A 57,275-nucleotide genomic window follows, 5' to 3' on the forward strand; every position below is an offset into this window, starting at 1 on the left:
ATGTAATAAGAGGATGTGATGGATAGTGATTATCTATCTCTCCTGGAAAAGAGCATCGTAATATAGCCCAATTATCCAAGTTAGCACATAAGACCAGAATTTGTTGACATGTATAAGGAACAATCACAGACGTTGGAGAGAAACCAAAAAATTGTACACTTTGTTGTATCCCTAACATAGCTAAGGAAGCAACTGCATCAGGATAATACTCAAGGGATTTTCCAGGGGACATACGTGGATGTATCCACAGTAAAGGACCATCTTGCCATAAAACTCCAGTAGGTTGTCGCACAGTGGCGAGCACACATAGTTGGAGAGGTTTATCCTCTTGAAACCTACAAAGGCTAGCATGTTGTATAGCCTCTTCCACTTTAACCAACACTGACCTGGCTTCCTCAGTAAGATGTCGAGGGGAAGTAAGATCTGAATCGCCTTTAAGAATTTCATACAAAGGTTTTAATTCAACATTGGGAATATGTAGGTAGCTTCTAATCCAATTTATATCACCCAATAATTTTTGAAAATCATTTAGCGTCTGTAATTTATCAGTCCTCAGAGTTATCTTTTGGGGTGTGATAGTTTTACAAGAGATAGTAGCACCAAGATAATTAATGGAGTCCCCTATCTGTACCTTATCAGGTGAAATAAGCAAGCCTTTTAACTGTAGCAAATGTACTAAGTCAGTATAAGCAGCCTCCAACATACATTGGGTCTTTGCTGCTAACAAAATATCATCCATATAATGTACACACCTTAATGATGGATATTTTTGTCTGAGTGGAGCAATAGTCGCACCGACAAACATTTGACACATAGTAGGACTATTTGCCATGCCCTGCGGCAGAACCACCCACTCAAACCTCTGATCAGGCTCCTCGTGATTACACGAAGGCAAGGTGAAAGCAAAACGTTCTGAATCTAGAGGATGCAATGGGATGGAAAAGAAACAATCCTTAATATCTATACATATCACTGGCCAATTTTTAGGGATAGTAGAAAGCAAAGGCAACCCTCTCTGAATAGATTCCATGAGTTGCATTTGAGCATTAATAGCCCGTAAATCGTGCAGCAACCGCCATTTTCCAGTCTTTTTTTTAATAACAAATATGGGTGTATTCCAAGGAGAAGTGGATGGCCTTATATGTCCTAACTTTAACTGTTCTTGAATTAAAACATGTGCTGCAGTCAGTTTCTCAGAGGAGAGTGGCCACTGAGGCACCCATACTGGCTCCCCCGATTTACAGGTAATGGGCACCTGATCCTCAGTGGCCCCTAAGAAAAACCCAACCCATGTCTGTTAAGTTTTGGTATTGATTGTATGGGACGTCTACGTCCCTGTAAATTTTTACCTAATCCAAGACCTGGTCTATATCCCATGTCTTGCATTATCTTTTGGGCAACTGTTGAGTATTCATTACTAAGTTGAAACCCCATGTCCTTCATAAGATCACGTCCCCATAGGGAGATTGGAATATCAAGTACATATGGTTGAAAAATGCCAGAATGTCCTTCAGAATCTTTCCATGATAGATGTCTACAGCTGACTTGTGGAGCTTGAGCATATCCTAAACCCCTCAGCGATTGATTCGAGAGTTGCACCGGCCACCCCTTTGACCAGTCCTTCATTGCTATTATGCTACAATCTGCTCCAGTATCCAGTAATCCTAAAATTGATTTGCCTTCTATAGTTAATTTCAATGTGGGACGGTCATCCATTTCTAAGGACAAAAATACACAATTTCCCCCTGTAGTTCCAATCTTATCGTTTAATCTCAAATGGGAGCCAGCAGGAAAACGGGTATGTAGACTGGGTAAAATTAACAATTGAGCAATCCGGTCTCCTGGGGAGATGGACACAATACCTTTTGGAGCTTCTACCATAACCTTTACTGTTCCTATTGTATCCGGATTAATAATTCCAGGGAAGATGTAAAGGCCTTGTAAAGCGGAAGAAGCACGCCCAACTAACAACCCTACAGTACCAGGTGGCAAAGGTCCTTTAAAGTCAGTTTCCACCAATTGGACTCCCATTTTAGGTGTTAATACGAGTCTGGAGGCGGAACAGAGGTCCAGTCCCGCGGCACCTGTAGTGGTTCTCCGCGATCTTTGGGATGTCGTAGAGATGGCCATGTTTCGCTCTCCATGGTCCCATTCTCCATTGCCCCATATATTTGCGGGCCCTGAGGTCGAGGGCCCTTCCGGCCGTTTTTTGGCACCTGTTTATCTGATATTGGCTGTCCATGGATATCCTTGACTGATCTGCATTCATTAGCCCAATGCTTACCCTTTTTGCAACGAGGACATAGTCCCGGCTGTCGAACAATTGAGGATGACCCTTTTTTATCCTGTAACTGACATGTTCGGGGACAATCACGCTTAAAATGTCCCTCCTGGCCACATCTAAAGCACTTTCCTGTATGAGGTGGTGGTTTTCGGGTTAGCTGGAGAACGGCAGCAGCCAACCCTGCATTAGTAAGGGGCCCACCTATTTCCCTACAGACTTTCATCCATGCCTCTATTCCTTTATTTTTATATGGGGTTATAGCTGCTTTGCATTCCTTAGTACATTGTTCAAAAACAAGTTGTTTCATCAAGGGCATAGCTCTATCAGGGTCCCCAAATATCTTCCCTGCTGCATCCACCATCCGAGCCACAAAGTCAGAAAAAGGCTCTGTGGGGCCTTGGATGATCTTAGTTAGATTACCAGATACTTCCCCTCTGTTAGGCAAGGACTTCCAGGCTCGGATGCAGATGTGTTGATTTGCTCATATACTTCCGGTGGGTACCCTGTTTGTTGATTGGCAAATCTGCCCTGTCCCAAAAGCATGTCCTTATCCCAGGCAGGGCGTCCCGCCGCATGGTTTTGGGCTGCCTGCTCTACTGCCCCCTCTAACATAAATGCTCTCCAATCCAGATACTTTCCTGGAGAAACACAGGCGCGCACTAGGCTCGCCCAATCAGACGGAGTCATACAAAAGCGAGAAAGGCCCTCCACCTGGGTAAGTGTAAATGCAGCATCCACACCATAGGTTCGGACTGATTCAGCCAATGTCTTGACAATTTTAAAGTCAAGGGGTTCATGATATCGCCCCCGATTGGCATCTTGAAACACAGGGAATGCTATGCCCATGTCCGAATGAACCTTTCTCCATGTTTGTGCATGAAACGTCCTATTGAGTCCTGGGTTAGGATAGGGTGGAGGGTCAGGAGGAACCTCCAAAGCATCCTCCCCCTCTTCCTCATATCCCACATCTGTCTCTGGGTACTTATGTTCTGTGTAGACAGCCTTACGGGGATCACTTCGCCCTTTAGTTTCACCTTTTCCCCTTTTCTCTCTAGCTTGCCGTGATAGCAATTCCAATACTTCCTCATTGTCTGAACTACTGTCTTCCTCAACGGCTTTCAATTCAGTCAAATCTGGATAAAGTCTAGTCTTTGGCTGGCTTGAACGTTTATTATCTCTATCACTTCCCCCACTCTTAATACTTTCAGCTCCCTCGGACCTCTCCTCATGCAATTGTTCAAGAACCTCCTGTCCTTTGGTTAGGGCATCCTGACATCTACTGTCAGATAAACAACCCCTTACTAACTTCCATAAGGGGATCACCCCACCTTCGAGGGTCCCTTGTTCGTATGCAAAATCTAAATCCCTGCCTAGTTTTTCCCAGCTGGGGGTCGTGAGACTGCCCGAGTAAGCAAACCACGGGGCCGCTAGATCTACTTGTTTTAAAAACATCTGCAAAGTACTCTGTTTAACTTTTAAACCTTTAGATCGTAGCAGTCCATCCAGGGCTAACAGAATAGGGCTAGAAGAAGAGGCGCCCATGGTGTTAATGCAGAAAGCGAAAGCAAAGAAATAAAGCGAAAGTCCAAAAAATCCCCGCTCTCTCTTTTTACAGAGGAGCGACCCGCTAATTTTTCCACGGATTCCCACTTACCTGGGAACTTACCGGTGCACCACCCTGACCGCTGAAAGTTCTGGATCCTGGGATTGAGAGGTATTCGGTTCCCCGTGCGGGCCACCAATTGTCGCGACCCCCTCGCCAGCAAGGAAGACACGACACAGGATTCTTCTTTCAGCGGTTTATTCAGGCCTTAACTCTAGTCTTCTCTCAAGCGCGCGCTTTTTCCACGCCCCCACACACAGCCTAATAAAGCTTACTCAAGTCCAATCCAAAGCTGCCATGCGGGGTTTTCTCATAGGGTGTTGAGGGACAGCGTGCCAACTTTTCCTAATAAGGAGTTGTTTACCAAGATCTACAACGGAGACCGGCGCCATCTTCTAATGGCGGCAACGGTCTACAAACACGGCTCACCACAGATAGAGGTTATAAAAAACAAACAAACAGAAATCCTAGAAATGCAGGAAGCAATAAACCAACTTAAAAACTCAATGGAGAATACTACCAGCAGAGTAGAACACTTAGAAGATAGAACATCAGACAATGAAGACAAAGTATTTCAACTGGAAAAGAACATAGACAGCTCAGCAAGACTGTTAAGAAACCATGAGCAGAACATCCAAGAAATATGGGATAACATTAAGAGACCAAACTTAAGAGTCATTGGGATACAGGAAGGTACAGAGCTCCAAACCAAAGGAATGAGCAGTCTATTCAATGAAATAATACGAGAAAACTTCCCAGACTTCAAGAATGAGACAGAATCCCAAATCCTAGAAGCCTACAGGACGCCGAATGTGCAAAATCATAAGAGATCCACACCTAGACACATTATAATGAAGATGCCCAACATACAGAATAAGGAGAGAATTTTAAGAGCTACAAGAGAAAGGAAGCAGATTACATTTAGGGGTAAGCCAATCAGGATAACAGCTGATCTTTCATCACAGACTCTGAAAGCTAGAAGATCCTGGAATAACATATTTCAAACACTGAAAGAAAATGGGTTCCAACCAAGAATTGTGTATCCAGCGAAATTAAGCTTCAGGATGGAAGATGAAATTAAAACCTTCCACGATAAACAAAAGTTTAAAGAATTCGCAGCTAGAAAACCATCTCTTCAAAACATCCTCACCAAAGCATTACAGGAAGAGGAAATGGAAAATAACAATGAAAACCAACAGTGGGAGGTAGGACAGTAAAGGGGGGGGGAATAATCAAAGAGGAAAACAAACCATGTTTAGTAACAGAAATAAACAAATATGGCTGGAAGAACAACCCATATCTCAATAATAACCCTAAATGTTAATGGCTTAAACTCACCAATTAAGAGACACAGGCTAGTAGAATGGATCACAAAACAAGACCCAACAATATGCTGCCTACAGGAGACACATTTGATAGGAAAAGACATACATAGGCTGAAGGTGAAAGGTTGGGAAAAATCATATCACTCATATGGACTTCGGAAACAAGCAGGAGTGTCCATACTCATATCAAATAAAATAGATTTCAAGCCAAAGTTAATCAAAAGGGATAAAGAGGGACACTACATACTGCTTAAGGGAACCATACACCAACAAGACATAACAATCATAAATATTTAGGCCCCAAACAATGGTGCAGCTATGTTCGTCAAACAAACTCTTCTCAAGTTCAAGAGTCTAATAGACCACCATACCATAATCATGGGAGACTTCAACACACCTCTCTCTCCACTGGACAGATCTTCCAAACAAAAGTTGAATAAGGAAACTATAGAACTCAATAACACTATTAATAACCTAGAGCTAATTGACATATATAGAGTATACCACCCAACATCAAGCAGTTACACTTTTTTCTCAGCAGCACATGGATCCTTCTCAAAAATAGATCATATATTATGTCACAGGGCAACTCTTAGACAATATAAAGGAGTAGAGATAATACCATGCATCTTATCTGATCATAATGGAATGAAACTGAAAATCAACGATAAAAGAAGGAAGGAAAAAGCATACATCACTTGGAGAATGAACAATAGGTTACTGAATGATCAATGGGTTATAGAAGACATCAAGGAGGAAATTAAAAAATTCTTAGAGATAAATGAAAACACAGACACAACATATCGGAATCTATGGGACACATTGAAAGCAGTTCTAAGAGGAAAATTCATTGCTTGGAGTTCATTCCTTAAAAAAAGAAAAAACCAACAAATAAATGATCTCATACTTCATCTCAAAATCCTAGAAAAAGAAGAGCAAAACAACAGCAAGAGAAGTAGAAGGCAAGAAATAATTAAAATCAGAGCTGAAATTAATGAAATCGAAACAAAGAAACAATTGAAAAAATTGACAAAACTAAAAGTTGGTTCTTTGAAAAAATAAACAAAATCGACAGACCCTTAGCGATGCTAGTGAAGAGAAGAAGAGAGAGAACTCAAATTACTAGCATACGGGATGAAAAATGCAATATCACAACAGACACTTCAGAAATACAGAAGATAATCAAAAACTATTTTGAATCCTTATACTCCAATAAATTAGAAGATAGTGAAGGCATAGATAAATTTCTTAAGTCATATGATCTGCCCAGATTGAGTCAGGAGGATATAGACAACCTAAACAGACCAATATCAATTGAGGAAATAGAAGAAACCATCAAAAGACTACCAACTAAGAAAAGCCCAGGACCGGATGGGTATACAGCAGAATTTTACAAAACCTTTAAAGAAGAACTAATACCAATACTTTTCAAGCTACTTCAGGAAATAGAAAAAGAGGGAGAACTTCCAAATTCATTCTATGAGGCCAACATCACCCTGATACCTAAACCAGACAAAGACACTTCAAAGAAAGAAAACTACAGACCAATATCTCTAATGAACCTAGATGCAAAAATCCTCAATAAAATTCTGGTGAATCGGATACAAAAACATATCAAAAAAATTGTACACCATGATCAAGTAGGATTCATCCCTGGGATGCAAGGCTGGTTCAATATACGGAAATCAATAAATGTTATTCACCACATCAATAGACTTAAAAATAAGAACCATATGATCATCTCAATAGATGCGGAAAAAGCATTCGACAAAGTACAGCATCCCTTTATGTTCAAAACTCTAGAAAAACTAGGGATAACAGGAACATACCTCAATATTGTAAAAGCAATCTATGCTAAGCCTCAGGCTAGCATCATTCTGAATGGAGAAAAACTGAAGGCATTCCCTCTAAAATCTGGAACAAGACAGGGATGCCCTCTCTCTCCACTTCTGTTCAAGATAGTTCTCGAAACACTGGCCAGAGCAATTAGACAGACAAAAGAAATTAAAGGCATCAAAATAGGAAAAGAAGAACTTAAATTATCACTATTTGCAGGTGACATGATTCTATACCTAACAGACCCAAAAGGCTCTACAAAGAAACTATTAGAGCTAATAAATGAATTCAGCAAAGTGGCAGGATATAAAATAAACATGCATAAATCAAAGGCATTCCTGTATATCAGCGACAAATCCTCTGAAATGGAAATGAGGACAACCACTCCATTCACAATATCTTCAAAAAAAATAAAATACTTGGGAATCAACCTAACAAAAGAGGTGAAAGACTTATACAATGAAAACTACAGAACCCTAAAGAGAGAAATAGAAGAAGATCTTAGAAGATGGAAAAATATACCCTGTTCATGGATAGGCAGAACTAACATCATCAAAATGGCGATATTACCAAAAGTTCTCTACAGGTTTAATGCAATGCCAATCAAAATCCCAATGGCATTTCTTGTAGAAATAGAGAAAGCAATCGTGAAATTCATATGGAAAAATAAAAGACCCAGAATAGCAAAAACAATGCTAAGCAGGAAGTGTGAATCAGGCGGTATAGCGATACCAGACTTCAAACTATACTACAGAGCAATAGTAACAAAAACAGCATGGTACTGGTACCAAAACAGGCGGGTGGACCAATGGTACAGAATAGAGGACACAGAAACCAATCCACAAAACTACAACTACCTTATATTTGATAAAGGGGCTAAAAGCATGCAATGGAGGAAGGATAGCATCTTCAACAAATGGTGCTGGGAAAACTGGAAATCCATATGCAACAAAATGAAACTGAATCCCTTTCTCTCGCCATGCACAAAAGTGAATTATTCAAAATGGATCAAGGAGCTTGATATCAAATCAGAGACACGCCGTCTGATAGAAGAAAAAGTTGGCTACGATCTACAGTCGGTGGGGTCGGGCTCCAAATTCCTCAATAGGACACCCATAGCACAAAAGTTAATAACTAGAATCAACAAATGGGACTTACTCAAACTAAAAAGTTTTTTCTCAGCAAAAGAAACAATAAGAGAGGTAAATAGGGAGCCTACACCCTGGGAACAAATCTTTACTCCTCACACTTCAGATAGAGCCCTAATATCCAGAGTATACAAAGAACTCAAAAAATTAGACAATAAGAGAACAAACAACCCAATCAACAAATGGGCCAAGGACCTGAACAGACACTTCTCAGAGGAGGACATACAGTCAATCAACAAGTACATGAAAAAATGCTCACCATCTCTAGCTGTCAGAGAAATGCAAATCAAAACCACCCTAAGATACCATCTCACTCCAGTAAGATTGGCAGCCATTATGAAGTCAAACAACAACAAGTGCTGGCGAGGATGTGGGGAAAAGGGTACACTTGTACATTGCTGGTGGGACTGCAGATTGGTGCAGCCAATTTGGAAAGCAGTATGGAGATTTCTTGAAAAGCTGGGAATGGAGCCACCATTTGACCCAGCTATTCCCCTTCTTGGTCTATTCCCTAAAGACCTAAAAAGAGCATGCTACAGGGACACTGCTACATCGATGTTCATAGCAGCACAGTTCACAATAGCAAGACTGTGGAACCAACCTAGATGCCCTTCAATAGACGAATGGATAAAAAACATGTGGCATTTATACACAATGGAGTATTACTCTGCATTAAAAAATGACAAAATCATAGAATTTGCAGAGAAATGGATGGCATTAGAGCAGATTATGCTAAGTGAAGCTAGCCAATCCCTAAAAAACAAATGCCAAATGTCTTCTTTGATATAAGGAGAGTAACTAAGATCAGAGTAGGGACGAAGAGCAGGAGAAGAAGATTAACATTTAACAGGGATGAGAGGTGGGAGGGAAAGGGAGAGAGAAGGGAAATTGCATGGTAATGGAAGGAGACCCTCAGGGTTATACAGTGGAGGGGGTAGAGAGAGAGGAGGGGAGGGGAGGGGAGAGGTGGGGAGGGGGGAGGGTGGAGGATGGGAAAGGCAGCGGAGCACAACAGACACTAGTATGGCAATATGTAAATCAATGGATGTGTAACTGATGTGATTCTGCAATCTGTGTATGGGGTGAAGGTGGGAGTTCATAACCCTCTTGAATCAAAGTGTGGAATATGATATGTCAAGAAATTTGTAATGTTTTGAACAACCCACAATAAAAAATTAAAAAAAAAAAAAACAAGTTAAACAAGAGAAAGTGCTGAATGACTGTCTTCAATTGTCCCCTCCTCCAGTGAAATATTTAGGTAAGTGTGCTTGGTGACAAGAAGATCTTCTCTGATGGTGAGTGAAAAACTATTCTTAACAGTGTGTTTATGCATATAAGTTTTAAACATACTGCTTTGCAACCGGAATACTTTTGTGTTAAAAGACAAGAGATTGGCATAAGAACATAATCTGCCAAGGAAAGTTGAAATGAAGTGCTTGCTCTGCTCTGCATGAGTCACAGTTACAAGCAGACATTTAGAGTTTCCACACCATCCAGTGGGAAAAAAAAAAACCCTTGCTGGGAATCAGCTTTGGAAGACAAGGCAGCTGAGCTGATCTTTGAGCTGCTGGGTGAGCAAGTTTGACAGCCACATGGTGACCAGAGACATTCCATTCTCAACACACCCAGAGGGAACAGCAAGACCCAAGACAGTCAGAACAGCTTGAGCATTTTCACACTAATCCAGAAATCCTTTGTAATCTGGCTTTTATTTATTTCTGCTGACTCCATTCATTCATTCAAGAAATATTGAGAGTTGACCCAAGTAGATGCTGGGGAAGGAGTGCACAAAACAGACACGTCCCTTCTCTCATACTGCCTACAGCAGGGAGCTGACAACTGATTACACAATATAAATGTGACATGGCCACCATGATGTACTTCAAAGGAGAGATGCCAGATGCTCTGAAAATATGATATTAGGGAGATTTGACCTAATTAGGGGGCTCAAATTATCGTTATTAATTTGATATATTATTATTTTGTTATTGATTTGACCTTATTATTATTAAAATAAGAATGACAGCTAATATTCACATGTCACTTACTATATGCTAGACATCATTATAAGCACTTGAATATATTAACTAATACTGATCTCAATAAACCTATGAAGGAGATATTTTTATTTCTCCATTTTTACAGAAACTGTTAAATCCCATCCTCATCTATAAAATGGAGATTGTATCTTCATAAAATGAGGATTAGAGACAACAAGCAAAGTGCCTGCACTATAAATTATGGTCAAATTCTGTCTATATTATGCTTACCAGGTCAAAAGACAGGAGACTAAACCTGTCATTCAGAAGACTCCAGTTTTTAGAAAAAGAAGAATGGCATTTATCTGAAGATGGGCAGGAGAACAGGAAAGTGGCAGTGTGAAATCCACATTGACAGCAGGGACAGATCCTCCCCATCAGCTACAGTTCCCTCGCCATCAAGCTTCAGAGTGGGGATCACAGGAGGGAAGAGTGTGTAGGGACCAAAGGTCTCAAGATTTGCTCACTGTGGACCCCTCGCCTTAGTTTAGATAGTTTTTCTATAGTTGCTGTTGTGTATAGTGTTTTCGTACACAAAGAGAATAGAGAAAGAGAGTTTGCAGGATAACTGGATAACTGCAAGAGAACATGATATCGTGAAAATAAGGGGATTGGGAGTCAGTTTTAGCACTTGGATAAAAGTCCCAACCTTGAACATGTTTTTAGATTTTCTGAACCTTAGTTTTGTCACCTATAAACTAGATGTAATAAAAACTTATCACTCAGGAAGCGTTAGTAACTTCCCCCATTGGCTCATTGTTAAATCTTTCTGAGACTCAGTGTCTTTATTTGAAAAATGGGAATAAAAATTGAACCTACATCAGGGAATTGACATTTAAATGGATTAACGTGTAAACTCCAAGGCATTATATAATTATCAGGTATTATTAATCAGTCATAAAATATTTGTGAAACCTATATACTAACTCCTATAATGGATGTTAGAGAAATAGTTTGAGGCAGGAGAGAGTCTCTGGGAGAGAAATCCATTCTTCTCCCTGGTCCAGAGAGAAAAGGCAGCAAAGCCAGGGGAAAGGCCTTGTGGCACTCACAGCATCCAAATTCCTGCCACTTGGCTCTCCTGGATGATATCTGACACCCTAACCCAGCCATCAGCTAAGAGCTTGCCCAGACTGCCTGACCCAGGGCTCTAGGGACAGGACTGCAGGGTGGATTTCTAAATCCTCAATAAGTAGGCAAGGAAATCGTCACAAGAAACAAACAAACTAAAAATGACCTGAATGCACTGTGGAAATATTGTGCTGATTAATAGTGGAGTCTGTCAAGGACAAGGGAAAGAAAATCACTAGAGGTTTCTGTTTCTGCTTTGAGTTGATCGATCAATCTGAATACACTGATTTCTAGCCCATCAGTGCAGGCCACCTGCTTTAAAGCTTCTTTTATCTTATTCCCTCTTCCTTCTGAGAAGATATAAAACGATTAAGGGTTGGAAAGTTTCTTGCCCAACTTCAATTCAGGAGGAAGCTCAGCCACAGAACAGGCAAGCGTGGCATTGCCTCAGAGAAAAAGAGCTTGTAGAGACAGGTCCCTGAGAGATCCAGCCCAAATTTTTCAAACAAGGAACCTCCTTCATGATACATCATACATCCTAAGACTTTCAAGTACAGGAAGAAAGGATCTGCTTCACCATTGACCACCTGATACAATGCACCCAGCAGGGCCCTTGTGAGTAAAGCAGTGAGATCTTTCTCTACGATATGACCCACAGGGACAATGCAGGTTCTGTCGGCAGCCTGAAGTTTGTGACTTTTCTGGTTGCCCTAAGTCCAGTACTTCTACTCCTGGGAGCCAGAGTGCAGCTTCAAGACAACGGGTATGATGGAATACTTATTGCAATTAATCCTCAGGTACCTGAGAATCAGAACCTCATCACAAACATTAAGGTGAGTGGCAATTATCAAATTGATATCATGACCACATTAGATCAGAACTGTAGCCTTCTTTAAAGAACTAACAACCCTACCAGGTTTGTATTTGAGCCATAGAGAGGGCAAGATTATTTCTTCTCCTTCTCCTCCTCCTCCCCTTCCCCCTCCCCGCCTCCTCCTCCTTCTTCTTCACAGACAGAATGCCTTTATTTTATTTTTATGTGGTACTGAGGATCCCACCTAGTGCCTCACACATGCTAGGCAAGTGCTCTGCCACTGAGCTACAGCCCCAATCTGAGAGGGCAACATTTCTTAAAGATAGCACACACACACACACACACACACACAAATAATGATTAGGGCCAAGGCAGTATGTTCACCTACTTCTGTATAGTCTCAGCTCACAGTGGGTTTTTTGGTTACTGCAAAGTTTGTTTGCTTTTTCTACTTGACTGGTTTTGGGATAGCAACTTTAAAAACTAACAACCCATTATGGCAAAAGAGACAGGATACTTGACTGATGAATCAGCATGATCGTTCTTATTAAAATCATCTTGTTGGATACTATCCTGACGATGAGAATTCTCAAATAGAAAGGGTGAGAGTGCGTACGGTGCAAGAGCAAAAAAAAATCTCTCTTTTCACCTGAGTGGTGTAAAGCAATTGCCTATTTTCACTTGAATATGGCAAGGGAGGATCATTACTTAAAAGCCCCTTTTGGAATTGCTCGAGTGAAAATAGTTATCATCATAGGTGTGGTCTCAAACATGCCCACAGGTGTGGCATGAGAAGTTTTGTTCAGTAAAAGCTTAAAACCCTTTCAAAAAATTAGTAGAATCACGAGGGCAAGTCCAGACCTGCACTCTGATCTCTTCCAGATAACCATTGAAATTTTAATTTTTTTTTCTTTTGCTCCTGTGCTTTCATGAACTCCTTCAGAAAGCCAAAATATAAAGGTGTTATGAGTGATAAAAATAAGTTTGTCTTTTGTTTTATTATAGGAAATGATAACTGAAGCTTCTTTTTACCTATTCAATGCCACAAAGAGAAGAGTATTTTTCAGAAATATACAGATTTTAATACCTGCCACATGGAATGCTAATAATTATAGCAAAGTAAAACAAGAATCATATGAAAAGGTAAGCATTCAGGATTTCACTAAATGAGCTTAAATAAACTTGAGTGAAACAAAAAACAACAAAATAAACTGTGTTATTGATGTTAATGTACTGGGCAGAGTTTTATTGACAAAATATATGAACTGTACCCCATAAATATTATGATTATTTTGTGTCAGTTAAAAATAAAAAATCCTTATTAAAAATATGAAAATAAAATAAATGAGTATAAATCATGGAGTGGAAAAATAAGTAAAATGCCATTGCCCAAGTACGTTTTTAGATCTTACTAAATAACTTATAGGATCCTTGCTGAAAAAAAAAATATATATATATATATATATATATATATATATATATTTAATTGTAGATGGACACGATAGCTTTATTTTATTTATTTATTTTTATGTGGGGCTGAGGGTCAAACCAGTGCCTTACATGTGAGGGGCAAGTGCTCTACCACTGAGCCACAACCTCAGCCCTTGCTGAAATTTTTGGTTGAGGACCAACAGTCAGTTTTATCCTGAGGATGAGCAGTAAAGGGAGAAATTCCAAGGATGACTATCTTTATTCACCATCTTGTCAGAGGCAGTAACACACAGGTACAGACAAGAACACAAGCCACCCACGCATATAAATATATGACTGCCTTCTCATGCCATGGTGTAAATTAGCAGAATTTCACTTTAGCCCAAGGCCAAGATGCTGGTTTAGGGAAGTGAGGAAATATGAAGGCAGGACAGAAGGTTATGAGTAAGGCAAAGAATGGCTACTGTTTTGGTTTTGATGTGAGGTGTCATCCAAAAGCTCATGTATGAGACAAAATGCAAGAAGGTTCAGAGGAGAATGACTGGGTTGTAAGAGTCTTAACCCAATCAGTGAATTTGTATTTGCCAAGTGGAGACTGCTCTTCATGTGAGCCACTTCCCTCTGCCACACTCTTCTCCCATGATGTTCTGCCTCACCTAGAGCCCCAAGGAATAGAGCGGGCCTTCTGTGGACTAAGGCCTCTGAAACCGTGAGCCCTCAGATAAACTTGTCCTCCTCTACGGTTGTTCTGGTTAGGTCTTTGAGTCACAGAAGTGAAAAAGCTTACTAAAACAGCTACCTTTTCTTTTCCAACTAAAAATGAATTACCCTTGAAGATCTCTCATGAACTAGAGATCAGGGTGCTTTCCCACAGGGATGCCCAGCTCATACTGGTATGTACAGTATAAATAAATGTTAAATCAGTTTGGTGAGTGACTATGAACAAGAGCCCATCACAGCTGCCAGGAGGGCCCAGAGTAGAGACACTGAGAAGAGCTTGACTCAGGGCATCAGTAATGGAGTAGGCTCGAGATTTGTTATAGTCCAATCAGAATGGCTGAGACATGTGGCACAGCTTGCCCCTTTCCTTATTTTTGTTATTTGGTATGAAATTTCTTAAAGTAATTTTAATTCTTAGCTCACATTTGAAGTTACTCTCAGAAACTGAATGGCATAGCAATGTAAATAGGTACCCTAGTGTCCTGAAGAAGTTAAAGAGGTTCTTAAAAGCATTTGATTTCTGACCAGATGAAAGCATTTGATAATATTTCGTGTAGGGACAGGGTAAGTAAGGGAACTGGGACAGACTGGGGAGAAAGTACCAAGAATTTACATGTAGTATTTAATTATCATGCAGCCTGAAATTGGTTGCTGTTATTACAGATTAGGAAACTGAGGCTCATGGAAGGTCAACAGTCTGTCTCAAATCAAACACCTAATAAATTAGAGCCACAATTTAAATGGGTGTTTGACTTCAAAACCTATGCTGTTTGCACTAAGCTATGTAGTCTCTATGTGATTGATGGAGATTGCATTAAGCAATTTGGTCTTCAGTAGGACTGAGAAGTACTGGAGACACCCAGCATCAAAACCAGGTTGCCAAAGGTAGAACCCCTGATCGCCATCATGGGGAGAGAAACAAATAAGTAAAGCATATGTAACAATATTACTAAACAGAAAGACCAGCAGACAGATTAGAAATTGAATGCTATTCATGTATCTTTTGGGTGCCATTTCCTTTAACTTCATCATGTCAATTAAGCAAGCACACAGTGAATGATAATATGAACAGGACCTTGTTAGGCACTGCAAAGGACACAAAGACAAGCAAGGTAGCTCTTGTCCTTGTGAATCTACAGTATGATGTAGGTAGGAATCAGGGGACAAGGGAAAAGGTTAGGAAAAGTAGATAGGATCTGAATTACAATAGTCTATAAGGCCTAATGTAACCCAAAACAGCCTCTGAGTATCACCCATTCCATGCAAAGGAGTCTTTCTTTTTTGCTTTTGGTCAAAATTCCAAGCCTAGGAGTCATGTGTTGTCCAAATGAGGACTATGTAATGGCACAACCTCTTTAGCAGTTTTGGTAGGTGTTGTTTTTCAAAGCCGTTGGCTTTTTAAAATATAAATGTTAATTATTGTAAAATTAATTCATTACATCAGAAAAAAATGAACAAGGTGGAAAAATGGAAAATATCTTCTTCCTCTCCTCGGTGGCAAGTGCATACATACATGCACATAAACACACACCCACGCATAGCATATGTAGTGATAATTATATATTTAAGGTCATATTAGAAGTATTGTTGCAAAATAAACTTCTTTCTTCCCCTTTTTTAACTTGACAACATACTTAATTTCTAAGGGCAAATTTGGGACAATATATTATCTTTGTTTCTAAAACAAGAGAAACAATGTGATATATAAATTGATGCTGTCTTGATGGTTATATGAATAGGTATTTACTTTCAGACTTTGAATGTTGTGTTTTAGCAATCATAATTGAAATGGTCAGGACTTAAGAAGAAATGTAATTTCACTAGAATGACTGATTTCTTAATCAAATTGGTTATGGGAATGAAAAGACAAGGTGAAAAAGATCTTACTGCCTTCCCTAATGAAATAATCCACAAAAAGTTGTTTGTAAAAAGCTGTATCTCTTTACAGCACAGTTCTGAATGATATGTAAATGCTCTTAAAATCTCCTTAAATATTTTATTACATTTTATAGTGCTATAACATCAGACTTTTAACAGTGTTGACTTTCAAGTATATTTTAATCCTCTAGATTAAATATCCCTACCATTCTCTAAATGAGAAGATCAAAAGGAGGTAATGAAGCTCCACGGAAATTTGCTAAGCTTTAAAAGTAGATGTTTTTGAAAGTGCCAAATGATTTAGTTGATATTTAATTGTGAATGCATTCTAAGTTCCATCTATAAAGCATTTATTTTCTTCCTTTTTTATTTAATCTGCTCTTAAATAAGGGTATATTATATACAGAAAAATGCACAAATATAAGGTGCACAGTGAAGATTGCTTTAACATACATTTATGCCAACAATATCACAGTCAAAATCTAGAGTACCGCAACATATTTCTTTTACTTTAGGCAGATGTCATAGTGACTGATTGGAATGGGGTACAAGGAGATGACCCATACACTCTGCAATACAGAGGATGTGGAAAAGAAGGAAGATACATTCATTTCACACCGAACTTCCTACTGAATGATGACTTAATAGCTGGCTATGGATCACGAGGTAGGTGTGGCTAATCAGAAAATAACTACTGTACATTAGTATTCCCAAGATCTTATGTCAGGTGCTCAAAAGGACTCAGAAAACCTGAAACTTATCAAGGACTTAGAGTTTGGGTGGGGCGAAAAGTCACATGCACATGCAAAGATGAGGAACTAAGAAAGTCAGGAAGAGTTAAGCACTAGGTTAATGAAGTGCTCTCAGAATTTAATAAAGTTTTGAGACCAAGGTGGTCCAAACAGGTCTCACAAAAGAAAAAGGCTTTAAAGTGTCGTCTTTTGATTAATGAAGGAGAAGGAGAGAATAGCAGGAAGAGTGTGAATAAAGCTGTAGTTGTGAGGAACCTAGGCATGTTTGAGAGATGTATAGAAGGAGACCCCACGGATGGCACAGAGATTGGTATGGGAGAAAATACCGAAATGTACATGGAGCCAGGTGATGTGACAGCCCCAAATATTCACATGAGCAACTCACCACTGAAGGTTCATAAGCACAGGAGCGACACAGTGTTTTCAGAAGATTAGTTGGGTTGTGTGGATAACCTGACAAACTCAAATCAATGGGGGGAGGACCTGGTTATCAAGAAAATAACTAGCAGATGTCCAGGTAAAAGGCCATAAGGCTTGAGGAAGAGTGAATGTGGTGAGAGGGGAAGGACAGGAGAGACAGTAACTAGAACACGAGGACTTCCTATGTGCCAGGTGCCCTGTTGTTTGCTTTTTAAATATTTTCTTATTTAATTCTAACAACTCCAAGTGATAAAAAATATTCCAGAATTTCAAAAGAGAAATAGAGGTCGGAACTGATACAGAGTGAAAAGCAAAAGGTATGTCCAGGAGGCAGTAAGGAACAAGGACAGCGCCAATTTCTTAGAAATAGAGGGACCGGTTGAAAGGAGAAACCCTTAAGTGTGGATTTAGGCAAGATGATGGTGAGGAGTCCCAGCCAGTCCTGCTAGGAAGTTAGGCCTGTGGTCAAATGTGGACTGGAACTTGGGAGAGAAGTCAAGGTTGCAGGCCACAGACTGGAGGACAGTGGGTGAGATCTGAGAAATTAGTGAGAACAGGTCAGTCAGTCAAGGGCTAAACTTCCAACCTTAACTTTTCGTTTGTAACTTACAGTAGTGCCTTTTAATGTTTTTTTGTTTTTACCCTATTCAAATTTAAATAGATTTTGTTATTCTCTGTATAGTTAGCAGGGAGTTAAATGACATATTCTAAAAAATATACTTTGTAAAACTTTATCAAAACTGTAACGGGTTTTACCCAGACCAGCCATGAGCAAACAGAACCAGGTGTCTTAAGTGTGGCCTGCCAAGCTTGGATCCTGTCCTGCCTTAAGGAGCAAGTCAGGTAGAGGGAAGGGCCCACCATAGAGACCAAGGCTCTGCACATCTAGATACAGAGATGCAACATAGTACCTCTCAGAGGAGCTTGCCTTCTAGAGACAGACAGACAAAGCACTGAAAACACAGTGTGTTACTGGCTTTCTATGAGTTATGCACAGTGTACAAAAGAAGAGATGAGATTAGAGAATCCAGCTTCAGCTCCCAGATAAAGATACTAACCACAGTGACAAAGAAATGAACAGTCCTACATAGGTTTTTCTTAAAAAGGGGGACCTGACAGCTGAAGAAATCATGAAAATGAAAGCAGAAATAAAGGCTGTAAAAACAGATGAAGAATCAGCTCCAGCTGATGGAAGAATCAGATATTGAAAACCAGTCAAGCATCCCTCAGATGAAAAAAATTCATGTTTAATAAAAATAAGTAAAAAGAAGACAAATGAAGACAGAGTAGATAAGCAGGACTCAATTAAAAAACAACAACTCAAAAGCAAATCAAAAACAACAAACTCCTTTTTTTTGACAATGAAGAGGAAAATGAGTTAAGTGTAAGCTTGTTTGAAAGCATATGCAGTATTTTTAAAAGAATATTTTTCCTGTGTCTTTCAAAATGATATTTTTCCTGTTATACCACAAATTCATTTTAGAAAATAGAGAAAAAAATAATAAAATAAAATCTATGACTATCCATCAATACTCCTCTGCCTGGAAATACCAACTTTGTAGATATTAACATTTGACTACTTGCCATATGTGTGCATATAAATTATATTTTTAAACAAGTAAAAAAATTTATAAAGATTCTTTTCTTCCTCGGGCAACCACAAGATGCAGATTACCTCTGCACTGCTATGTATCTTTAGCACTCCCAAATTCTATGAGTAGGAACATTCCTTCCCTAACTCTCAGCTGGGGCCATTCTCCTCCTTCCCTCTGTCTCCAGATCCAAAATTGTACAACATGCCACCACCTAAGCCAACTCAGCAAGTACTTTCTGAGTTCCCAGAACTTACAGTGATTCCAAAAATAGAAATGTGTGTTTTGGGAGTGGAGTTCACCTGGACAATTTCTGGGGGAAAGAAGTAAGTTCTGATCTGAAGGAAATGTGAGTCAGAAAGGTAAAGTTATAAAGGATTTGATGCTGAGGATGGAGCTGCCATGAACTGAGTTGGAAATAAACACAAAAATGGAAAAATATGAATAAAATAAAAGAGAAAGGGACATTAAAGCTGCAAAGAAGATTGTGTGCTCTTGTTTTTTGTTCCCTACTTCCTCCCTGACCCTTAGGTTTCAGTCATTGCTGTAGATAAGAGAATTACCTGCAAGGAAAAAAGCAGGCACACTTGAATAGCACAGACTAGAGATAGGAAGTTCATTTGCTCGCCAGAATATACTTCTCCCCTTTCTCCAAACCCCAGATTTATAGGTCTCCATAAAGCTAAATAGAAACCTGTTAGATAGCTTCATTGAGAAAATGAGAGGATGTGGGATTCCTCATTAGCTTCTTGAAGATCTACAATAAGAAAATCACTGGTTTGCATTTACAGGACAAATATATTTCCATACTGCCTTTTTTTATGATGGTTGGAGGTGGGGTAGGAAGAGATGGGAAGGGAGGGTGGGAGAGGACTTAGACAGAGGTGTAGAATTGAGGGATATAACATATTCACTCATTAGTACAGCCCATGGCTCAGATTTTTGGGAGCTCAAAGGTAAAAGTTTTGTCTTCCACAGGCAGAGTGTTTGTCCATGAATGGGCCCATCTCCGTTGGGGTGTGTTTGATGAATATAATAATGATAAACCTTTCTATATAAATGGACAAAATCAAATTAAAGTTACAAGGTTAGTACTTTTTCTCATGTTTAAAATTTATTGACTCTAAAATTAATGAAATTTTCACTATGAAGAAATAATAAATGTTATTATTTTATTTTTATTTTATTCTGATTTTAACATTATGTGATATAAAAATAAAAAAATAAGAATAAAATTAAGTTTATGTTGGCAATTAAAAATTAACAAGGAAGAGATCCTTCCATTTTTTGTTTTCAAATCTTGTTGCACTTTAATAAAAACAGGTAAATGTTTATGTGGTTAATATGTCAAAACAACATAAAAAGTTAAATAAACTTTTAGCAGTCTCATTCCCAACACTATCTTCATTATGTTTCCTCACATCCACTCTAAGTAACCATGTTGATTAGTCTCTTATTTCTTTTCAGTATTTCTTCAGGAAAATTCAAATAAATATGAGTATATATTTTTTCCTCACCCCATTTTAAATAATTTCATTGTGTGGATATACCATAATTTATTCAACCAGTTCCCTCCTATTGGACACATAAATTATCTCTATTTTTGGTTATTCCCAATAACAATGCAGGTATTATCCATATGCCATTTCTCATGCATGCAGGCTAATCTATATGTCTGTTGAATTCCTCTCAGAAATACTGGGTCTGAGGGTACTCTCAACTGTGATGCTCACTAAATCGTCTCCTCAAAGTGGCAATGTTTTTCACTCCCATCAACAAGACTTGAGGTTGTTTATTGAGGAAGAAATCCTTTTAAGTATCATCATTACATCCTCATTCTCTTCTTTCTCTGATGTCCAGTGGACCCAAACCCAAAGTAGCACTGCCACAGCTATTGCTATTCATGCCCTTCTTTGGGTCTCCTAAAATTCCTCTAGATTTCCTAGTAACTTTTGCTTTGACTCTAATTGGTTAAAACCTTTGATAATACAGAACACTTTCATCAAGACTCATGCTTTAAAATAAAGTGAAGTGCATTTCTAAATTGATGAGCTTTCTTAGTAGAGCAGTTTTAAAATGTTTATGTGTATCTAGCAAGCTCTAATCCTTGAAACAAATTATTATATAAGCTAGTCAAGAAGTAACATAAGTACCTCTACAAAAGAACCAATTCCCAGTTTTTTTTTTTTCATTTTCAGATGTTCATCTGACATCACAGGCATTTTTGTGTGTGAAAAAGGCCCTTGCCCCCAAGAAAACTGCATTATTAGTAAGCTTTTCAAAGAAGGATGTGTGTTTATCTACAACAGCACCCAAAATGCAACTGCATCAATAATGTTCATGCAAAGTTTATCTTCTGTAAGTATGTCCTTGAAATGACAAACTCCTGTAAGGTTCCATCTCTTCCCAAGATAGTTGTATATATTTTAAGTACTTAAAAACTGAGGCCTTCCAAGATGATCACCAAATAAAGATTTCTTTATAAATGTGATAATTTGCTTCCCAGGAAAGTAAGTTAACAAGGGGACCCTGGAGACCACAAAATAAATGCTTATATGGTGGTGTTCCTGTATGCTTTGTTTGTTTGTTTCTTTTTTTGGTCCTAAGGATATTGAACCCAGGAGTGCTTTACCACTAAGCCACATCCATAGTCTTTTATTTTATGCCTTGAGATAAGGTCTTGCTAAGTTGCTTAGCAGTGGAATCAACCTTCGTGACCTGATGTACTATCCAACTTCACAAAGACCTGAAAGTCAGTCTGGGGGTCATCTCTCCATGGGGTTGGGAACACTGTGGACACATAGCTTTGTGGAAGTTTCTCTATATTTCTGTGGCGGACCAATGCCTCTTGTATTGAAACATTTCTTGCTTTCCTTTCAGTTAACTTTTTTCCCTCAGCTTGGTTCTAGTCAAGGTAAGGAGTCATTTGTAACTAAGATGATTTTTCATATTTCTTATCCTATCCATTATGTTTTAAATTTATAACTTTAGTGTTGAAGCCAACGTAATTTTAGGTATTTGCTCCCTATTCTTTGTGACTTTGTATCCTCTTTGTAATCCTTTGAAGGGCTTACTCAAAAATATCCGGTGAAAAATGTTCCACAATCTCCTAACCATAGTCATGAAAAATAGGGAAAAGACCTAAATGAACAAAACAGATTCTGCTCCTGTCACCCATCCTACTCAGCTTTCTCTTGTATAAATTAGAGATAGAACTACTAGGGTCTATAAAGTTCCTTATAGCTCTAAGCTCCCATGGCTCTGTTAGCAGGAAGTATTTGTCTACTCATAGGAATATAACCACTGGGAATAGATGGTAAAATATTACTTTGCAATGCAAACCATACATTTAAATGGGATTTTGACATTGGTTTATTACTAATAAATGAATTAAAACTATATTTCTTGGTAGAGTCCTTGACTAGCATGCACAAGGCCCAATCTCTAGCACCACCAAAAAAAATTTTTTTTTCTAAAAGGGAGGTGTGTGTCAGGAAGTAGATTTAAGGTTTTCCCCTTATCCTATTTTTACAGGATCAATATTTGCACAAGATCAATATATGCTGATTCACAAATAAAGGTGCAGTTGTCATTTAATATGATTCCAATGGATAGGCTGGTCAAGATAATATCTCCTAGGGTGTTTCCTTAACATAATATCATGCTAAAATAGGGAGGGATATTGTTTTATTTTTCTAAGATTGAGCTATACATACTGTCTGCTCTCTGTTATCTAAGTGCAAATAAGCTTTAAGATATTGCTGTCAGTACCACAAGGGTGCTAGTGTATCAAACAAAGGGTACCACAGTTGATTTGTAAGCTTGATGTCATTTTTTAAAGGAAGAAGTCTCTGACTGAGGTACTTCAGATTCCCTCTCCTTCAGCTTACCCTTTCTTTCATCTGGAGTTGCTGGAAAATGAGAAGTGTGTTGGGTCTAGGAGGAGGTTTACTCTCTGATGGACTCTTCTTTTTCCAGGTAGTTGAATTCTGTAATGCAAGTACTCACAACCAAGAAGCTCCAAACCTACAGAACCAAATTTGCAGCCTCAGAAGTGCGTGGGATGTGATGGCAGACTCTGCTGACTTCAAAGGCAGCCTTCCCTGGAAGGGTTCTGAGCTTCCACCTCCTCCCACTTTCACTGTTACACAGGCCGGTGACAAGGTGGTCTGTTTAGTGCTGGATGTGTCCAGCAAGATGGCAGAGGTAACATTTTGAACTAAAATGGGGTAAAGCATCATTTTTTTTTCTATTAGTCTTTAATCCTTTATATTTTCAGGAGTAAGGATCAGCATGAGGGAGTCTTAAGGTTTGGAACAGTCAAAGGCATTTTCTTGGGGATGAGAGGAATGAATTCAGAATGTGGGCCCCAAAAAGGAAGGATAAGACAAATAAGATGCACAGATAATTCCTAACCTGCATTTTTGCTACTAATTGTGACTTTTCCCACCAAGACCCTTTTCTAAAACTCTGACATGCAACAAATAGCATCTGTCTGGTCACATTCTACTCACTGGTGAACATCCCTGGTGGAAGCAGTTGACCAAACTTGCAGCAGGCACAAATACCTACTGTGTGTGTGTGTGTGTGTGTGTGTTTTCCATGCCAGTGTGTACAGAACTTCTAGTTCAGTCATCTGACAATCTAGTAGCTCCTTGAAACCCACTCTGGAAAACTCTATCTCTCAGAATGGTTCAAGGCATAGTTTCTGGAATTAGGCAGGTGTGTTTTAAGTCTTGGCTCTTTCACTTACTGTTTGTGTAATGAAGAATAAGATGACCTCTCTGAAGCAAAATTTTCTCATCTGTAAAACAGATAATAACACCTGCTTTCAGGAGAGTCAACTATTAAGTTTTTAGGAAACTTAAAATTCAGTTGTTACAAACAGCTATTATTAAAAATTGAACTATGGGGATAGGGGTTTAGCTCAGTGGTAGAACACATGCTTAGCATGTGCTAACTTGAGTTCAATCCCCAGCACCACACACACACACACACACACACACACACACAGAGAGAGAGAGAGAGAGAGAGAGAGAGAGAGAGAGAGATTTAAACTATGTAAACTTATGATTAAATAAAATACATCAAAATAACTAAATGCTCAAAACTCATAATTTTCTAATTTTCTTCTACTACTTGTTATTTTTATTTATGGTCAGGATTGGCAAACTATTTCATGGGCCAAGTCTGACCCACCATGTACATAGCTCACAAGTGAAGAGTAATTTTAGACTTAAATAGTTAAGAAAAAAATCAAGAGAATAATGTTTTCTGGCACCTAAAAGTTACATGAAATTCAAATTTCAGTGTCCATAAGTTGAGTTTGGAACATAGCAATTCATTTGTTATATATTTCCTATGCCTCTTTATTGCTGCAATAGCAGATTGAAGTACTTGTAACAGAGAATTAATGGCCCACAAAGCCTAAATTATTTACTATCTGGCCCTTTACCAAAAAAAAAAAAAAAAAAAAGAGTCTCTTGATCCCTTATCTTCCCATATGGGTTTGCTGCTTTGCTCCTAAACATCTTTTCTTCCCTCTGCATTCAGTGATATTGCTTTGATAACCTGATATCAGCCAGGGTAGGAATATGTATTCCATAGAAATTGGTAACTGCTACAAGTCAGAGCTCATTTTTTTTAAAGCCAGAAAGCCAGTTACTAAATATTTACCAGCATGTCACTATCCATTTTAATAAGTTTTTGAGGGGGAACAAGTGAGACAATAAATATAAAATTTTGGGCTCATAATCAATAACTGTTAGTGTCATTTTTATTATAGTACTTGTCAAGGAGAGAATTTCTCCTGTCTTTATTCCTAGAATCAACAGTCAGAGAATGTTTGCCTCTGAAGTATTAGGAAATCCACTTCAGCAATCAGCATCTGGATAATGTGGACATGCTGCCTGCCTGCAGTTGAACAGGGCATGATTTCCCTAAATATGGTCTCTGTGTAATTTATATTGGCTCCCTGACCCTGTTGAGCAAGAATGAATGAAGAGGAAGGGAAAGATAATTGTATTTGAGAGAAGACCTAAAATAAGTAGAAGAGAAATGAGCCCAAAATAACAAGCTCATTGAACATTCATTCATCAAGTACTCACACAGTGCTGGCCTGGGCGGTGGGCACAGAGATGTCAAGAACAGGGTATCTGCTTTAAAACATAATACAAAGAGATACATGACACACACATGTGAATAAACGTGTGATAGGTCTCCACTGAGGTGTGAGTCACTGTGGAGTAGCGACCAGGCCTCATCTGGTGCTGTGGAAGGGGGTGCTAGAGAAGGGCTTCACTGACAAGGTGCACCTGGAGTTGAATCTTGCATGATGAGGGGGAGCTGGCTAGGCTGGATGAGATGAAGGAAGAAAAGGGAGGGCATTCCTGGAAAGGAAAGTGTGTGTGCAGGGGCCAAGAGGTAACATTAGAAGGAAGGGCATTGATGGGTCTGGTTATAACTAACACTGAACTGACATGACCTGTTCAAAGACATGGGGGTTGGTAAGAAGAATGGTAAGAGACAGTTCCAGGTTTCTGGCTTATTAGTTGAGAACAGAGGTCAAGATTAAGAATGAATTAAAAGTATGTAGAGTTAGAGACATATATTGGGGCATTAAGATATGTGTGGGACTAAAATATGTGAAATGGGGTCTGGGTATTAGAGGAACTGTTTGGATTGAAGGAAAAGATCACCATCATCCCTGATGAGGTCGTCAATGAAGTTCAGCTTGCTGCTCCTTTCTCTTTCCTCATAGCCTTCAAAACAAGTGACTGCTGTGAATTAATCAGTAGCATCACCTGTACAAACCTGGCCACTGATATCACTTTATACTGTCATAAGTATCTCAGTTGTCTAATGTACTAATCAGGAAAGATACTATTAACCTCACAATATGGATGAAGTGTCCAGCCTAAGAGGGCCACCATAAAAGAGGGTAGCAACATAGAGGTAGACATTGGGTCCCTTGATTGTTACTCCTCTCCACCACAGGGTCTCTTTGCAATGTTGCCTCTTACCTGCACTGAATTTTAAAAGAAGTGGTTACAAATCTAGACTCAATTTGTTCTGAGATGTAGAGAAATAGTGAAGATATGCGTTCTTATTATAAAGAGCTAGCTTGTTCCAAACCATCCCTCCTTCCCCGAAAACATGCATTTTGAACCTGCAATTAATAGAACAATATTCTAGTAGTATGTCACTCTTTAAAACTCAAAAAACTATAATGCAACATCTCTAAAGAATTAGTCGAGACATTTGCTAATTGAATTACTTAGTTCATATTTTTGTCTACAAATCAGACATTGTCATCTGTTTTGTTTTTTTTTTTTTCCTTTTTGGGATGTAGGCTGACAGACTCCTCCGACTGCAACAAGCAGCTGAATTTTACTTGATGCAGATTGTTGAAATTCACTCTTTTGTGGGCATTGTCAATTTTGATGGTAAAGGAGAGATTCAAGCCCAGCTACATCAAATTAACAGTGATGATGACCGAAAGCTGCTGGTTTCGTATCTGCCTACCACTGTGTCAGCTGAAGCAGAAACCAGTATCTGCTCAGGACTTAAAAAAGGATTTGAGGTACAGTAGAGTATCCTAAGCTCCATCACCATTATTATTCTTTCCTTCATTTTGTTTCTGAGGTTCTTTCTAATTAGGGGTAATCTATTACCATGTGGTTACTACAGCCTCAGCTATTGGAGAGCAATGATGAATTATCCTTAAAATCCCAGGACAATGTCTTGTTCATCTTGAAAAGTACTCAGCATGTAATGGTTGCTTGGTAAATGCTTATTGAAGGAATGAACAAATAAATGAATACCATGGCCAAGAATGAGAGACAATATCTGAGCACTTTTAAAACTGTTCCTATTTATTCTGAGTCTGTCCCAGCTGTATCCAGAGTTACCCTTGGTTTTTCGAGTCAAAATGAGTATGTTTCTGACATTCAGGAATGTCAGAGTCTTTCTAAAAGAGCATCTGAGCTGCAGCCATGTGTCAAGCCTCTGATAGCAAGCAAAACCTCAGGCTGCCTATAGCCAAGTTATGTCTCCACTTAGACTGTCCATTGATGTCTCATGATTAAAAAATACTTAGAGGCTGAGGGTTGAGCACATGCTTTGTATGTACGAAGCTCTGGATTTAATCCCCAGTGCCCAAACCACCACCACCAATTGATGCCTTGGTTTCATCTCCAAGAGACTGATTTCATTGTTCTGGGGGTGATCTGATCATTAAAAGTTTTTAAATCTCTTTATGTAATTCTCATACGTAGCCATGGTTGAGAAACACTGCTCTAAGCACTTGCTGGGTCTCAGAGGCAAGGTTCTCATTCAGTGACAAAGACCATATCCTCTATGGTGGATACTGTTCTTAGCTATGGACACATCATGGTGCTGGAACAGGAAAAGTGCCTGCCCACAAGCAACTTGGCAGTGGCACATGGGGTGACGAGTGCTGTGACTGGGTGAGGTGAGGACTCAGTGGGGATGGCACAGAGTGTGAAGATTCATGGAAGACCTCCAAAAGGCATGTGTCCCACTGTTAAGGAATTTAGACTGAGAGTGAATTTGCCTGCTAAATAAGACAGTTTGAACTATATTTCCTTTGAAATGACTGATATTCTATGTTCAGGTGGTTGAAAAGCTGAATGGCAAAACCTATGGCTCTGTGATGATATTAGTGACCAGTGGAGGTGACGAGCACATTGGCAACTGCTTGCTCACAGTGCTCAGCAGTGGGTCAACCGTCCACTCCATTGTCCTGGGCTCCTCTGCGGTGGGAAACCTGGAGGAATTATCCCATGTTACTGGTAATAAATTTCTAAAAACTTATCTGTTATAGTGTGTCTTTTAAACTCGAATTTTCAAAACACAATCATGAAACTCACATTATTTGGCTTAATTGAAAAAAACAGAAAATGTTTTCTTAAAAGTACACTACAAACCATTGATAAAATTTTGTTGATTTTGTTTTTATATTTTCTTTAGAATGTCCAAATTAAATGTGTCCAATAAAAATATATTTGCATAATTTCTTTGTTAAACCAGCCTAAGGATGTATAATCATGGAGCTAAAAAACATGTTTAAGACTAACTACACTAATATCCATAATAGGGATGTGTACAGTATTGTGAGTTACATATCCTTTTAATTCTGATGAAGCACTGATAAACTTATCTCATATTCCTTATATTTGATAAAAAATGAGTATGCTGATTTTACTATTGAAAATTAGGACTTACTGAATTATTTCTGAAAGTGATGTTTTCAGAACATAAATATAAATATATAGCAATATAGATAGCAATTAACCTAAGTTATCTAGTAGTTGCCATGATCCCAAACTATTCAATAAGCACTTATTTAGTTCTGACATAATGGGAAGAATCCTAGGCCTGGACAATACAGATATGAACAGAGCAGATAAAACTAACCCCTACGGCTACTTACTGTGCAGCTAGCTATACAAGATATCACACAGTATATCAAGCTCAGATCCAACCCCCCTGAAACTAATACTCCAATACAAAGAAAGTTTGTTGGGAAAGGTCTATCTTTTTGTTTGTTTGTTTGTTTTATTTTATCCTATATAGTTAATTTCCCAATTTCTATTTCAGGAGGTTTAAAGTTTTACGTTCCAGATAAATCAAACTCTAATAGCATGATTGATGCTTTCAGTAGAATTTCCTCTGGAACTGGAGACCTTTTTCAACAGAGCATTCAGGTCAGCATTTCTTCAATGTTGCGTTCATTGATGCGCGGGGGAGGGAAAGCTAGGGAAACAGATGAATTGTACCAACTGTTCCATTTACTTCATTGGAGTATGTAATCATCTGTGTGTAGAAGGCTTTTACTGAGCTTCTTGGTGTTGCAAGAGCCAGGTGATGCCTGTACTTCTCTAGGAGCCATTTTCTATAATTACTACTTCTGTTTTTCAAGGTCTGTGAGAAAGCTTACTTCTTTGTGACTCAAAATGCAAGTGGGGGTGGGAGAGTGGGTTGGTGCAAGGCCCGAAAGAAATATAGGAAACTGTATTTAGTTTCAGTTCCATGATAACTTTCCACCGACCAGATGGTATTTTACTTTTGCTTCTTTACTAATTAAGCCGTTTTTAAAAGGATCGATATTTTCTAATTATTTTGAATATCCTGGACATAACTGAATAATGTTTTGAACAGAATTTCATCTTCAGTTTCCTTACAGATGGTGAGTGAATCTGCCAAGTTAATAACTTGATGTAAACAATGAACTGAGTACATTGTTAGGAAATATTTAACATGAAGGTGATATGTACACAGAAAAGGCAATAACCACCTTATTAGAAGTAAAAAAAAAATGCCCAAGACATATTGTAATCAAATTCTCTAAGGTTAAAGATAAAGAGATGATTCATAAAGTAGCAAGTGAAGAGAAACAAATAACACATAAGTGTCCCAATTTGTCTGACAATAGACTTAGCAGAAACCTTATAGGCCAAAGAGTGGCATGAGATGTCACAATATTGAAGATAAAAACTTTAAACCCAAAGTCCTCTACCCAGCTTTAGAAATGAAGTTACAAAATAAAGACATTCCCAAGCAATAGCTGAAAGAGTATGTGTCCACCAGACCTGTGATAGGAAATGCTAAATAGAGTTCTTCAAACTGGAAGATAGAGATGTTCATGAGTAAGAGGAAAACATCAGAAGGTTGACTATACAGATGTATTTAGAATCCTCTAATATTGTAAACATGGAACACAAACCATTCCTATCTGTAGTATGAGGGCTAAAATATAAAATAACTTATAATAGGCATATTAATAAAATAAGAGATAGGCAATAGAGAAATATGTAAAATTGAATATCAAAAATCCAAATTGTGGGAAGGAATGGAGTGAAAGTGCAGAGTTTCATTAGTCTGATTTTTTCTCTCTTTTTTGTTTATTTTCTTATCTTTATAACTGTGTTATTTTGCTCTCATTTCAAAATAGCTTATTATTAAAAAATGTATTTCGTAAGCTTCATGGTAATTATAAAGCAAAAATCTATAACAGACAAACCAAAGGTAATAAGCAAGGAATCAGAACACACTAGTAAACCACTTAACCTCAAAGGAAGACTATAAGGGAGGAAAAAAAAAAAGAAAAATATTAAAACTAGAAAACAAGTTACAAAATGTGGTAACTTTTATTAATTTATTAATTATTAATTATTTAATCCTTTTAATGTAATTATTAATAGATAAATAATGTAATTTACCTATTAATAATTACATTAAAAGGATTAAATTCTCCAATTAAAAGGCATAGAGTGATTAAATAGATTTTTAAAAAAAGACCCAGGTATATGTTGCTCACAGAAAACTTATTTCACCTCTAAGGAAACACATAGACAGAATGAACAGACAGAATAAGATATCCCATGCAAACTGAATCCAAAAGAAAGCGAGACTATCTATACTCATATCACATCAAAGAGATCTTTAAATCAAAAGCAGTAAAAAATAGATAAGGAATATCATTATATAATGATAAAAGGGTCAACTCAGCAAGAGTAAGTAACAATCCTTACTGTGTTCACACCTAATATCAGAGCACCCAAATAAAAGCAAATATTAAAAGACCCAAAATGAGAGACAGATCCCAATACAAGACTAGTAGCAAATTTAATACCATATGATCAATCCAGACAGAAGATCAACAAGGAAATAGCAGAGTTAAACTTCACCCTAGATCAAACAGGCCTAATAGACATCCGAAGGGCTTTCCACAGAACAACTGCAGAAGGCACATTCTTTGCAACAGCACATGCCACATTCAGGATATGATGGGTCACAGAACAAGTCTCAACAAATTTTTAAAAATTTTAATCACATTGAGTATATTTTCTAATTATAGTGCAATAAAATAGAAGTCAATATAAAGAAAAGCTTTGGAAATTATTCATATACAAGGAAATTAAACAACTTACTCTGGGACAACCAACGGATCAAGTAAAAAAAAAAAAAATCAAGAAATTTAAAAATTTCTTGAAACAAATGAAAATGGAAATATAACATACCAAAACCTATGTGATACAGCAAAAGCAATGCTAAGAAGGAAGCTTAAAGCAATAAATTTATATCAAGAAGCAGAAAGTTCTCAAATCAACAACCAATTAATGCATCTCAAGAAACTAGGAAAACAAGAACAAATCAAACCTCAAATTAGTAGAAGGAAAGAAATAATGTAATAAAGACCAGGGACAGGAAGGAGAGAAGGCCAGAAAGAGAAAAGAAATAAATAATAAAGATCAGAGCAGAAATAAATGCAATGGAGACTAAAAAAATACAAAAGATTAATGAAATAAAGAGCTGTTCTTCAAAAAGGAAAGCAAAAGAGATATACCCTTAGCTAGACAAATAAAAATTGAGGGAAGACTTAAATAAATACAATCAGAAATGAAAAGGGATACATGGCAGCTGACACCAAACAAATACACAGATTCATCAGAGATTATTATGAACAACTGTCAACAAATCCGATAAACTAAGAGAAATGGACACTTTTCTAGACACATACCAAGATTAAATCACGATAGTAAATGACATAAACCAGGCACAGAAAGATAAGTAGCACATAATCTCACTCATAGGTGGAATATAAAAAAGCTGATCTCATAGAAGATGAGGGTGGAATGGTGGTTATCAGAGGCCATAGGGAGTAGGGGAGAGGGAGAAATGGGAAGAGGTTGATTGTTGGGTAGTAAATTTTAGTTAGGAGTAAGAGATTCTGGTGTGCTAGTGCATAGCAGGGTAACTATAGATAGACATTGACAGTGTACGGTATATTTCAAAGGGCTAGAAGAAAGGATTTTGAGTGTTTTCACCCTAAAGAAATGATTATTTCAGAGATAAAATGTTTTACCTGAGTTAAAAATTACAGTGTATACTTATATCAACATATCATATGGTGCTCCATAAATAAGTGCAATTTTTATGTTTTTATCAGTTAAAATAAACTTAAATTAAAAAAGATAAAGTAAAAATGTGAATTATAAATGACATATATGTTATAGATAGATTAGACCATAATCAATTCTCTTGCCAATTACCCATAATCTTTATACCCTGTTATTTCCTCTTTAACATGGTATAAAACCAACTGTCAAAAAAACCCATGAAAACTAAATTTAATATAAAATAGTCTTCATATGGTTTCAAATTAGTCTTAGCATTCCCAACATTGGCTGCTGCTCCCTATTGTTTGCATATCATTAGTTCTCCTAGGGCAGAAGCCACCTCTAAAGTCCCTTCAGCAGCCCAGGGCCCAGTGGAGAGTACAGCATAGCCATTGGCAGCCCACAAACACTTGTTAAATTGATCCACGATACCTTTGCTGCCATTCACTAATATTATTTTTCCAGGTTTGAGCAATTTTACAGTATTCTAATGTTTTTAATAAATGTAATTTAAAAATTATTTACAGACTTGTATCTATTGCGAATACCCAGTGATTAGATGCAGAGGCTCTGGTGGTGCCAACCCACATGAGTTTTATCCTATTCCACGTTTTTGCTGTTATGACATTGGGCAAATTACTTCTAATCTGTAAAATGTGAACAGCATTGTCTCAGAAGGTTTCCATAAAGAACAGATGATACAATATACATGAAGTATTTAGCACAGTGCCAGGCACATATATGTACTGTACATGTTATACACATGTGAACATGCACAGAAGCACACACTCATGTGCAGACAGTTTATTATGAGTGACAACATTTATAACAACATTTAGCCAATTGATTTTCAATTGAATCACATTATTAAATGCAGCATGTAAACCCAAATTTATTTCTTATTAAAATCTATAAAAGTATATGGATATGTTATCTAAAAATTAAAACAATTTAAGTACATTCACAAACAAAAATTTTTAAAAGTTTGTTATTATAATTGCTGATTTGAGGCCAATGTTCATTCTGATGAGAGATGATATGAGAACAGCTAAATCATTCTTGATAAAGAATAATGATGGTTGGTTCCATGGTTTAGCTATTGTGAATTGTGCTGCTATAAACATTGATATGGCTGTGTCCCTGTAGTATGCTGTTTTTAAGTCCTTTGGATATAGAACAAGGAGAGGGATAGCTAGATGCCCTTCAATAGATGAATGGATAAAAACTGTAGCATATATATAATGGAATATTATTCAGCAATAAAAGAGAATAAAATCATGGCATTTGCAGGTAAATGGATGGAGTTAGAGAAGATAATACTAAGTGAAGTTAGCCAATCCCCAAAATCCAAATTCCAAATGTTTTCCTTGATAAAAGGAGGCTGATTCATAGTGGGATAGGGAGTGAGAGCATGGGAGGAATAGACGAACTCTAGATAGGGCAGAGGAGTTGGAGGGGAAGGAAGGGGGCATGGGGTTATTAAAGTGATGATCATTATTATCCAAAGTACATGTATGAAGACACAAACTGGTGTGAATATACTTTGTATACAACCAGAGATATGAAAAATTGTGCTCTATATGTGTAATAAGAATTGTAATGCATTCTGCTGTCATATATATATATATATATATATATATATATATATATATATATATATAAAAGGATGCTTGAATTAACGACAACAAAATATTTTAGCACCACTTATATAATATTTTGCTTTGGAAAAGCATTTTTATATGAAAATTTTATATGTCAAAATTAAATGTTTTTATTCTTGCAAATTTGTTTTTGTTTGTCGAAAAAGGAGAAATGATCATTTATACACTAGAAACTTTCACATATATATTCTTTTTAACAGCTTGAAAGCATGGGTGAAAATGTTAGCCCTTACCATCAATTGAAAAACACTGTGACTGTGGATAACAGTGTGGGCAATAACACTATCTTCCTAGTCATGTGGCAGACCAGTGGTCCCCCTGAGATTGTATTACTTGATCCTACTGGAAGAAAATACTACATGAATAATTTTATCATCAATGTAGCTTTTCGGACAGCTAGCCTTTTGATCCCAGGAACTGCCAAGGTAGGTGTTAAGGAATTATTTATAACAACACACATTTATAACAACATTTAGCCAATTGACTTTCAATTGAATCACATTATTAAATTTAGTGTGTAAATGAGATTTTATTTTGATATATCAAAACTTTAAATTTTATGAAAAATTTTTGTAGATGTTAAAAACTTAAGAGGAGCAACTAAAATATATTGCGAACTTCACATAAAAACTTATAACTCAAACAGTGGAAATTAGTATTTCTACTAGTAGTACAAATAATTTTTTTCTAGTTTACATCCTTCTCTATGTAATCCATATGGACATACTTTTCTATATGCTTAGGAAAAATTCTCTGCTTAAAACTTATAACATGAACAGTGCAATACACATGCTTTTGAGTACCTTCTTGGTCTTGTAGGTGATTTACAATAAGAGGCCATGAAAGGAGTAAGTACCAAGGCACTATCAGAGCATACAGAAGGGTGGGAAGGAGAAATGCTTTCTGGAAGTGAGGACTTTAAAATGGAAATATGGGGAATAAAGGGGCCAGAAGGTAGATACAGCACATAGAAAGGCTCAGAGAAAAAGAACATTGCTGTTCGTAGTACTGCAAGTAGTTCAATATAGATGAACTCCAATAGAACATTGCCTGGGAATGCAGGTAAAGGAGGAAGTAGGGAATGAAGAGCCATGTCAGCAAGAGCTTTGCAGAATAAAGGTAGGAGGGGCTTAAATCCTGGTGGTAAAGGGGAACCACTGAAAGTTTCAAGCAGGGCAGTGGTTTGATTAGATCGGCTCTTGTACTGCTTGAACTCAGTGCCTTATCACACACTATCCCTGCCTCCATCGCTGTTGGCAATCTCTTAACTGGCCTTGACTCTAACTGGCATCCCTCCAATTCTTCACCTCCTTCAGAATGATCCTTCTGAAACGCAAATCTGATCAACCTTTCTTGACCTTCCTCTCAATTACTTTATGCTCTGATCCTATTGAACTTTTCTGCAGCTCATTGAATCCTTTTCACATCTGTGCACAAGGGCAAACACTATTCCTTTTTCTTGCTCCTTTTGCCCAACCCCTTTGTCTGGATTAGGTTCCCTGTATCAAAACACCATAGAAATATTTTTGATGTGGAGATTCCTGACATTCATCTGTTACTAATGTTATGATTCCAAAACAAGAATAGATAGGTGATCTTAATGCTCAAATGAGACTTCACTAGAAAATGGCAAAGCACATGAATTCCAACAAAGAAGACTGTGCAGGTGATGGCATCTAAACTCCCCACCCTTAAGATCTTAGATGTATGCTTTAAAATTGTTAATTTTTCCCCTCACATTTTATAAAACGAAAACCCTTTGTTTGCAGCCTGGGCACTGGATATACACCCTGAACAATACACACCATTCTCCTCAGGCCCTGAAAGTGACAGTGGCCTCCCGTGCCTCCAGCTCCACTGTGCCCCCAGCCACTGTGGAAGCCTTTGTGGAAAGAGAGAGCACCTATTTTCCTCATCCCGTGATAATTTATGCAAATGTAAAAAGAGGGTTTTACCCCATTCTTAATGCCACGGTTACAGTGATGGTTGAGCCAGAGATTGGAGATCCTGTCATGCTGAAACTTTCTGACGACGGAGCAGGTAATGAGGAATGTCATGGTGCTCTACATGTTCACGAGAGTTGCCACGTATGGTGAAGTTGCATTGATATAAGCCTACTTAAATTTTTTTAATTCAATTATTTTTATTTTCCATCTCAAATTCTCATAGAATCACTGATACACTAAATAGCTGCAGGCTAATTTGAGAAAATAGTCTCTATGAGGCTCTTCAGAGTGACTGTATCTTGATTGTAAAAAGATGGGAGGAAGCCACTGAACTCCTTGGTCTTGACTTCCACATGGCCAGTGACGTCGGACACTCTTGCTTCATAAGGTCACTCATGAACAAAATTGTGTATCCTTGTGATGTGCCCGTATTTCTCTCAGAGTAAACAGTTTTACTGGTTCACTGAAATAATTAGACGGGACAGCTAAAACATAGCAAATGAAAACTCAAGAAGGGATATGCAGTGACAGTTAAGCCATATTTTCCCTTTGGACCCAGTTGTGAAAAAAAATCGGAAATTGAACTGTGACTCATGAGATGGCCCTAGACTATTCTTTGGCCAGGTAGCTGAGTTGACAAGAGGAAACAGCACATCTTTGGCAATGCCTTTGATGTGTGTGACTTGGTCCCAAAGAAGACCAGGCCAGCAGGTTAGTGGAATCAAAATAGAGATTTCCCTACCACTGGGAATACCAAGTAAAATAAGAAATGCTAATTCAAAGCTCTTGTTCTGCATAAATGGAATTCAGAGCGCCATGTTATACAGTATGGATAGCAGAGCATCTGACCAGGCAGACAGCAGCACTTGGACTCTTTCTGACTAAATTTTTAAAACTCTTTTGTTGTTCCTCATTTCTTGTTTCCCATTCTGTTCTTTTCCTAAACTAAATTCTCAGAATGATAATAGACCCTGAAGTCTATATTGGTAGTCCCAAATATTTAATGTGCTAATAAAACCACATACCTCTGCTCTGTTATTTTAAGTTGATATTTTTCAAGATTCTTGGTTTTGGCAGCCCTTTTGTAGTGCAGCTAGCTTACCACAGCAATCATGTATAATATTTATGAACAAAGTTCATTCAGAGGACTGTACTTCAATTTCATCTCAGGGGGATACCAAGAAGTTTTCTTGTTTGCCTGTTGGAATGGAGACAAATGAACGTCTCATGTTCTGATTGCTTATGCGGGGCCCGAGCTTTCATTTTGTAGTGTACAGTCCAAATATGCACTGTGCAGAATGTTTCTCCCTTGCTCCAGCCTGTGAACTGGCCTGGAGAATAGATCCTGTTCTCCTAGGGAAAGTCACCTGATTCAATTCAATAGGCTTTTATATTTATTCCATGAATCATTTCATTTGTTTGAAAAATGCTACTTAGACATTAAGTGTAAATTTAGTCTGTATCCCGACACTCAACACACATGTGCATAGTTGTCTAATACTTTCTGTAATGGAAGCAGTATTTATCTGCAAAGTAAAATTAATGAATAACAATAAATTGTATTTACAAAATGCTTTATAATTTAACAGTGTACTTTCTCATGCATACTCTCAGGTAACTATCACAGCAACCCTGTATGATAAGTTATCCCATTTTACAGAAATAAAAGTGAGATATTAAGCTTCAAAGCTACTAAGTGGCAGATCCACGTCTTAAAGCCAACTTTCTTAACTCTCAAGCCAATGGTCTTTCCCCATTTCTTTCTGCCTCAGCGATTAACAGAGCTGGCAGTGCTGACTGTGTGATGGAGAGATTTTTCTTTGAATTTCTCAACAATGTTAAACCATCTTATTAGTCATTAAATCACTAAATACTATACTCTTATTTATTTCTAATAGAAAAAAATTGCTAATAAATACTATACTCTTATTTATTTCCAATAGAAAAAAAATTTGCTAAATCTACCTTGATAATAAGATGTTTAGCACTCATTTTATTTAAATATACTCTGCTTTTCTCATGTTAAGGAGCCTGCTTCTGCAGTAGGGAAGAGGAAGATTCTACTTTATCAATGGTATAGTGCTGGGACTCAGGGCTGGGAGTGTGGTGTGAGAACTGAATTGACAACTGGGATAGGAGAAGCTGCTTGTCCAAAGAGGCCACCTGCACTTGAATGGTGAATGTGACTTGTACTTGGCCTAAGCTGGTGGTCTACCTGCTATTCTGGGGTCTAGGTCTTCCTGCCATTCATAGACTTGGCTCTGAATTGAACTGCTCTCTAAGGATCAGTGCAAAAGGAAGGGAGTCTAGCACTGGCAAAGCTATCAGCACGTCCCCTGAATCATGGCACTGTGGACAGAACCAAAGCTGCCAAACTCCAGGTTATCAGTCCTCTTAGAATCTAGAACAATTCCATGTACTCTCTAATGAGGAAATTAAGCAATTCCATACAATTTTATCAACGACCAAAGTTCTTCTGTTTTTGTTTTTGTTTTCTTCCCCCCCAACAGAGATTCTTAATCAAACAGCTTCAGGTCATTCACAAACTCTTGAAAATTGTATGAAAATGTGTATATGTGAATACATATTTATTTCTTAGAGGCAGAATATATATTATTTCAAAAGAGTTTATGACCATAAATAAGCTTAAAAATACACTTGGTTTCTAGGGAAAACTAGTATCATTTTCAATGATAGGAACGAAAGCTTTAAAGATGATTTTTAAGTGTTTTATTAAAACTGCAGTAGGTACAACTCACTCACCTTTAGAAAATAATTTTTCAGAGGCTAAAGAATAACAGGAAGAAATTATTGGACCCTTAGTCTTTAGTTACCTCATAAAATAAAAAATAGCAATAATCATGATAACAGATACTAAAATGAAAAGAATAAGAGGAGAAATGTTATTTTAGTAGCATTAAATATTAGCAATCAACTATGATGACAAGTATTGACATTGAATCTTTGTCTATACAGGTGCTGATGTTATAAAAAATGATGGAATATACTCGAGGTATTTTTTCTCCTTTGCTGTAAATGGTAGATATAGCTTGAAAGTGCATGTCAATCATTCTCCCAGCGTAAGCGCTGTAGCCCACTCTGTCCCAGGAAGTCATGCTATGTACGTACCAGGTTACATAGCAAATGGTAAGAATGATTAGTACTGTTAATTTGAATAATTTCATTTCATGTACATATCTTTGATGAGTGGGTGTGTACTGGGTGGAGCAAAGAGGAAGGATGAGAAAGGAGAGAGTTGTGAAAGAGATGGAATTTCAAAATTCTTTATACTTATATCAATATAGTGTGTTGACTGTCTCCTCAATACTCAGTGAGTCATGGTAGCGGATATTCTGATAATAGGTCATTCCCATAGACCACTCCTACCTTTATTTTAGTAATCACTGACCTCTTTCTTGTAACAATTTCACCAGAATTACTAAGAGATAAAGAGACTTGGGAGTTCTAAGTTCTGGCTCCTATATTTTCCCTGGAGAGGATTAGAAAAGAGAAATAAGAAAAGTTTCTAGCAGCTAAAAGAAGGAAGCAAACAGACCAAATAATCTACACAGGAAATGAGTTTCTGAATAAGTACAAGCTCAGATGTTACAGACAACAGAGTGATTCCTAAAGGGGTTCTGATTTTCTGCTGGATAAAAGTGTCAAATAAATAGAAGATGCATATTAAAAAAAATAAATACCAATATTTTTAGTCCCTGATGGGTAGCAATAGTTAAAATATAACAAATACAAATATATGATGCTGTAGTCTCTCTAAAAACAATTTCAAAATCAATTTTATAAGTATTACTTATGTACTTCAACAGTTATAATTAATCACCTGGACCATTCCACTGTACGATTCTATAACTTTTTTTTTTAAGAGACAGAGAGAGAAAGATAATTTTTTAATATTTATTTTTAGTTTTCGGTGGACACAACATCTTTTATTTTATTTTTATGTGGTGCTGAGGATCGAACCCAGCTCCCCACGCATGCCAGGCGAGTGCGCTACCACTTGAGCCACATCCCCAGCCCGATTCTATAACTTTTTTGCTCTGTGTGTGCTTCTCATTAGAAACTAATCAAGATGCTACAATGGATTTGCATCTCTTTTTTTTTTTTTGGTGTATTCCCTCCTACATAATTCATTCTCACCTATACTTCAAATATTTTGGGTTATTTCAAAACCATTGTAAGTGTATTTGCAAGGTAACACGGTTTTATTGCATAGGTATGATATCATATCTAGATATAATAGTTTGTTTCTAAATAGATATTCCCTTTGTTAATTTATACATAATAGTTTTGAAGGCCTACTAGGTGATTGATTGGCTTAGAAACTTGGGATACCAAATAGAAGAGATGATTCTTATCAAGGAGTTTTTAGGCAACTGACTGGTCTGTGTATGTCTTTAAAACCCAGGAGTTTAAAGGATACAAATATCAGTATCTAGTGTACAGCGAGATTAGAAGTGTCTTGCCATGCCTATTTATGAATAGCATTCACTTTCTCAGCTCTTCTTGGGTGATGACCTTGAACACACACTTCTCTGGCAAATGGGAGCTGCTCTATTTTCACACCATCAAAAGTCCAGACAGAGCAGCACCTGCCCCCTTCCTTTTCTCTCCCAAGGCCACTGTCTCTGCTGGATCCACTCTGGATTCCAGCCAAGGGCCTTGAGAACCTCTCTCTCACATGATCACTTGCTGCTATCCTCTCTGAGCAGTATTTGAGTATGTTTTATTACCTCCCATAAAAAAATTAAGTTATACATCACCTCCCAGCTATTGTCCACTTCTCTACTCCCTGTCTTTCCATCCCTTGAAATTAATCAAAACCTGCTGACTGAACTTTCTTACCTCCTGTTTACTACTCTGCCTGCCACAATGTGGCTTCCACTCAAATCACTCCACTGGAATTGCTCTGACCCTATTTGCCAATGGCCACCCTGCTGCCAAGTCCAAAGGTCACATCTCAGTCTTCATCTTCCCTGATTATCAGCAGTGTCTGGTAGCAGACTGAGCTCTTCCTTGCTATTTCCTGGTTTCCATGATGCCATAGTCTCCTGGTTACCTCTTATCCTCTGGAATTTTTTGTCAGCCTCTTTTCCAGCTCCTCCTTTTCTATAGGTGCTTAGTCTTGATTTTTTTGAATCTAGTGTCTGGAGCCATAGTGCTAAACTGTGACTTTGAGTAAGTTGCCTGCTTCTGAGAGTCTCAGTTTTATTATATATATATATATATATATATATATATATATATATAAATGGGGGTGATAACTGTACTCTCCTCATAGTTTTGCTAAGAAAATTAAACATTTGACATGCATAAGGTACTTAGAAAAGTCCATAGCACATAGTAGGTACTAAATATATACTACTTATATTATACTTAAAATTATTATTAGGTTATCTCTTTAATCCATATGGCTTTAATAATATCTACATGTCATATCCTCCAAATTTATAACTTCAAAATTACTAAATCTAACCAAACCCCTTTTTGAGTTTGAAATTCATAGATGACAGGCTCTTTCATATTTTTACAAAAATTGTAAACCTTGTTACTTAATTTTTGGTCTCTTTTTTCCTGGGAGCTATTTTTTTAAACCATCATTGTCTCCTTCACTATTCCATATACAAATCTATTATCAACTTTTGTTGACTTTGTCTCCAAAATACATCTTGAACTGCCCTTTCTTGCCTCCTTTCACTGTTCTCACCCTTCCCAAGCTGCCATCTCCTCTTATCTGAACTATAGATGGCTCTCTGAGTGGCCCCCTTGCTAGCTATACTTTACTTCAGTCTCTACAAAGCAGCCAGAGGCTAAAAGGTCCTGCGTGAACTTCTCTCCTGTCTCACCTCAGACTATTCTTTCCCCTCTTTTTATTTTGTTTTATTTTACTGACTGATTGATTCGAGTGCTGAGGATGGAATCCAGGGCTTCACATAATACTAAACAAGAACTCTACCACTGAACTCGACCCTAGCCCTTTTCCTTTCTTTAATTTAATTTTTCTACCTTGCACATCTCAGAATTTTCACCCAAGCTCTTCCCTTTACCTAGAATTGATTTTTTTTTTTAAACCTCTGCTCTTTCCAGGCCTGATTGCTCAACCTTTAGGAAAACTTTAAATGTCACTTCCTTGATACCATTCTAAATTGTGGACTCAGCACTCTGCCTTTTTGCCTTCTTCACTCATCACAATTTGTAAATGAATGTGTGCTAATACGATTAACAAAACTGAAAATTCCACACAGTATTCTTTTTTGTCACTGATTACTGGCACAGCATATGCCCTCAATAAATACTTAAGGAGTGAATAAATGAATGCATTAATGAATTATTGGATGCATAAACTCAGTTATTCTAAAGAAGTGGTTAAAAGGGTTTTAAAAAGCCTCTTAATAATCTGTTAAGAACAAGCTGTTCAGGAGATTTTTAATTTGTCTTTTTTGGTGATTCTTTTGTATCTTAGGTAATATTCAGATGAATGCTCCAAGAAAATCAGTGCGCAGAAGTGAGGAGGAGCAAAAGTGGGGCTTTAGCCGAGTTAGCTCAGGAGGCTCCTTTTCAGTGGTGGGAGTTCCAACTGGCCCCCATCCTGATGTGTTTCCACCATGCAAAATTGTTGACTTGAAAGCTGTAAAAATGGAAGAGGAAGTGACCCTGTCTTGGACAGCACCTGGAGAAGACTTCGATCAGGGGCAGGGTACGTTTGCTGGTTTCATTATCTATTTTTCTACAAAATGGTATTTCTAATTACTATGTCAAAGATTAGTTGGGTGAAAATAGCTTCAGGATTTAGAGCTTAAAAAGCTACAGAAAGTTGCCTTAAAAAGTCTGTTGACCCAGAAGTGAAGAAGCCCTGGTAGACTCACTGGCATTAGTCACACAGAAATCTCCATTGGGGACATAAACACCACACATTAAGGTGGCCAATTCAGCAAAACTGTGTTCTGCATTACAGAGCACATGCTTCCAAAAACTGGAAGTAACTAGTTTTCTGAAAATTCTCCAATGAATATTTATTCATGTGTTTATAAGTCAGATTTAGGGGACCATTTCCTATGACTCATGCAAACCTTGATGCATTTTCCTCTCCCAATTCTGGCCATCATTTTTGTTACACAAGTTGAAAGCAGTTCCTAGGTTGGGGTCTTTCTTGCCCTTGCTTGGATGTACCTTGATGGAGTCCCTTCCACTTTCCATTTCTAAGGCCAGTGCTAACTTCCAGGCCTCCACCCACTATATCTTTTTCCTATTTTTTTTTAAACCTGACAGTCATAGCACCATTTATTGAGAAATATTTGCCACCCCATAATTAATTTGAATTTCACCTTTATCATATGCTAAATTCCTAAATATATTTGACCTACTTTATAATATAAGTTTATTCACATATTAGTGTCAGGGTTTGAGTTCTTGAAGCATTGGTTTAGTTCTTCTGCACCACTATCTTTCAAACTTTGTATGACCATTTTTATCATTTATTTTCCATATAAACTTTACAATAAGCTTCAGTATTGTGAAGAATCAGAGACACTGTTAATAAAATCACATAAAATTTCCATAACAGCTTAGGGAAAAATAACATCTTTATTATGTTACATCTTGCTTTCAAAAAACACAAGTCCTCATGCCCAGGTTTTAGTGTGGGTTTTTAATGTAATGTTTTAAATTTTTGCTCTTATATTTCTTTTTATGTTGATTCCTAGACATTTTGACTTTTTCATTGCTGTTCTCATTAGTCATTTTTAATAAACTAGAAAACTTCTCAAAGTGACTTAACACCTCCATTTATTCTTTTAATTTCAGCTACAAGCTATGAAATAAGAATGAGTAACAACCTACAGAGTATTCAAGATGACTTTAACAATGCCATTTTAGTAAATATGTCAAAGCTAAAACCTCAGCAAGCTGGCACCAGGGAGATGTTTACATTCTTGCCCAAACTTTTCTTAAATGGACTTGAACCTGATGGAGAAACACAAGAAAGCCACAGAATTTATGTGGCCATGAGAGCAGTGGATAAGAACTCCTTAAAGTCTGCTGTATCTAATGTTGCCCAGGTATCTCTGTTTATTTCTCCAAACTCTGCTCCTGTACTAGGAAGAGATTCTCTTATAATGAAAGGAGTTTTAATAGCAATAAGTTTAATAGGAATCATTTGCCTCATTATAGTTACAGCACATTATACTTTGAATAGGAAAAAGAGAGCAGACAAGAAAGAGAATGGAACAAAATTACTATGAACAAATACACAGAGTACCTTCCTTTTTTGATAAAAAGGCCCATGGCACTTGCATTTTGCAAATATATAACCTCAAAATAAAGTTAACATAAAACTGTATTAAAATGCATTGAGTTTTTGTATAATAGAGATATTGTTTTTACATAGTTATTACACATATTTTTGTAATAGTCATTTTGAGGGGTGAATTAGAAAACCCTTAGGCTTTAGTTATGGGAAAATAACATTAGTTATTTTTCAAGGTAGTGTCTTTAAAAGCAAAGGCAAGGGCAAAGTTGAATGAGAGTTAAGAAAAGATGGTTTTATTGAAGTGAAAAAAAAATTTCAAGTAGAGAAACAGGAGTTAGGCCTGGATTATGCAGTGTAACTCTCTATATAAGGCACTTGTTTAGTTACTTTGATTAATCTTTCATTTTTTCTTATCTGTGCAGAGCAGGTTGCTTGTTCATGACTGACAATCAATCTACATTATATATATATGAAGCCACTATTGTCAAGTTCTGTATCTCTTGCCATATGGTTAAAAACAATACAGATCAAATCCTACCACTAATGCTCAAAGAAATCTTTTTTTCACTGTAAATTTAAAAGGTGGTTTTTATCCTTATCTCTTCCTACTGGTTTTCTAACAAAGGTCTATTGAATTTATTGTTTATAAGTTTCTATTCCCATCAAAGCAGATTTCCAAGTTAGTGCTTTGGGAACAATTGAATAAAAATGGTTATCTCTCTCATAGGATTTAAGTAAGGAATGAAAGACATTATTTTGTGCTTATTTTAATACATATATAGACCATATACTTTTATTCTATTTCAACCTAAGAAGAGGTCAGGGGGAAAAGATTGACCTTTGGAAATGACTATCATATTCTGTCCTGTGGCTAAATAAGAGTCTAGAATCCTTTCTCTATCTAGGGCAGGGAAAGACTGCAGCACAGACCACAATGAAATAAAAATTACTTTTCATCTGACTTTACTTTCCTCTAGTTTTTAAAACAGTATTGACCAAAGGGCTTAAAATTTTATTGAATAAATATGAGTAATAATGTAGAAGAGGTCTTGGTTTTATAACTAGGACCAATTAAGAATGAAAATTAGATCAGTTTGGGGTGGTAAGGAAGGAAATGTGGTGAGTTGTGACAGGAAGAGAACACCTGAGGAGAGACTCAGCAGGGATGGAGAAAAAGCAACCATCAAATCTCTCTGCCCAGGCAGCCTCCAAGTAATTTATACTGCAGCCCACATCTGGCCTATTACCTTCTGAGTCTCATAGTGCCTAAGTCTTCAAGGAAGGAGCCTCAAGACTCTTGCAGTTCCTAGCTTTGGCAGTAAGTCCCTCCTCCCTCTATTGCTACTATACCAACTAGTATGGAATTTGCTTTTCTATGATTTTAAACAGGGCTAGTAAAATACACATCCAGGTCTGTGGTGGGTTTCAAGTCCTCAGACATTTTTTTTTCTTTTACAGACAGAAAGGTAAAGAGTTAAATGAGTAATCAAAGTTTTGTGCTGGTGAATGGCAGAGCTATACAAGGTAGAGCCAGTTTCCTGGACTTTTCCCTTGCTGTGCTTATTTAAGAAGGTATAGAAAGATGCCAGGATTAGGCCTTAAAATTCTTAACTATTTTAAGATCAATTAACAGGGAAGAGAATATAGCTTTAAAGTAACTTGGTTTATCTGCTTTTCTTTTTTTTCTTCCACTGTGCCAGTGGAGGAATGGAACAAATAGACTTCAGTCTAGAACTTAGTGAAGTGTAAGAGACAAAAGTAAGGGATAACAAAGATGTAAATGAAATGAACAAACATAACAGGATAGAAAGTGTGATTTCATGAAGTGGGTCAATGTAGAAAAATGCTGATTTAGAGATCCTAGCTATCAATAGGACAGAGTCATTGTAAAGGCCCTGTTGATCTTGAATAAATAATAATAATAATAATAATAATAATAATAATAATAATAATAATAATAAATAGAGACAGAGAAGAATTGAGCCAAAGAGAATGAAGGACTGTGAACTGAAAGGGGAGACTGTAACAATACCAGTAGGGAACTTTAACATCATGCTTTCAGCAATGGACAAATCATCCAGGGAGAAAATCAGCAAAGAAACAACAAATTTAAACTTCTCCAAAGCACATGGAACATCCTCAAGAACAAATCATATGTTAGTCCAAAAAGCAAGTCTTAACTAATTTGATAAGATTGAAAACATCAAGGATCTTTTTTGACCAAAATGGCAGAAAGCTAGAAATCAATAATAAAAGAAACTTCAGGAACCTTACAAATAGATGAAAATTAAATAAAATTCTCTTAAATAGCCAACAAATAGATGAAAAAAATTAAAAGGAAAATTTAAAAGTTCTTGAGACAAACGCAAATGTAAACATAACCTACTGAAACCCATGTAACATAGTAATATCAGCTCTAAGAGAGAAATGAACTGCACTAAATGCATATCTAAAATGAAGAAAGATCACAAATAAACCTCTGAATGTTGCACCTCAAGGAATTAGAAAAAACAAAAGCAACTCAATTCAAAAGGAAGGAAATTATAAAGTTCAGAGTAGAAATAAATGAAATAAAGCCTACAAAAACAAAAGATCAACAAAATGTAAGAGTTTTTGAAAAAAAATCAGCAAATCTTTAGCTGCACTGAGAAAAAAAATCAAAGATGTAAAAGAATACATGACAATAGTATATTAGTCCATTTTGTGCTACTAAGATGAAAGAGAATTCCTGATGCTCGGTAACTTTATTTTAAAAAATGAGGTTTATTTTGGCTGACAGTTCTGATCTAAGATTAAAGACTCACATCTTGTGACAGCCTTATTGCTGGCAGAGTCCCAAAGGAACACGGGCATAATGTGGAAAGAAATAAGGATCAGGTGTATTTGTGTATGTATTTCTGCTGGTCTCTCTTCCTCTTCTTATAAAACCATCAGTATTCAATCATGAGGGATCCATCCTGATGATCTTATCTACTTCTGATTAATCATTTCTGAAAGGCATCACCTTTGAATACCATAATCAGATTAAGTGTCCACTTTCTTAACTCCTCACAATGGAGATAAATTTCAACACATGATCTCTTGTGAGACACAAACCACATCCAAACCACTTAAAATACACAGAATTTTTCTGATGCCACAGAAATACAAAGGATCATAGGAGAGTATTATGAACAAGTTGGATAATCCAGAAAAAAAGGCCCTGGGCATATACAACCTACCAAGATTGACTGCTGCAGTCTGGCTGGGCACAATTCAGGAGCCACTTGTCAAAAGAAACGAACTTTATTTTTAGAACCACACATGCCAAACAAAACAGCTCCTCAGGAAAACCCCTCAGAGCCCAACTGCCACCACCAGCTTCCCACAAGCCTCTCAACCTCCCTCACTCCTCCTGCTCTTGAGGCCGATTGGCTGGGTCGCATGGGCGGAGCCAAAAAAAGTCCCCCAATGAGCAGCTCTGTAGTCTGAAAAGGCGGGGAAACAGCCCAATGAGCATCACTGCAGAGGAGCCAATCAGCTAGAAGTTGCTGGGGCCACTGTGAGCCAATCATCAGCTGGCAGTCTGAAAGTTTGCTGGGGCCCCTTGCGCTGTGGCTCTCAACAATTGACCTATGAAGAAACAGGAAATCTGAACAGAATATAATGAATAAGGAAAATGAATAAGTAATTGAAACTCTCTTATCAAAGTTCAAAACCTGATGACTTCACTGCTGAATTTTACCCCAATACATCAAGAACTATTGACAATTCTTCTCAAACCATTCCAAAAATTAAAGAGAAAGGAATACCTCCAAACTCATTCTATGACGTCAACATTTTCCTGATCTATAAACTAGACAAGGACACAAGAAAAAAAGAAAAATACAGAGCAACATCTTTGATAAACATAGGTAGAAAATTCCTCAATAAAATATTAATAAACTGGCCAGTAGCACAGTAGCACATGCCTGTAAGCCCAGCAGCTTAGGAGGCTGAGACAGAAGGCTCACGAGTTCAGAGCCAGCCTCAGCAATAGTGGGGTGCTAAGCAACTCAGTGAAACCCTGTTCTAAATAAAATACAAAATAGGGCTGGGGATGTGACTCAGTAATTGAGTGCCCCTGAGTTCAATCCCTGGTACCAAAAAAAAAAAAAATTAATAAGCTGAATTCAACAGCACATAGAAAAAGATAATTCACCATGATCAATTAATATTCATCATAGGAATGCAAGTATGGCTCAACATACACAAATCAATAAATGTGATACATTACATTAACAGAATGAAGGACAAAAACATGATAATTCTGATAGATGCAGAAAAAGCATTTGACAAAATTTAACATCACTTCATGATTAAAATATCTCTCAACAAATTAGACCTAGAAGGAATGTACTTCAACATAATAAAGGCCATATGTGATGATTGCACAGCTAATATCATGCTGAACAAATAAAAAGTAAAATCTTTTACTCTAATCTCTGGAAGACAAGTTTGCTCACTTCCACAAGTTCTATTCAACATAATATTTCAAGTCCTAGTCAGAGCAATTAGGCAAAAGAAGAAAAGAGAGGGAAATACAAATTGAAAAGAAGCTAAATTGTCCTATTTTCAGTCAACATGAGCTTATATAGAGAGAACCCTAAAGATTCCACCAAAAATCTGCTAAATCTATGGACAAATTTAGTAAAGTTGCAGATAGAAAATCAACATATAAAAAGTCAGTAGCATTTCTATATACTAGTAGCAACTGAAAAAACTAAAATATCTGAAAAAAATCAAGAAAATAATTTACCACAGCTACCAAAAAAAATTGGAGTAAATTTATCCAGGGAAGTGAAAATTATAAAGTACCGATGAAAGAAATTGAAGAGGTTGTGGATAAATAGACAGAATCCCTGTGTTCATGGGTTGGAAAAAAAATAATTATCAAAATATCCATCCTACCCAAAGTGATTTACTGCAATTCCTGTCAAATTACCAATGACACTCTTCACAGAAATAGTTAAAGCAATCCCAAAATTTATATGGAAGCACAAAAGACTCTACATAGCCAAAGCAATCTTGAGCAAAAGAACAAAGCTGGACCATACTTCAAAATATACTACAAAACCAAAACAGCATGGCACTGGCATCAAAAATTCTGCAATCTCTATTTGGGGTAAAAATGGGAGTTCATAACCCACTTGAATCTAATGTATGAAATATTATATGTCAAGAGTTTTGTAACGTTTTGAACAACCAATAAATAAATAAATATATATATATAAAAATAAATTAAAAAAAGACACTCATAGATCAATAGAGATACCAGAAATAAACCCATATACATATAGCCAACTTATTTACAACAAAGGTACCAAGAGTCTACAATGAAAAAAATGATTATTTCTTCAATAAACTGTGTTGGTAAAACTGGATAATCCATATGCAAAGGATAAAATTAGAAACTTATCTTTCATCATATACAAAAATAAATTTAAAATGGATTAAAGACTTATATGTACGACTGAAAATTATGAAAGTAATAGGAGAAATTATAGAAGAAAAGCTTCATGACCTGGGTTTGAGCCATGTATTTTTGGATATGACATCAAAATTGAAGGCAACAAAGACAAATTTGACAAATGGAATTAGCTCAAACTCTAAAGCATCTGCACAGCACAACAAACAATCAATAGACTGAAGAGACAACCTACAGAATAGGAGAAAATATTTACAAATGACAGTTGGTCCTTAATATTCAAGGGTTCTGCATCTGTGTAGTCAATCAACTGTGGATTAAGAATATTCAGGAAAAAATTGTATCTGTACCAAACATGTATGATTTAAAGCACACAAGAGTATATGCAAAGACTATATGCAAATAGTACACCAGTTTATATAAAGGACTTGAGCATCTTTGGATTTTAATATCTTAGGGGAGTCCTAGAACGAATTCCCCACAAATTCTAAGGAGTGACTGTATACATCTGACAAGAGATGCTCTGGTTTGAATGTTCCCACCAAAATTTATATTGAAATTAAACTCTTATGATGAAGTACTAAGGGGTGGGGTTAGTGGAACTCTCAAGAGGTGATAAGGTCATAAGAGCTCAGGGTTCACTAATGAGTTGCTGGATTATCTTGAAAGAGCATGTGCTATAAAAGCCACTTTGGCTCTATGTCACTACATGATAAAACTGCAAGAAGGCCCTTACCAGATGCCAAGCAAGTGATGGTGCCATGACTTGGATTTCAGTCTCCAGAATTTTTGAATAGATATTTCTCAAAAGTGGACGTGCAAATAGCCAACAGGTATATGAAACAATATTCAACATTACTAATCATCAGGGAATGCAAATCAAAAACATATTAAGATTACATTTCACACATGTTAGAATAGCTAATAAAACTAGTCCTGGTAAAGATACAAAGTAAAGTGAATGTTTACAAACTGTGAGAAAGACAATTAATACAACTACATATAAAACAGTATGGCAATCCCACTTCTGGATATATATATATATATATATATATATATATATATATATATATATTCTAAAGGAAATTCATTCAGTATGTTAAAGAGATAGCTGTACTCCTAGGTTTATAGCATCATACCCAATAACCAAGCTGTGGATTCAATATAAGTATGTCAGTGAATGGATAGATAAAGAAAATGTGGTATATGAACACAATGGAATTTTATTCATCTATAAAAAGGAAATCCCTTCATATGTTACCACATGGATAAGTCTGGAAAACATGTTAAGTGAAATAAGGCAGGTACAGAAAGACAAATATTTCATGATCTCACTTATAAGTGGAATCCAAAAATGTCAATCTCTCATGGAAGTAGAGAATAGAATGGTGGTTACCAGGACTTTGGGTGGCAGGGGGTAGGGAGAAGACAATGGTCAAAAGATATATAATTATAGTCAGATAGCAAGAATACTAAAAAGTGTCTATAATAGGCAGATAGAGACAGAAAGCAGATAAGTGATCACGGTCTTGGAGCAGAGAATGGGGAGTGGAGCAGATACAAATGGGGAATGACTACTAATGGTTATGGAGTTTCTTTTTTGGATAATGAAAATGCTGTAAAATTGATGGCTACACAACTTTATGAGCAAGGCAAAAACCACTGTATTATATGTGTTAAATGGTTAAATTGTATGTTATGTAAATTATCTCTCAACAAAGCTATTTAAAAAATAAAGAAAATTCACCTGAAGAAAAACCAAAAGAGGATATATATGAAGTTGGGTGGATGCCGCATTATGTGTTAAGATCTAAATACAGGAAATAGAGGCATAGGGAAGTCAGATGAGTAGTGGCTCTGTAAGGAAGGAGAATGTAACTTCTGTATATCACAGGAAGTTGAAAAAGCATGGATCAGGCAAAAGTAGAGAAAATAAAACATGAAAGTTAGGGCCACAGATCAGAGTACATGATGATAGAGAAGCACTCAAGGACACAGACACATATGCGTGGAGGTAAAGAGATCTCATCCTCATGGGTCAAATGAAATGGCTCTTCCATAAATCCCGTCTTCCCTTAGATTGGATAGCTCTTATCAGCAAGATGGTTCTTGGGATGGGTGGAGAGGCCCAGATGGCAACCAATTTTATTTCCCTCTCCCTCCCATCTACAAGCTGCTGAATCTTATCAAAAAGCTGGGAACTGGGAACAATTGACTCAAGGGCACAGGAAAGAGGAAGCTATCCAGTATCCTGGGCAATTGCTTTCTGTCTCTGTGAAGCAGAAGCAATATAAATGAACAAACCTCCCAAAGGAATAATTTTTAAGTTGGCAGAACTGTACTTCACACCAGTATAGGAAAGAAGAAGCAAGAGCATTAAGAAGATAAAAGGTGAAGAAAGTGAAAAGGAAGGGTAAAGAAAAAGAAAGAATGGACTAAGAGTAGATATGACTTCCATTTTTATATTAACATGTTAGGATTTCAAAATTATGGTCTTCAGTCAAGTATTATTATTTTTAGACATAAATTTATTTCAATTATAAAAATGGTTATAGAATTATAGATATTTAAGTAAGATGCAATAAATAAAATCAATGTTAAATAAAAAAAGCTTACTTATTTTTCTTTACTAATGGACATTTCGGCAATTCAATTTCTTGCTAATATAAAGTAAGCTTTATGGGATACCTTGTATTATAATCTTATAAACTTGTGTAAATTTGTCCCTTGTACAGTAATCTTATGCACCTCGTAGTCTGTAGGGTAAATTTCTAGGAATGTTAAAGCTACACTCTCTTAATGTTTTGTTTTGTTTTTTTCCTTTTCATATCAGCAATTGAAGTCGGGGTAATTAACCACTGAGCCACATCCCCAGTCCCCCCCCCCTTTTTTTAAAGAGAGAGAGAGAGAGAGAGAGAGAGAGAGAGAGAGAGAGAATTTTTTAATATTTATTTTTTAGTTTTTGATGGACACAACATCTTTATTTTTATGTGGTGCTGAGGATCGAACCCAGCGCCTGGCGCATGCCAGGCGAGCGCATTACTGCTTGAGCCACATCCCCAACCCCTTTTTGTCTTTTATTTGGAGAGAAGGTCTCAGTAAGTTGCTTAGGGCCTCCCTAAAATGCTGAGGCTGGCTTTGAACTTGCAATTCTCCTGAGCTGCTGGGATTATAGTCATGTGCCACTGCACCTGGTTCACACACTTAAATTTTGACAATATTGCCTTCCAAAGCATTTTTACCATTTTTTTCTTCCCATCAATAATGTATGAATGCTTTTTGCCTCACTACCTTATTAGTATTACTACAAGGAGTAATGAAATGGGGGAAGATATTGAATCATATTGAGGCTCTGGATGGCAAAGAGCTTTGCATGGACTGTTAAACATTCATGTCCTTAAATTATACTTTGGATTCTTATTTGATGGCATCTGATGTAAAGTCCTAGCTTGCTCATCATGTAAACTTCTTTCTACCTCTCCCAAGCTAGGTACTGGGTAAGGGGGAGCAAGGAGTACTGCTAACGTTACTTTGTTTATTGAATTAATTCTATGTGCCAGACTTTGTGCTAGATGTGTTATATATATTTTGTTTCATATTTTTCAATATTCAAAAACTTTCAGTTTACCATAGTATCACAAAAATACATAGTAGAAGAGTATTTTTAGACATAGAAAGGACATAAGAATCATTATATAATAATCCTACATTTGTATGCACCAAATAATGTAGCATTAAATATACAAAGCACAAGTTGACAGGAAGGAAAGAAAAATAGACAAATCCATAATCATAATTTGGTATTTTAACATACCTCTCTCAGAAACTGAAAGGATGAGCAGACAAAAATTTGATGAAAACAGAGAATATTTTAATAATATGATTATCTACCTTGGCTAAATTGGCATATATCAAACACTATATACAATTGCAGAATATATTTCTCAAATGTGATGGAACATTTTAACAAAATAGCTGAGGTAAAATAAAAGTCTCAACAAATTTTAAAGGATTTAAATCTTCAAGTATGTTTTCTATTACAGTAGAAATCAATTAGAAATCAATAATATATCAAGTAGAGAAATCCCAAGTGACTGAAAGTTAATCAGTATACTTCTGTATAACTCATATGTTAAAGAGAAACTTAAAATGAATATTAGAAAATATTTAGATTAAAATATGACATATCATTATGCATACCCATGTTTACAGCAGCACAATCCACAATAGGCAAACTATGGAACCAGCCTATGTGTCCATCATTGGAGGAATGGATAAAGAAAATGAGTACTTAGAATATATATATATATATATATATATATATATATAATGGAGTTTTATTCAGTCATAAATAAAAATAAAACTATATCATTTGCAAGAAAATGAATGAAACTTGAGAACATTATGTTAAGCGAAATAAGCCAAATTCATATGTTCAAGGATCATGTGTTTTCTCTCATATGTAGAAACCATAGAGGAAAAAGGAAAAAAGTGGTGGGAGGGATTTCATAAAAATTGCAAGTAGCTCAGTAGAGAAGAGGAAAGGGACCAGGGAGAGAAAGGAAGGGAGAAAAAGAGGAAATACTGGGGAAAGACATTGACCAAATTGTATAGTTATATTGTGTACATGCATGAATATGCAATGAACAATCTCACAATTATGTACAACTATCATGTACCAAGAAAAATGGCATATCAAAACTTATGTGATGAAGGTAAAGCAATAGTCATAAGTAAATTTAGGAAGCTAAAAATAGTCTTATACAAACTGTTTCAATAAATAGATAAAGAAGAAATGCTTCTCAACTCATTATATGAGGGCAGAATATCCTTGGTATTAGTACTTGGCAATGACCTTATGCAAAAGGAAAAGTACATGACAATCTCTCTCATGACATAAAAGCAAAAATCCTAAATAAAATACTAGCAAATCAAAATCAAGTAGAATTTATTCTAGGAATATAAGAATGGTTTAATATTGAAAAGTCAATCAGTACAACTCTCCAAATTTCTAGAATAAAGAAAAATTAAATGATCATCTCAACAGATATGGAAGAAGTATTTGCTAAAATTCAATACCTATTTTATGATTTTTTAAAAATACTCTTAGCAAAGTAATAATGGAAGGATACTTTCTTAATCTGAAATAGACATCTATGAAATATCTCTAGACACAAACATTCTTAGTGGTGAAATACACAATACTTTGAAATGCTCTTCTCCCTGAAATTGGAAACAAGAAAAAAGATATTCTCTCTATCTGTATTCAACATTGTACTGGAGGCCCTTGCTAGTGCAAGAAGAGAAGGAAATAAATAAAAGACATAAGATTAGAGCCGGGCATGGTGGTGCACACCTGTAATCCTAGCAGTTGAGGATGGCTGAGGCAGGAAGATGTCGAGTTCAAAGCCAGCCTCAGCAATGATGAGGCACTAAGCAACTCAGTAAGACCCTGTCTCTAAATAAAATACAAAATAGGTCTGGGCATGTTGCTCAGTGGTTGAGTGACCCTGAGTTCAATCCCTGGTACCAAAAAAAAAAAAAAGACATAAGATTGGAAAGGAGAAGTAAGCATGTTTTATATGTTTTATGACTTTAGATGACATGACTTTATGTGGATTATACAAAATCCACAAAAAAATACAAACTGCTAAAAATAATCGAACTTAGCAAGATCTCTGAATTTAATGTCAATACATAAAAATGTATTGTTTCCATATACCGTCAATAAACAATTAGGAAATTAAATTTCATAAAAATACCATTTACAACAGCTGTTCCCCTGCAAAAAAAAATTCTAGAAATATATGTGATGAAACTGTATAATGCCTCTACCCTGAAAGGTATAAAACACAATTGAGGAAAAATAAAATAATATTTAAAATGAAGAGAGATGCTATGGATTGAAAGACTCAACATTATAAAGATGTTGATTCTCCCAAAACTGATCTATAAATTTTGTGCAATCCTATCAAACCCACCAGATTTTTTTTCTTGGTAGAATCAATAAGGTGGTTCTCAATTTTGTAGCAAAATGTACCTAAAATAGCCAAATAATCTTGAAAAGTATGCTACTGAGGTAAGCATAGTCACATGGACCAATGGAACGAGAAATAGAACAGGGACTTTAGAAGCCGACTTGCACACATATCAAAAGATGCTTAACATTAGTCAAAAGGGAAAATCCAAGCAAAATCATAGAGCAATATGACTATACTACCAAGAGAATGGATAAAGACTGAAGTAGCACCCCCTTTCTCCACAGAAAAGTCTTAACTGGGCTTCTCCAGAAATCTTCACCATGGTGGATTTTAGGACTATCAGCAAAAGAATCTCTGCAAAAGAGTTCAATGCAGATAAACTTCCTGTTTTCATGTTGCCCTATCTTACTTGGCCACTGGCCAGGAAGATACCAGCACTCCAGGTGCTGGACACCCCCTTACAAGTTTTTCACAAACATATCCAGTATAGTAGTTTGTAGAAATGTGCAAACGAGGCCTCTGGCCTTGAGCTGGGCTTCACAGAGATGTCTACATTTTTAAGATAAGTTACCAATTGGGCTCCATGGTAACAGCTGGCAGGGATAGGAAAGAAAGAAGAGAAGAAGCTCTCCTCTTCTCAGGTGTTGTCCTTGAAGGGTTAACTTGCACAAAATAGTGACAGAAAAAGCTGCTTTTATGTGAACTTCTACAGACTGTGAACTACTGAGCTCCTCCCCATACACGCTGAATATAAAACTCTGAAACTACCTGAACTGGAGTTTCTGGGGATTAATTGATTAAGCAAAAGCTGTGCCCTCTGAACCTGGCTGCAGCCAAACAAAATTGTTTCCTGCTATCTTCGGTGCCTTGCCTCATTTGTCCCTACAACAAGACTAACAATACTATGCGCTGGTAAAACTTTGGAACAGCAGAACAACTTTGAAAAGTGTTTGAGGGATCCAAACATTTGTTAAAGAATGTAGGAGGGGTCCATGGTGATGGATACAGGGACTACTGCAATGGAGTATTTTGGTGGGGAAGAGAGATTGGACTTAACTCCCACTCCAATAAGAACTAGTGGGGGTTTGTAACCAAGGAGCAGGGTAAGGTCAGGGTATGGAAAATTGCTAGGAGAAAGTATCACGGATAACAAGTTTGCAGCTAAACTAGCTTGATAGTATTGCTGAAAGCTGGTCATGATGATAAGGTGTTGAGGGTGGTCAGATACCAAGCACAGGAATTTTTCCTAAACTGACTTAATTGGATTTTGCTCAAATTGGATTCCATAAGGTCACAGAGGAAAGAGCAAGCCAAACCTAATCAGAAAAGACTCAGGATCCTGAGAAAAGTGTTGGTCAAAGGAGAAAGTCTTTCTCACTAGATACATGGATACCCTGTGACCAGCAATTCTACTCTTGGCATATACCCAACTGAAATCAATACTTACAACCATGGCAATTTTATTTTTAATAGCTGCAGACTGGAAATAATCCACATGCTCATCAACAACAGATGGTGTCAATTGTGGTCTATTTTTACAATGGAGTACAATGGAAAAAGAAGACTTTACTGCCCTATGTAACATTATGGATGAATTTCATTCAAAATTTATATTTTTATATAAAATGTTATGTCATATAAAAATGTTATGTCATAAGAGCCAGACACAAAAATATAAAAATGTTATGTCATAAGAGCCAGACACAAAAATATAAAAATGTTATGTCATAAGAGCCAGACCAAAAGTTCATACTGTAAGTTCATATTTAAATAAAGTTCAAAAATTGGCAAAATTAATCTCTAATTAATTTTGAGAGAGTAGAGATCAGAGTAGTGATATAGATATCTCACTTGTCACTCGTGTGTGTGTGTGTGTGTGTGTGTGTGTGTGTATCACTTGAGGAAACACAAAAGAGACTTAGGAGGCTGGATTTATTCTGGTTTTAGAGTAAGGCAATCCCTCAGGGGGTTAACTCCATGTACTTCTGACTTGTGTTATTTGGCACATCTGCACTGGCTCTCCACAGGCTGGATTCCAGCTGCCATTTTGCAGTGCTTTATCTGAAAAATCTAGCACTAGACTTGGTCACCAGAGAGTGGAAGGGTACCACAGCCTACACAGTGGCAGCCACACTTAAT

General features: G+C 36.9%; 1 protein-coding gene across 2 annotated transcripts; it reads left to right on the forward strand.

Moving 5' to 3' along the window:
* Positions 1 to 11,573: 11,573 nt before the first annotated feature.
* On the forward strand, positions 11,574 to 45,078 carry Clca2 (chloride channel accessory 2). Of its 2 annotated transcripts, XM_046443145.2 has the most exons (14): positions 11,575 to 12,139; positions 13,126 to 13,263; positions 16,665 to 16,815; positions 19,892 to 20,000; positions 21,112 to 21,271; positions 22,892 to 23,119; positions 26,265 to 26,495; positions 27,549 to 27,726; positions 28,535 to 28,641; positions 33,698 to 33,922; positions 35,267 to 35,537; positions 38,420 to 38,590; positions 41,925 to 42,158; positions 43,265 to 45,078. In XM_046443145.2, exons 1-14 carry the CDS (start codon positions 11,954 to 11,956, stop codon positions 43,699 to 43,701), a joined length of 2,826 nt encoding a protein of 941 aa, XP_046299101.1. In that variant the 5' UTR covers positions 11,575 to 11,953; the 3' UTR covers positions 43,702 to 45,078. The 2 variants fall into 2 exon arrangements, with proteins under 2 accessions (XP_058434996.1, XP_046299101.1); XM_058579013.1 differs by lacking the exon at positions 43,265 to 45,078 and having other exon boundaries at positions 11,574 to 12,139; positions 38,420 to 38,456; positions 41,925 to 42,046.
* Positions 45,079 to 57,275: the final 12,197 nt, after the last annotated feature.

Source organism: Marmota monax, unplaced genomic scaffold (assembly GCF_021218885.2).
Source record: "Marmota monax isolate L192 unplaced genomic scaffold, Marmota_monax_Labrador192_F-V1.1 WCK01_AAM20220418_F8-fsc00046, whole genome shotgun sequence".
In the NCBI taxonomy this organism is placed as follows: Eukaryota; Metazoa; Chordata; class Mammalia; order Rodentia; family Sciuridae; genus Marmota; species Marmota monax.

Coding starts and splice junctions, on each gene's coding strand:
- Clca2 (XM_046443145.2), top strand. CDS start 11,954: ATGACCCACAGGGACAATGCAGGTTCTGTCGGCAGCCTGAAGTTTGTG. Junction 13,264..16,664: donor AACAAGAATCATATGAAAAG/GTAAGCATTCAG, acceptor CTTTTACTTTAG/GCAGATGTCATAGTGACTGA. Junction 35,538..38,419: donor ACTTTCTGACGACGGAGCAG/GTAATGAGGAAT, acceptor TTGTCTATACAG/GTGCTGATGTTATAAAAAAT.